This window comes from Mustela nivalis (genome assembly GCF_964662115.1).
Source record: "Mustela nivalis genome assembly, chromosome: 5".
NCBI lineage: Eukaryota > Metazoa > Chordata > Mammalia > Carnivora > Mustelidae > Mustela > Mustela nivalis.
Window position 1 is genome coordinate 140,212,130 of NC_139024.1, and position 72,089 is coordinate 140,284,218.

Below are 72,089 nucleotides of genomic sequence, written 5' to 3' on the forward strand. Positions count from 1 at the left end.
CATTACCATGTCCTAGGTTTGTTGTGATAATTTATATAGAACAGTTTACACAATGTTTGGGAAATGTTTTAATTGCATATTATGACAAAAGCAGATATGGCATTTGTTATGCATGTGGCTGTAAATATAAAACGTAGTTTTATGTTTTATATTGTGCATAGTGCATAGTGGCTATAAATATGAAACGTTAAGCTTAGCACATTGTTGAGAATCAGTCAGATTTCATTTATGATCATTTCTTGGAAGATGAAGATCAAGAAAGAAGATCAAGTAGCAAGAATGATTATGTTCTGTAGGTATTATTTTATAAAAGGGCAAACATTAGGTTCTGGTGTTGATCACTTATTGCCATGCCATGACTGAGAAATTTGAGTCAATGATAATACCCAGTGGCAACCTTTACAGTGACTGAGTCAAAGTGATATGATACTATAAATTAACTAGTTTTGGGTAGAATGTACAACCAATAAGGATCAGGTCCTACATCTGATGATGAGGATTGTAAGAACATTTTATTAAATAACTGAACCCAGGTCAAACAAGGGCTGCTGCTTTTTATATCTTGCTTTTTGAGTGATTCTGGGAAATTTAACTTGATTCTTTATCTTCTCCCAACACTAGTAATTGAAATGTAGGGCAGATGGAGACCTCCATTAGCGAGCCAAAGTCAGAGGGTTTGGTCACTACATGGCCTCCTTCACCAACACATCAGTCATAAGAAGGAGGCCAGGTTGCACAAGAGTTTTGCTTTAGGACCCAGGCAATTTCTTTGTCCACTGTCCTCCACCGATTAGGCCTCTGGCTCAAGAGCTTAAGTTTTGAAGACTTAATTTAACTGGCGGACCATGATGGGCATTCTTTCTTTCTCCTGGCCTGCTTCATCCCTCTGTTATTTTCCTGGCTAGCTTACAGGCTACCTAGAGAACTTCATGCCTCTTATATTTTATTATTTGGTACTGATGTATGTATATCCTCTCAGACAAGCTTTGCCTTGAACAGAAAAATATTTTGATAAACCAAAACAAAACAACTTACCCACAAGACAAAGTGATTACTAGTTGGAGATCTGGTTGGAAGATATTAGCGAGCTGTGAAGCAGAAACACATTTTCTCCATGCTTTTTTATTATAGTATTCATGAAGTCATACGTAAATTGGATGGCATGTGGTTAGAGCAGTAAGGAAAGAAAGTGTGCTGGAAGGGAGAGAGCATGGGGGTGTGCAGCCAGACAGGCTGCGGTTGAGAACCAGGCCACAGGTTACTCTGTGTATCACAGTGGACCATTTATTTCTTAGAAATACCCTTTCTGTGAAATGTAAATGATAATGCCTGACAGAGGAATTTTAAGGATTAAAGGTAAAGTGGGTATAGTGCTCAGCACCAGTGAATAATGAGTAAATAGAAATATTTTATTGTTTTGTTAATGTTCAATTCTTGCTCTACCTTAAAGAAACTCCATATTAAGTACTTTATTTTTATGTATGCAGCCCATGATTTTTAATCCTGTGTTATGTGCATAGTGGTAACTGCTAGGAAACAAGGGAGTTAAATAGAATCTGCACATTCAAAGACCTAATAGTCTACCCATCTTGGGGTGTCTGTGTGCATGTCCAAAGAATAGAGCATTATGATTCCTTATCTTGTTGAAAATTTAACTAAACAAGATGAAATCAGTGAGTTGGTATTTTCATTGTGCCTGTATGATGTAAAAATATGCAGATCGCTCCTATTCAGGAATGGAGGATATGGGAATTCTAAGGAGCTGAATATTGAACCCTGAAATACACCAGGGGCACAAAAGAGATGAGCCATGTTTGTGTAGTTAGTTTCCTATTGGTATGCTGCTTCACTTTCCCAACAATAGCTCATTATTTGTCACATTGGATTCTCTCTGAAGTCAACCTGACTTGAGTTTTAGATCCAGGATCTTCTTTTTCATTCATTTCTTCTCAAAATACCAAGTTCCCCAAATAGATTTACAAGTTTTTAAAAAGTTGTAGCCTGCTTTTTCACAACAGTTTGTCATCAGAACACCGGTGTCATGAAAACCATCACTAAATCTAAAATAAAGTGGGAAAGGAGATGACTCATTGACATCATGGATGCATAGATTCAGGCAAGTTTACCACTACTTGATTATCTGATCTGTGAATGTGGTGGAAACAACAAAAGAACAATTGAAAGACTTGAGAAGAAGGCTGCTGAGGTAGGAAAAGGCCCTTTCAAGTAAGCCTGGGTGTTGGATAAACTGAAAGCTGAAGGTGAAGATGATATCAGCATTGACATCTCCATGTGGAAATTCAAGACCAACAAGTATTATGTGACCATCATCGAGTCCCCCATTATTGATGTCCTAGGACACAGAGACTCCATCAACAACATAATTACATTTACATTTCAGGCTGTCTGTGCTGTCCTGATCGTCTCTGCTGGTGTTGGTGAATTTGAAGAAAGTATCTCCAAGAATGGGCAGACCCACGAGCAAACCCTCTGGCTTACACACTGGGTGTAAACAACTAATAACAATTAGTAAATGACTAATCACTGGGGTTCACAAAATGGATTCCACTGAGCCATCCTACAGCCAGAAGAGATGCGAGGAACTCATTAAGGAAGTCAGCACCTACATTAAGAAGATTGGCTACAATCCTGAGACAGTAACATTTATGCCAGTTTCTGGTTGGAAGAGTGACAGCATACATGCTGTAGCCAAGTGCTCACATGCCTTGGTTCAAGGGATGGAAAGTCATCTGTAAAAATGGCAATGTCAGTGGAACCATACTACCTGAAACCCCAGATTGCATCCTGCCACAAACTTGTCCAACTGACAAGCCCTTGCATCTGTCCCTCCAGGATATCTACAGGATTTGTCATATTGGTACTGTCCCTGTGGGCTGAGTGGAGACTATTGTTTTGTTTTTTGTTTTTAAGAATAATATATTTATTTCAGAGGTGGAGAAGGGCAGAGGGAGAGAGGGAGAGAATTCTAAGTAGACTTTATGTTGAGCATGGAGTCCCAGGTGGAGCTTGATCTCACACCCCTAAAATCACAACCTGAGCTGAAGCCAAGGGCCAGATGCTCAACGGACTGTGCCATTTAGGTGTCCCAGAGATTCATGTTCTTAAACCAGGCATGGTGGTCACCATTGCTCTAGTCAATATTATAACTGATATAAAGTCTGCTGAAATGCAGCATGAATCTTTGAGTGAGGCTATTTCTGGGGACAATGTGGGTTTCAATATCAAGAACATATTTGTCAAAGATGTTCGTCATGGCCCTGTGGCTGAACACAGTGAAAATGACTCACCTACAGAAGCAGCTGGCTTTACCACTCAGGTGATTATCCTGAAACATCCAGCAAAATAAGTGCTGGATATGCATTTGCATTGGATTATCACACAGCTCACATTGTTGCACGTTTGCTGAACTGAAGGAGAAGACTGACCACAGTTCTGGAAAAAAGCTGGAAGATGGCCCCATGTTCCTGAAATCTGGTGATGTTGCTATCATTGATACAGTTCCTAGAAAGCCTATGTGTGTTGGGAGCTTCTCTGATTATCCTCCTCGGGCCATTTTGCTGTTCATGACATAGAAACCATCTGTCAGTTTCTATGGATGTCCGTCAAAGTGGTGGACAAGAAGGCAGCTGGAGCTAGCAAGCTCACCAAGTCTGCCCAGAAAGTTCATAAGTGAATAATATCCCCAACACCCATCACACTAGTCTTAATCAGTGGTGGAAGAATGGTCTCAAAGCTATTTGTGTCAATTCACCATATAAGTTTAATAGTAAAATACTGGTTAATGATAGCAATGCATTGTAAAACCTTCAGAAGAAAATGAGAACATTTTGTGGACCATTTGTTGTGTGTGTGTGTGTGTGTGTGTGTGTGGCAGTTTTGTCACTAATTTTTAAAAAGATTTTATTTATTTATTTATTTGTCAGATAGAGAGAGAAGAGAGAGAGAGAGCATAAGCAGGGGAGTGGCAGGCAGAGGCAGAAGGAGAAGGAAGCTTCCTGCTGACTAAGGAGACTGGTGTGGGACTTGATCCCAGAAATCTGGAGTCATGACCTGAGCTGAAGGCAGATGCTTAACTGACTGGGCCACCTAGGCATCCCATTAAGTTGGTAATTTTTAAAATCAGTACTATGTAATGGAAACAACTTGACCAAAATCCTGTCACAGAATTTTGAGACCCATTAAAACGAACATTTAATGAGAATTTAAAAAAGTAAAAAAAAGTAAAAAAAAAATTAAAAAGTAGAAGATTAATCAAAATTTGCCCTGCATCACTGTTCTTTGTTGTTGTTTTTGCTTTTTCCCAATGTCCAAGAGACTTTTTAACACTTACTTTACAAAATAAGCAAGTAATCATCTATTTTGGGGATGGAAAAAGAGGAGGTGGGAAATGAGATGTCTGGCCTAACCTCCTGTTATTTAGGCATGGAAATGATTTGTTTAGTGATTCTGCCATAATCATAAAACAGCTTTTGCATTGTCTTGGTTTCTCCATGTGTTTTGAAAGAGAATAGTGTGCTTAAAATCTTGCTGTAATTCTTGGGAACTCAGTGTATATTTGAGGAGGGTGGAAAAGAGGCATTATTGAAAGAAAAATGTTTCTAATACAACTTGGAAGACAACACAGAGAAAGAAGAAAATGAATAAATAATTTTATTTTAGAATTGAAAGGGATTTTAGAGCTCATCTTGCTTAACTTCCCTCTGTATAGATGACTGAAATGACTTTATGTATCTTGCTGTTGGAAGATTACACAAAATAAGGTGTCTTGACTTCTACAATAGGGTTTTGCTCCCCTCTAAGTGTTATTATGGGATTACAGTGCAGAATGGTCTAATAAATATCATCATTGCCATTACTGCTTGTGAGGACTGGTTGTATGTACAAAGTTTATGTAATACCCGATATGGAAATCCTAGTGCCCTAAAGTAACTGTTTAATGATGATGCCTTTGCTCTCTTCAGACCAGTGAAATGAACACACATTTCTAGTTCTATTTAATAAAAGGTCTCCTCGAGGGCACTAAATCCTGTTCTTCTGGAAAAGCTCATCCACCTCACATGAGTAAACAATTCATTTCTTCACAAATTTTGTTTACAATCCATAAGCACAATAAATCCTGCTTTGTGTTATTGATGTCATCACAAAATTAGACAGAATTCACTAGAATGAATGGTGGGTATCCATTTTTCACAGTTTCATAGAAAGGAAGAACAGGTTGATGAAACATGTTAGATTTATGGTTAATTGACCATAATTATTCAATTGTGATTACACTGGATACTTCCTTAGTGATGGAAAGTTAGTAGTCCTTATGGATGGTTTAAAAATAGAGCAACCCATTTCATAGTTCATAGGTAAATGTTTCTGAGTTTTTTTTTTTTATTATTAGCATGTAATGTATTATTTGTTTCAGGGATACAGGTGTGTGATTCAACAATCTTATACAATTCACCGTACTGACCATAGCACATGCGCTGCCCAGTGTCCCATTACCCAGCCACCTCATCCCTCCCACTCACCTCCCCTCCAGCAATCCTCAGTCTGTTTGCTGAGATTAAGAGTTTCTTCTGGTTTGTTTCCTTCTCTGGTTTCAAGACAGAGGATCAGAGGGAAAGGGAGGGAAAATGTTTCTGAGTTTTAAAGAATTTTATCAGCTAGAAAAATTTGCATTGGCTTCACATTCACCCAAACTATGTTCTTTCTATCTTTACTTCATTACCTTCCTCAGCATATTGACCTTTAATTTTTCCAGAGACCTAATTTCAAGGCAAATTATATGAAAGTAATTTTTTTTTCCTTTTTTTGTTATTCTTTTTTTTTTTTTTTTTTTTTTTTTTATTTTCAGCATAACAGTATTCATTATTTTTCTCTCATGGTTCACCTCTCCTTCCAATTGAAAGTAATTTTTTAAAGATTTATTTATTTATTTTCAGAGAGAGAGAGAGAGAGTGAGTGGAAGAGGGGCAGAGGGAGAGAATCTTTCATACAGTTTTCCAACTGAGCGCAGAACCTGACTGGGCGGCTGGATCCTACAACCTATGAGAATATGACCTGCAAACAAGAAGAGTTGGACACTTAACCCAATGAGCCACCCAGGTGCTCCTATATGAAAGTAAATTTTGAAAGAAAATAGTCAAGACCCAGATATATGAAAGATAAAAATAGAATTTAGGTGGTTAGAATCCTGTGGTGATGCTCATTATCTTCTCTGTTTTTCAAACAAAATCTTCTATTACTGTAGTTCTGTCTGGTTAGATGAGGATTCTATTTTTAAAATATATTTATAGTTCAAGTTATTTGGATTTTATTCTTTTTGGGGGGGGGTCTGCTTTCTTTCTTTGCCTTCCTGCATTCCTTTCTTCCTTCATTCTTCTTTCCTCTTTTTTGTAGAACACAATATGCATGAAGAAGAAATTGTAAGGGATGACCTTTTATATTCCAGTTGCTTCACTCTAGGGAGTTCTCTCGTCCCTCTTTATGCCCTAATCAAAAACTGCAAATGAAAGAAAATTTCCAACTGCATGTAAAATTGAGAATATTGTAACATATGGATGGATCCTATATAATTTTGAAGCATCAGCTCTTTATTAAGACCAATTTATTAAGATTATTAGGTCATATCACAGGAGCAGATCTGCTTTTAATGATATGACTAATATATACAATATATGCAAGGTATAGCTATATCAAATCATCATACTGTAAATCAGAAACACAAGGGAGACAAGTAATTTCCATCTTCTCTGGGCTTCATTCCCCTTGTCTATAAAGAGATGGAAGAGGGTGTGGAATGACTCCTAAGATTAGTTCCTGTACAAACTTTTTATGAACCTATTCTTTTAAAGATTTATCATTTTAGAAAGAGAGAGCCCCTAGTGGGAGGGGCCGAGGAAGAGGGAAAGAATCTCAAGCAGACTCTGCCCTGAGTCCTGAGCCCATTGTGGGGCCTGATCTCATGACCCTCAGGTCATGACCTGAGCCAAAAACAAGAGTTGGATGTTCAACTGACCGAGTCAGCCTATTCTTTATAAACTTATTCTCAACATAAGAACTTTCTAGTAATCCGGACAGTGAAGCACACTGTTACTAGATTACTCACAAGGGAAATACTCTTTTTGTAGTTTAGAATTTAAATCTTAAACTGTTGATGAGGCCCATGCAGAGAGCTTTAGGTTGGATCTGCTAGTTCCTATGTTAAACACTTAAAACAGGCAATCCATTGTATTATTTATTTCATGAAATGCCTTAATCCTTAAAGAGCACAATGGAATCAGAATATCCTTCTAACATTACTCTTCACAATTTAAAAACTTTGATTGTGACTAGCCTTGTTCTTGTTTTTTAAGATGAAAGAGGCTTATTTTTCAAGTGCCCTCACTCTGCTGCACTCTTGCCATCACATATGGGGTATATTTTGGGGTGTTTCCATGGCCCTCCAACTTCACCATGGCCCTCTCTTACTGTTATGGAAGAAATTGTCAGGTTAATTTGAAAGCCTGGAGAAATGGTGATTCTGTATATTTTGAGTTTTATTACAATAAAGTTTTTGCTGGTCCTCCTGGAAGAAAAGCATCACCTAGAAATACATACCCAAACTAGAGTGGCAGGACTTAAAAACAAATAGAATTCAATCCCCTGGGGACCCTGGGTGGCTCAGTGGGTTAAAGCCTCTGCCTTCTGCTCAGGTCATGATCTCAGGGTCCTGGGATCGAGTTCAGCATCAGGCTCTTTGCACAGCAGGGAGCCTGCTTCCTCCTCTCTCTCTGCCTGCCTGCTTCTCTGCCTACTTGTGATCTCTGTCTATCAAATAAATAAATAAAATCTTAAAAAAAAAAAAAGAAAAAATCAATCCCCTTATAATTCCATTGTTTTGCAGCTGATAAAACCGTTTGTTTTTTCGCTTCTCATCAGTTCTCTTAGAGCTTCCCTGACACCACACCTTCCTTGCCAGCGCCTCCCAAGACTGATCAGCCTCTGCTTTTCTATCTCCATGTCAAATACAGAGTTTCCAGCCTCTTTTTTTTTCTTATCAGTGAAAATTCGAATCAGACATCGTCACAGCTGTTTGGATGCTTATTTTCCTAAAAATTTTTCTGAAACCCACAAAGGCGGAATTTGTTTCTTTCTGCTTTCTTCTTTGTATCTCTAATCCCAGCAAAGTGTCTGGCAAGCAGCAGGAACTCAGGACTGAACTAGGAAATATTGGCATCAAGAAACCACGTGTGCCCTGAACCTTCGCCGCCCCCCCCCCCCCCGCCCCGCCATGACTTCTTCACTGTCAGGATTGCTGGAGATCTCGTGGGTTAAAAATAGGTTCCGAAAAAGTTTGTGCAGGAAAGAACCTGAGGAATCATCCCATCTTCTTATGGCCATTTACAGATGAGGAATGATGGCCAGAGAAGGCGAAAATGAGTTCTCTTTTGTGTTCCTGATTTGTACATTTTAAAATAGAAAAAAAAAAAAAAACAAACCCACCCAGTAATGTTAACATACAACAAATAATATTCACAACAGAGACAGATGGTATAATTTATCATATTTTCCCTAGCTTTATGAGGTATGATTGATAAATAAAATCTGTATATATATATATATATATATATATATATACACACACACACACATATATATATATATCTGTCTATATCTATTTCTATTTTCTATCTATATGTCTGTAGATAGAGAGTACACAATGTGATGGTTTGATATAGTTATTCATTGTGAAGTGATGACTACAATCAACTAATTAACACATACACTGTCTCATATCATTGAGCACCAACAATACGGCTACTTGCAAATCAGAACATTTTGCCTTTTAACTGCTTTGTTGTGATATCTACTGGGTTGTCTCCGAGTGCTTAGGGTTGGGTTGCCTCACAGATGGGAGTTACGGTATACCAGCCAGGGGCTGTGGTGACAGAGATCGAGAAGGCTGCTTCAAGAGCCTTGAGCAACAGGGCCCGTGGAAGTCGTTGTCTCTGCCTTCGTGATCATCCCAGATGGGATACATCTGAAGAGAGTTCTAACCTGGAGAAAGCAAAAAGGTAGATCTTTGCGGGCTTGACGTGTGGGGACAGTTTCTCCTTTTCTCTTCTGATCTGATATTTGAAATTAGGGTGGAAACAAGAGAATACCAGAATATGCAGGAAACCCAGCCAGAAACATGCCTGATAGGTTGTATATTCTGTCCATGGGAGTCTTCGTGCTGCCCTCGGGGGGTAACGGACTTGTCCTTGACACATTGGCCTCTGAATCTAGACTAGAAGGATCATCACCAAAATTTGCTGGTTTGAGGAGTAGGAGTCCAGTGGACTTTGAGAGCCTCATGAAGGAAGCAGAAGCTGCTCGAGTCCCCACAATACATACTCATACATTTATATGAATATTATACATATGGAAAAATGTATACCAGGCAGGTTTCTGAATAGTCTATTCTTACTGTTGGAATTAGGAATATTAAAATGAAGATAAAATGAGCTAAAATTTCCAAATTCTATGGGAAAAGTTAATTTGTAACACGTTGAAAATAGATACTCAAATAAGATTCTAGAATCTCTTCCCCAGAACTAAAAACAAAACAACATCCAAATCTGATCCCCAATAAATTCATTTGAAGCAGGTGCTTTTGTCAAATAGTAAATCCATAAACAAATATTTCAATGTATGAAGATTCAGAAAACATACACATATTATAAGAATTTTTTAAAAATATTTTATTTACTAAGAATTTTTTAAAATTTGGTTTGATTCTCTCACTGCTCCATTTTTGTTTTTGGCTACCATTTTATTCAGCAAATATATTCCAGAGTAACGTAAAATATGTCCAGTTAGTTCATGAGTTTCTTGAAACAGTTGGTGTCTAAATAACTTTATTCTTGGCAGAAGTGACTTCCTGTTTTAAAAGAAAATAACTTAAAAGGTCTTTTAAGGAAGGCTCATAAGTCTTCTTGGAAATCAAGTGTTTCTTACAAAACATTTTGATGTGTTTAGTACAGAGGAATTAGGAACATATGGGTTACATTTTCCTTAAAATGCACATGGTTTTTAAAAATTAAAGGGTAATGTTCTTGGCAAAATAGGTTTTGCCAAACCCAAACTGCTTAAAAAATTGTTCAAGATGTTCAGCAAGGCCAAAGGGCCCGAGGCTTCCACAGTCCTAATAATAGAATCAATCAGGAAAACCAGAATGAAGTCACTAAACTCATTTTAACAATCTCCTGAAAAAAACCAACAAAAATAAATCTCAATGTAGTAACAATCACAAGCAATTAGAATATAATAACTTTTATGCTCATATTGAATAAAACCCCAAGCTGGTAGTTAAAATCAGGCTGGAGAGTCTGGAAAGTTGGCAGGGTCCTTTGCTTGACTGAAATAATTGATTACATCTATAAAAATGGCGAAGAGACTAGAAGGGATTGCACAGATAAAGCACTTACCAGAAACAATTTAAGAATTTTACTCTGGTTGCTTAAAGAATGGAGGTCTGTGTGATTGTTAAAAACCCACACATTCTTTCATAAAAAGATGTAGGCAGAGGCAATGACCACAAACATTTCATTAACCTGGTATTGAGCACTACTTGTCTTATCTGGAAAAGAGTCTATTACAGCGCTCAGTGCTGTTCCCAGGCATGATGGGATGGGACAGTCCAGGACATCGGACCTGAGGCTGTCTGTGGATATGGTCAGAATCAATGGGGGGTAATGTCAACTGTCAGCAAACAAACATAAGGGGAATCCGAGTCTCTGCTTGTCAATATCTGTTTCTCAAAAGTACTTCTATTAAAAGGATATTTTGGTCTTGCACATAGTAGGGATCTGTTAGACATGTATTGATTGGATTTGGTTTCTTTGCATGAAAGTATTTTCATATTCTCTTTCAAGTTCCTCATTTTCTGTGCACAACCTGCCTCTGGGCATTATGAATAAGCCTTCAGGGTTCCCCCCACCCCAAGGTTCACTCCCTGGTGTTTTTTCCCCCTAAGTTTCACTCCTTGACCTTTTAAAAGAAAAAAAAATACCGCATGGCCTTAAAATAATAATAAAAAAATCATATTCTTCTCAGACTCAGACTTTACATAATCACCTCCAGCTAAAGATACAAGCATTATGCTTACCGGTCGGACCAGTTGAGCCAACAGTGAAAAGGTTCTGGAATTCTTCCAATCTCCTCTTCTCTCCTCAAGATGCATGGCATTGTCGCCAGTGGAGAAGAATTCTAATTACTAGACAACTTGGGACTAGGGCAGGCCAAATCAGCAGACTTTTGCGTAGGATGTAGAATTTGTAGAGAGGCAAACGTGCTCATACAAATAAAATCAGAGTCATTTCTTTTTTGTTGTACGAGTTCTTTAGGAAACAGTATACTCTGAAAGGGGACAAGAGTGAGGCACTGTAAGTCAGAGAGGAGGATTTGGGAGGGTGTCTAGGTTGAGCCGTAGGGGTTGTGGTTGTGAGAATTACTGTGTGTATGCAAGGTGGATGGTATTACCTGGACTTTGATCTAAATCTAAGTGGGTAAGGAATTGTCTGTGTGTGAGTGTGTGAAGGGGAGGAATTTGGCTTTGTCAGAATTGGGTGATGGTGAGGAAAAAAGAGCTTATCTCAAAGGGCACTAAAAAGATATATTTCAAGGCTATGGATTCATTACTAAAAAGTGATTTAAAAGGAGTGATCTAGTTCCGTTGATTAAAGATTTCTAAGGGGAATTAACCTTCAGATGTCAAAGAAAAAATATTTTAATTAGAATATTTCCAGAAGTCCCTCTCAGTGATACTGACACAAACTTTTTATTCACTATCTTGTCCTTCCTGCCCTACTGCGTCAGACTCTACCCTACTTTACCTTTCTCAGTTTAAATCTTGGTCATAACTCCTTAATATGATTTCATTCTTACCAATGTCTTTATCCACTGTTTGCAAAAAACAGTTCTCTGTGAATCTTTCTTTGAAAATCCAAGCCCACTGTTTCCTCCCTCAATTTTCTAAACTCATAATACTTTTATCTTTTCTATGGTTTATATAGCTATGCCGATATATTACATGCATGGTTTAAATTGTCTCCTTGTCCCCAATTAGATTATAAATCACTTGAGGGAAGAGACTATATGCTGTATATTTCTCTGTATTTCTTGCAGTGCCCAGAACCTCCTGTATAAGAAGTACTCAGTGAATAATTCTTGAGTGAATTAATCAAAATCAAGTTCATGCATAAAAATGTGCACATACGACCCTTGTATGGAGGGACAAAAAAATAATAGAAGGCTTTAAAACTTTTAGAAAGGTTTTTCTTCTGTTGCCCCAGAAATACTTTGTTGAAATTCTTCATACTGAGTGTAGTCCTATTATTTCTTGATTTCTTAGGGAAGTTAGGTTTTTCTGGTGAGTATTAATTCTGATCAACGGCTCAGGTGTGTGAGATACATAATATTCTTTTTATTCTACAAGTGAATGTGATTTTTTTTTGAAAGCCAGTTTCAACAGGGCAACAGATTTAATTGCAGTTTGTTTGGGGTTTCTCTACACTCAGTTTTCCCTGGAGTTGTATCTGACTCTAGAGATCTTAAATAGCTCTACGACTGTAAGTGGAATTGGCCCTTGGCCATTAATTGTGGGAGGGTGTCACAGCTGAGATATCTTTTCCTGTCTACCTTATCTCATTTGGTCTTGTGCTCTTTCTTCTCACGCTGTGCCATCTTTAGGGTTAGAGGTTTATTCTGCTGTTTCTCTCCATGTTGGGTCACAGAAATCTCTGAGAGGCTGATCTGATCTCATCACCCTAAATTTGTTAGGGTTTCCATCTCTGGGTGAGACCACCTCTTCAGGATTCTTCCTAAGGACAACGATCCTGGAATTCTTTTTGGAACCCACCAAAACATCTTTCATAATTCCTCTTGGAACAGTCTCCCTTACAGCCAAAATGAACTCTGAACTAATAACAAATAGTAGGGGCTTAAACTAGAAAGAACTATATAAAATATGGTTACATTTTAGTATAATTAAACTTAGTATAATTTTATATATTTATATATAAATATATATAAGTATATATATAGTATATTTATACTAATATTAGTATATTAGTGTAATATCTTTTCATAAGCAATAATTGCTAGCTAAAATTATTTAAACCAAAGTGATAGCTTCTTCTTTTTAAAATGATTTTTGTTGGGGCGCCTGGGTGGCTCAGTGGGTTAAATCCAGGGTCCTGGGATCAAGCCCCGCATCGGGCTCTCTGCTCAGTGGGGAGCCTGCTCCCCCCTCTCTCTGCCTGCCTCTCTGCCTACTTGTGATCAGTCTCTGCCAAATAAATAAATAAAATCTTTAAAAAATAAATTTAAAAAAATTCCTTTTGTTTTTTAATGGCTTCTGTTAGAATTAACCTCAGAATTATCTCAAACTTATGTGCTCAGAAACATGCAAAATACAAAAAAAATATGGCAGAATACCTGAGTCATGTCTGTCAAGTTTACTATGTGGTGTACCAAATTCTCTACTCAAACTACTAAACATAATATTATTGTCACAATATGATATGAGATCCCAAAACAATGACTGTCCAACATATTTCTGTAAATGGGGATGGGGAAGACATAAGGAAAACAAAGATGTCCTGAATATTAAAAAATTTCCAGTTACGAGGCATTTGAGATAGTGTAGACAAAATGTAGTATGATGCATGACTAGAATTAAAGTAACTATTTTTCTTGTGTGCCTGCGTGGCTCAGTTGGTTAAGCAGCCCACTCTTGATTTCAGCTCAGGTCGTGATCTCGGAGTTGTGGGATCCAGCCCCACATCAGGCTCGTGCTTAGTTGGGAGTGTGCTTGAGGATTCTCTCCCTCCTACCCTCCCCCTCACTCGCGTGCTGTTACTCTTTCTCAAATAAATAAATCAATCTTTTCAAAAAGTGACAGTTTTTCTTACAGGAAATATATTCAAACATAGACTTGTTAAAATCATGAACTTAGATGTATAGGAGTTACCTCTGTCCAAATATAATTTTATTAATGGATCCTCAAATATGATGGTCAAAACACTCACGTTTCCCGACACTGGCACTGTGAGAAAGTTCCCAAGGCCTCTGACTTGAGTAAAATACTTAAGTCTTTCAAGGTTTTTTTTTTTTGCCAGCTTCACAGATGCTTTGAATATGCCTGTCCTCTCCTGCTTCTGTTTGGTCTAACCAATCTGCTAATGGAAAGGAGTCAGAAATATTACTCAGTGTTTGTTATTTGTATATATATTTAAGGATTTTCTGGGATGCTGAAGAGCAAGAATGCCATCCGAGAAAGTGAACCCTGAGAAAGCTGGGAGGAAAGGTAGGATTTAGGTTGAGAATATTTTAAGAGTTCCGAACGTGAAGCCCCAATTATTTAAACCTGTAATGTTTGTTGCCTCTATTTAACTGTGTAATTAGATCAAGGGACAAAGTTAAAGGTTCCTGCCCCTCTCGAGTTTAAGCGTCTGCTGTTTATATTAGTTAGAAGTTTTTTTTAGCTGTAAGGGAATAAAATGCAACTCGTGCTGATTGAATAAAAACAAATAAAAGCTCTGTAGGTGTCTGTGGGGGTGGGGGAGGGCTCGTCGGCGGCACACACGACCACAGTGCCAAGGCCAGTCTGTATTCAGGCATGGCTGGATCCAAAGATGAAGGCAATATTAAAAGCATCAGTGGCTCTCTCTCCACTGTATGGAGAAACCACTATATGGTTCCGTTTTTTTGTGTCACGCTCTCCTTATGAAACGGCTACTCTCCGCTCATATCCTGAAAGCTTAGTAATGCCTAGTAGAAAAAGGAAACCAGCAAAAGTTCTGGGGTTCAGTTGTACTGGAACAAATTCATTCTGTCCCTATCTCCAAACCACTGTGGACAAAGGGCTAGATTTTATTGGTTGGGTCTGGGTCATGGTTTTTGTAGCTGGTGGAAAAAATATATTATTGGAAGGAAGAATAACTGAACCACCAAAGATAAGAAATGCCTACTGTGTGTGTTTGTAAGTTACATGAAACAGTAACAGTTTTCTTATTGACCATCTTCACATGTCTATTAATAAAATTAAAAAAAAGTCACTAAGAGATAACAGACCAGAATCCAAGTGCCAAAACTATTATTCAGTTGTTACAAGAGAAGTACACTTTGAAAACCATAAAGTGCTATATTCATATATAGATATATATGAATATATATATGTTTTTAGTTCTTTCCCTGCTATTAATTTTTATGTCACTGTAATAAATTCAAGTAATCATGAGATGATGTCTCTCTCCTGATTATCTGATACTTTGCAGAAAACACACCCCCATATTTGAAATAAAAGGATGATTATTGTATGTCTTACAATAGTGTTTAAACAGAATTTTAAAGGAGACAGATAATGAATCCTGCAACACTGTATTACTTCAGACTTTGCAATATATTCAAGGAAAAATCTTGTCTCTAAAATACCCTTCTGTCTTATTCTATAACCGAGACTGAGTCACCTGTGTAAACATGCTATTTACTGTTTTAGAAGTATGTGAAATACATGTATAAATATATAAATATAGCAAATGAATATAGAACAATATATTGTTGAATTTCTACTATGTATATAGAGAGAGGGCATATTATATTTCTGTCAAATTTGGAAAACATAGCATTAGTTTTGGAAGAAAATACGTTTTGTTTGATTTTTTGTTACTAGTGCTTAATAAAGAAAAGCTGACTGTGGCCCAATCCCCACTCTGTTGCTAGTTAACTGTCACCTTGAATCAAGTCACTTAATCTTCTTAGACCTACTTTCCTAATCTGGAAGTTAAAGATATTTGATTAGATGCTATGTAAGGCTGCTGCCAGCCCTAAAATTTTATAATTTATGCAAGCTCTGATAATGCCAAATAACAAAATATGTATTTTGGAAGTGAACTAGTCAAACCGCCAAAGACCACCGGTACGTTTTTAAAAATGGTGTCCCTGCATTCCTAGGGTTACTTGATTCTGTAGAAACCGAGGGTCACTTCCGTTGGAATGCTTCAATTCTCAGATGTTCCCGGAGCTCCCACATGATTTTTAGACAGGAAGTTTGATTCAGCTTTTCTTTCCAGAAGAAATAAGCTTCAAGGGCAGAAACAGATTACAAGGGGATTGCATCGTGATCCATTCAAAATGTTTCAAAGCCCGTGGTTGGTTTTTGGGAATTCCACTATATTGACTTGGCCCATCTGCTGCGAGCTACTTCCTCTGTAGCTCTGTCCTCTTTTTCTGTTGCCACCTTCTGCTTCCTCCAAGGACAGGACTGCAGATCTGCTCTCTCCTTTTACTGTTTTCACAACCTAATTGACTCTACATGCTGTTATCCAGGCATGGCCCTTTGAGGACATTTCCCAACTGGAAACAAACAAACAAACAAACAAACAGACAAAAACCAAAAACCCCACAAATCAACAACCACAAAAAAACCAATAATAAGAATGGCTGCAAAATATAATTAATTTTTCTGACTATTAATGCAGGAGGAAAATGTCTAATGGGTAGCAGATTTCTTCCTATTTGAATAGCGTGACCGTGACCAATTCAAAAGGAAACCCCCAGCTGAAGTTGTGTTTCCGTAGTTCCCCTGCATCAGGACAGAGCTCGGGTCTGGGGGATGCTTGCCTGGTGTTCTACGCATGGAAAGAGAAGTGATATGCACACAGGGAGGGTGTTCAGTTATCACAAGAGAGAAGAGTTCTTTAAAACAATATTAAGAATAAGGCAGCAAGACTCCGCCCATCTCGCAAACCGTTAAATATTTCTGTCTGCCAGCATCCCTTTATTTCTTTGAAGCTTTCTTTTACTTACTACAGTAGAGTAATTAGAGAGTACTTTTTCATCTTTACTTACACACATACACACACACACACACATACATATGCACACCCTGACGTGTTTTGCTCTCACATGTGCTTGCTAGAACCTTCCTTCTGAGGTCATAGACGAACCTCTTCTAGGAAAGCTCTTAGGGGCAGGTGGCAAGCACTGAATCCTTTGAGCCCTTCTGCTTCTGAATCTCTGCTTTTCAAATGTTTCCCTAATGTATATAAGGAAGTTTCACCCATGACTTTGGGCTGATTAGATTTTACAAAGAAACTTCCTCCCTGTGGGCAATTAAAAATGGAATAAAACTCCCTTCATCTGGTAGATAGGCAGTTGCAATTTTTGCTTCCTATTATGGCATTTTCTCATTTACCTGATTATATTTCTCTGTGAAAGGTAAAAATCATGCATTTTTAAAAAGTTAAATACAAAGAAGTTAACCCCTCTGGACAAATATATATATTTGATATGACATACATCTCATAAAAACTACTGAGAGATCTCTTTTTCAAATTATGATCATTACCATAATTACATTGATAATATTTATTTTATTTTTTTAAAAAGCCCGACAATGCCATTTCTTCTTTGTATTATTATGTTATATTAGTCACCATACAGTACATCATTAGTTTTTAATGTAGTCTTCCATGATTCATTGTTTGCGCATAACACTCAGTGCTCCATGAAATCTGTGCCCTCCTTGATACCCATCACTGGGCTTACCCATTTTCTGACACTTCTCCCCTCTAAACCCCTCAGTTTATTTTTCAGGGTCCGTGGTCTCTCATGGTTCCTCTCCCCTTCCTTTCTCTTGTTTCTCTCCAAGCTGCTAAAAAGATTGAAACCATCACCACCTCAATCACCACAGAAAAAATTCCCGGTAGACAAAAACTTCTTCTCTCCTAGAATATTGTAGCCATTGCATTAATATTCACTATACTATTGTTTTCTAATGTATAGATTTAATTCAATCAGTATTTTTTGTGGGAAGAAATAAAAAAAGAAAACAAGAGAGCAATTTAAGATAAAGAAGTAATGGGTAGAGGAGATATGATTTTTTCTTTTACATTGTTGAGTAAGCCACAGAACTTTTAAAAAAATTTTTATAATTTTTTATTTTTTTATAAACATATAATGTAATATTAGCCGCAGGGGTATAGGTTTACAAACTTCACAGCACTCACCATAGCACACACCCTCCCCAATGTCCATAACCCCACCACCCTCTTCCTACCCCACTTCTCCCGGCAACCCTCAGTTTGTTTTGTGAGATTAAGAGTCTCTTATGGATTGTCTCCCTCTTTATCCCATCTTGTTTCATTTATTTTTTTCCTACCCACCAAACCCCCTCCAATGCATCTCCACTTCCTCATATCAGGGAGATCATATGATAGTTGTCTTTTTCTGGTTGACTTATTTCGCTAAGCATAATACCCTCTAGTTCCATCCACATCGTCACAAATGGTAAGATTTCATTTCTTTTGATGGCTGTATAGTATTCCATTGTGTATATATACCACATCTTCTTGATCCATTCATCTGTTGATGGACATCAAAGTTCTTTCCATAGTTTGGCTATTGCAGACATTGATGCTATAAACATTTGGGTGCACGTGCCCCTTTGGATCACTCCGTTTGTATCTTTAGGGTAAATACCCAGTAGTGCAATTGCTGGGTCATAGGGCAGTTCTATTTTCAACATTTTGAGGAACCTCCATGCTGTTTTCCAGAGTGGCTGCACCAGCTTGCATACCCACCAACAGTGTAGGAGGGTTTCCCTTTCTCTGCATCCTCACCAGCATCTGTCATTTCCTGACTTGTTCATTTTAGCCGTTCTGACTGGTGTGAGGTGGTATCTCATTGTGGTTTTGATTTGTATTTCCCTGATGCCGAGTGATGTGGAGCACTTTTTCATGTGTCTGTTGGCCATCTGGATGTCTTCTTTGCAGAAATGTCTAAGCCACAGAACTTTTATACTTGATTATTTATGATCTACAATAGATATGTGTTGATCCCTAAAACATGTCATGTGATGATGGTGGCAAATCTGACTTTTGTCATTAGACAAGATAATCAGGCCCACATTATTAATTGCTATGCTTATTCCAAGAGGGAACATGAGTTCAACACATCTTATGGTGGGAGAAAGAGGCCCCTAAGGATGCTATCTATTGCTCTCAAGGAGAGACTCCCGCTTTTCCGCCACCCATGTGTATTCAGGTGTCTGAGAGTGGGTCTAGGTTACGTAAATAAGTAAAATGCAAGGTCATTTCCGGTGGAAGAAAAATAGACTAACGGAAAAGGTCAGGGGAAGCTCCAGGCTGTGTCTCAGATTATCTAGGACACAATTGCCAACTTTCTTCAGGGTCCTGATGTACTTTAGTGTGGCAACGTTTTAACAGAACAAATTATACCTATAAAATTTGCTTAGAAGGTCAAGCTACAGCACATTTGGTTTGGTAACTGTAAGTAGTGCATTTTTCACCAGCAGGTGGAGGACACTACTACAGAAGTGCCAAGATGCCTACTTTTGGCAGCTGGCTGAAGATCAACCTGTTTTTGTTGATATGTACTTGATGAACAGTTTTCTCTGCTACCCAAGACACTAAATTTGGGGTTTTCAAATTTCCAAAATGATCTCTATGATGTCTGCCAAGGCAGTGACATTGATTCTAATGATGAAATGAAGGAAATGGCTGCACTTGGGTGGGGGTTGTTGGATGGACAATGGCTCTACCCCTACTTGCCTCCCTGAGTTACAAGACAAAGACTTTCGTGTAAATGCAGGCAAGTCAGAGTAGACACTATACATCCATGAATGATGGATGCAGTGGCTAGAATTTGTGGGTTTGTACACTGTGTGTGGTTCTGACCCTCCACCAGGACGACCATGAGAGTCCACAGTGAGAAAAGTCAAGAAATGAGCATTGTTTTCATGTTTAACCAGAGAAAAAAAAGCATCAAGAAAACATGCTTTTTAGCTTTAAAACAAAACAGAAAAAAAATAAAAAAAGGCATTCAGTTGCCAAACTTGGGATATATTTATACTTTAAAAAAGTATGTTGGTTGATATTTACCTGCAGTCAACAAAATATTAGAGCATTAGCATTTTTAAGGGCCAATAAATAGCTTTAAAGGTGAAATTTTTTCAGTTAATATACTTCAATTAAAGTTTCAGTTTTCATCATATTGGGCAAATTAAAAATGATCTTGGCTGATGCTTTCTATTCACATTAACAAAAACCACATTAACACAATAAACACCATAAGTACTAAATACCAGGGAACTGGCCTAATGAGTACACAGTCCAAGACTCAAAGTCAGCTTGCTCTGATTTCAAAATAAATCTTCCCATCATACTATACACATGTGTGCAGACGTGTGTAGTGCATAGTACATGCTGCTGAAGTTGACTGGCTAATACTTTATTTTAAATTTTTGCATTTCCATTTATGTGTGATGTTAATTTATAACTTTCTTTTGTGTTATCCTTCTGACTTGCTATCACGTTTGTGTTAGGCCTCTAACAGTTTTGTAGATGATTTCCTTCTTATTAGTTTTCTATGACATTCATTTTGACTTACATAGAATTTATTATTTTATTCTTAGGTTTGTCACTTTTATATTATTATTCTTTTTCTAGCTTTTGAATTGAAAGTTGCATTACTCTTTCTCAGTCCTCATTCTTCTTCTTTTTTTTTTTTTTAAGATGTTATTTTTTGAGAGAGAGTAAGCATGTGCTGATGGGGGTGAGGAGTGGCAGGGAGACTTCCTGCTGAGCAGAGATCCTGATGCAAGGTTAGATCCCAGGACCCTAAGATTTTGACCTGAGCTGAAGTCAGTTGCTTAAATGACTGACCCAACCATGTGTCCCTTTTTTTTTTTTTTTTAATATTTTTGAAGTTATAAATTTATTACTAGATATTACTTTAGCTGCATTTCACAGGTTTTAAAATAAATAAGTTCATTGTTCGGTTTCATTTATTTCGAGTAGGAACTGCTTTATAATTTCCATTTCTATTTTCTTTTAAAAATGAGGAGATATTTAAATGTGCCTGTTTAGGATGTCTGGGTGGCTCCATTGATTGAGTATTGAATTTTGATTTTGTTTCAGGTCGTGATCTCAGGGTCCTAAGATCGAGCCCTAAGCCAAGGAGTCTGCTTGAGATTCTCTCTCTCCCTCTCCCTCAACTCCCCCCCCTCACTCTCTCACTCAATCTAAATAAGTAATTAAAATCTTTAAAAAAATGTGTCTGTTTAAATTTTTAAATATTTGGGAACCTTTGTTTTTTCATTGCTGAAATCCATTTTGTTTCTTTGTCAGAGGATATAATCTCTGTGATATTGTTTTTTTCCAAATGTATGAGTCATGGGTTCTATAAACGTTCCATGAGAATTTGATAATAATGCATATTTTTATGATAATTTCAGAATTTATTTAAAACTAACATATGTAAAAATTTTCATTACAAATAAATTTTTTACAAGCAAATTTATTTGTAAGTAAATGTAATACATTTATTACAAATTTACTTGTAAATAAATGTAATTATTATAAATAAATTATAAATATTTATAATTTTATTCTTATTTTATTTATAATTCTAGCCTCTGCAGTCTTAACTTTCTTTGCTTCTGAGAGATATATACTAAAAACCCCACTCTGATTTTGTTATTGTATTTTCCTTCATAATTCTTTTAATTTTTGCTTTATATTTTTCAAAGTCATGTTGTTAAATGCGTAAAGCATGTAGTATTACTTATTTTGCATCAGTGTTTTCTTAACAATAAATTATACTTCAATGATTTTATAATCTGGTGACAAGAGGTTAGAATTAGTAGTTATATTTAACTGGAATTATTCTGAATTTGCCTGATAAGTCTTTTCCCATTTCCATATTTTCAGTCTTTCATTCTGACTTTAAATTGTTAAATATTTAATCTAATCTGATAGTAGATGGGTTGTCTTCTTTTACCTTAATCCTAATTATTGCTGTATTAGGTTTCTTCCATTTTATATTTTCTTTGCCTCTTTTCCTCTCCTTTTTCTGACTCATGTTAGTTTCATGAAGTTTTGCATTTTCTTTTTTCCCCATTCTGTAATAGTTGAAAGCTATTAGTTGTATCTGTATCTTTTTTTGCATTTTGTTTATTGCTTATCTTTAATTGTTAACACATACACTCAACAATGAAATCTTTTGACAAATTCCAAACTTGTTCAATAGTTCTAATCACTTATCAACCCAAAAAGGACCTTAGCATCCTTTGGCTATCTATTAAGCTACCTTTCCCCATTTTGTACTACTATTTAGCATCTTTTTAAATTAAAAAATATAAGCATATACCATGATTCCATTTATCAAACTTGTCAGCCTATTATGTCAAGATTTGTCCTCATTTTTGTTCTTTTTTTTTTTTTAATATTTTATTTATTTATTTGACAGAGATCACAAGTAACCAGAAAGGCAGGCAGAGAGAGAGAGGAGGAAGCAGGCTCTTTACTGAGCAGAGAGCCGTATGTGGGGCTTGATCCCAAGACCCTGAGATCATAACCTGAGCCGAAGGCAGAGGCTTTAACCCACTGAGCCACCCAGGCGCCCCTCATCTTTGTTTTTTACATCCTTTTTAAAAATCTGTATTAACTTGGCTCTAGAGTATTCGTTAGCAATGAGGGTTTACGGGCAGTAGCTTTCCTTTTATATATCAGAATGACTTATTTGGGGCTCATTTTTAGCAAGTAAATAAGTAATTGGCTTTTGAGCCAATGCGTGTCTCTCTGTTTTGTTATTGTATTTTCTCTATCATTGACATAGGCTTGGAAGAGTGGAGGTTTATCAATATTTATTATTTTATACATATCTTATATTACATCTATTAATTATTTTAGGAGCTTAACATTTACCAACCTCACATCTGAGCATCAAAAATGCTCAAAATTTGGAAAATAACCTTTTAAGCAGATAAGCTTACCACTATAAGGGTAACAGTCCCTCCAAATTGTAATATTTAGAGATTGGCATAGGTTAAAATAAACAATTAAAAAATTTTTTAATTTAAAACTTTAAATCGTTTTTTCTTGACATACTTCTTGGTAAGCTCTATCCCATCTTTACAAATTATCATATATTTGCTTTCTAGTCCTCAGGAGTTTCATTGCTGTGATATTTAGTGGCGGGTAGGGGGAGAAGTCAATGTCCCTGTGATTATATCACATTAAGTAATCTTAATGACAAAGTGAATGTGCTCGTTAAAATTATGAAGAAAAAAGTGAAATAACTGAAAAAGTGGTGAGAATATATATTTTTATTGAGCGGTTGGGCATGAGGCTTAACTTATTCATGAAATTTGCGTAGTTTTAGAATACTTTAAGTCGACAAGGCAAATATGTCAGGTTAACTTACATATTTATGTCCACATAATATAAATTAAAAAGCCCTCCATCCTCTGATATATAAACATAGATTTTGGGGTGCCTGGGTGGCTCAGTCAGTTTAGTGGCTGCCTTCAGCTCAGGTCATGATCTCGGGGTCCTGAGATCAGGCCCCACATTGGGGTCCCTGCTCAGCTGGGAGCCTGCTTCTTCCTCTTCCTCTATAGAACCCCTGCTTGTGCTCTCTCTGTCAAATAAATAAATAAAATCTTTAAAAAGATAAATAAACAGATTTCATGGTATAGAAAAATGTCATGTGATGACATTAATTTAAATGCTGCATCTGAATTAAGTCAAGGAATGAATTTTTAAGCATTGTTTGGATTCCTTAGATGAGGAGGTGGATGTGGAGGCTTCTGTGGGTGAGGAAGATAACATGTGATCCACTGAGCTTGAGCACTTTAATCTCACTCTGATTTTTCTGCACTACCAGTAGCCCCTCAAACCACAAACTACTAAGGTTTTAGATCTAAACTCTAAAACTCTGACCATTTTAAAATAACTTACTCGGTCTTTTTGCTATTAAGTTGTAAGAGTTCCTTATATATTTTGTAACTCAACACTTATCAGATATGTGGTTTACAAATATTTTCTCCCATTCCGCAGGTTATTTTTTCACTCTGTCAATGGGCTAAAGAGCTGAACAGACATTTCTCCAAAGAAGATACACAGATGATTAAAAGGTATTTAAAAGATGCTTAGTGTCACTAATTGTAAGGCAAATGCCAATCAAAACCACAATGAGATACTTTCCCCTCCACCCCCCCACAAAAAGACAAATGTTGGCAAGAATGTGAAGAAATTGGAACTTCTGTAAACTATTGGTGGGAATGCAAAATGACATAGCAGCTGTAGAAAATCATATGTAGGTACCTCAAAATAAGAAAAATAGAACTACCATATGATTGAAAAATTCCACTTCTGGATGTTTATCTGAAAGAATTGATATTGTATCTTGAAGAGATACCTATATCCCAAAGTTCATTGTAGCACTATTCATTGCCAAGATGTAGAAGCAACCTAAATGTCCATCTACAGATGAATGAGTGAAAAAATATGGTATATTCATGTAATGGAGTATTATTCAGCCTTTAAAAGGAAGAAGTCCTAATAACATGCCACAACATGGGTAAACCTTGAGGACTATTATCCATAGTGAGATAGGTTAGTTTCAGAAAGATGCATACTGAATAATCCAACTTATATGAGGTATCTAAAATAGTCAAATATATAGAATCAAAGAGTTGAATGGTGGTTTCCAGGGGCTTGGGCAGGATGGGAAATGAGAAGTTGTTATTCAACTGGAATAAAGCTTCAGTTAAGCAAGTTGAGTGAGTTTTTTAGATCTGCTATAAAACATATATCTATAATTAAATAATACTATATTTTATACTTAAAATTTAAGGTGGTATATCTTATGTTTTTTGTTCTTAGCACAACAACATAAAAATGAAAAAATAATATTATCTTTCTTACAAAGTAATTTATCAAATGAGATTAATAGTATAGTTCCTGGTTCATATATTACTAAATAATTTAAAAGACAAGTCTGTCTTCAACAAAGGTGTTAGGAAAACTGCACAGCAACATGCAAAAGAATGAAACTGGACCATTTTCTTACACTATACACACACATACAAAAAAAAATGGATAAAATAACTAAATGTGAGACAGGAAACTGTCAAAATCCTAGAGAAAAACACAGACAGTAACTTCTTTGACATTGGCCATATAAACTTCTTACTAAATACATTATTCATCCCAAAGGAACTACTGGGATTTCATCAAGATAAAAAGCTTCTGCATAGTGAGGGAAAGAATCAACAAAACTAAAAGGCAACCTTCAGAATGAGGGAAGATATTTGTAAATGACATATCCTATAAAGGATTAGTATCCAAAATCTATGAAGAATTTATGAATCTCAACACCTGAAAACCAAATAATCAAGATAAGAAATGGACAGAAGACATGAATAGACATATTTCAAAAGATGGCACATGGTTGGCCAACAGACACATGAAAAGATGCTCAACATCACTCATCATCAGGGAAATACAAATCAAAACTACAGTGAGATACCACCTCACACCTATCAGAACGGCTAAAATTAACAAAACAGGAAATAACAGATGTTGGCCAGAATGCAGGGAAGGGGGGATCCTCTTACACTCTTGATGGGAATGCAAACTGGTGCAGTCGCTCTGGAAAACAGTAAGGGGATTCCTCAAAAGGTTAAAAATAGAACTAGTCTGTGATCCAGCAATTGTACTACTAAGTACTTACACAAAGGATACAAAGATACTGATTTGAAGGGATACATGCACCCTGATTTTTAGAGTAGCACTATCAACTATAACTAAATTATGGAAAGAACTAAAATGTCCATCAACTGATGAATGGGTAAAGAAGATGTGGTACACACACACACACACACAGATATATATATATAGATATATATCTATATATATAATCTATATATATATGATGGAATATTACTCAACCATCAAAAGAATGAAATCTTGCCATTTGCAATGATGTGGATGGAGCTAGAGTGTATTATGCTAAGTGAACTAAATCACTCAGAGAAAGAGAAATACCATATGATTTCATTCACATGTGGAGTTTAAGAAATAAAACAAATTAACACAGAGGGAAAAAAAGAGGGAAGCAAATCATCAAACACTCTTACAAATTGAGGGTTGCTGGAGGGGAGGTGGGTTGGAGGATGGGCTAGATGGGTGATGGGTATTAAGGAAGGCTGGTGTGATGAGCACTGGGTGCTGCATTTAAGTGGTGAATTGCCAATTTCTGCTCCTGAAACTAATATTACACTATATGCTAAATGGAATTTAAATAAAAACTTAAACAAAAAAGTAACAAAAACAAATAAATAAATTAAATTAAAAGTAAAAAACAAACTGGCCACACACCCCCCTGGCTTAAGCAATGTCACCCTTTACTTGCACTTGTTTTCCAAATCTGACAAGCCCAGAGACTGAAGGCTATTTATTTTCTTCTATTTAGATCCTCATTTACGGAAAACTTTTGCTGTCCCCAGATTCCATTCAGAGTTTTTGCTAAAATTTTACTCACATTTCTATTTTCTGTTTTCATAAAGGTACCCATATTTTTAATTTATTTGTCTCTTTAAAGTCTATTTAAGATTTCAAACTAGTGTCACTGTTGCTTCCTGAGCCACACCTGTCTCCTGCGCTTCCCTGGCTCCCCATGTTAGTGGTCCCTTCCAGGGGAGGGAGTTGGCTGCTCTAGACCTGACATGAATGGGCCTCAAATCTACAGTTAAGTTTGCTGTTTCATCTCTCATTTACTGCTCTTTTTAGTTCAGCTTTATTTCTATGCCTATTGTGTGTTCAAAGCTCCTTTTCTCCTCACCCAAGGATGAGAAGACTGATTGAATTATCTCTATGAGTCAGACAGTAAATTTTTAGAATTCTTTCTTTCAAGCATATGTCTTTGTGTGACCCAACCAAATTGGACAATGAGGACGTTATCTCCATCAGATACACACATACGTTTAATGTTTAAGAAAACAACCTGGGATTCATTTCATTGTTATACTCTTGGATGTTCAATTTTGTCCACTTTCTTTATCTTTTTTGTCTTTGTGGCTATCTTAAAGTGGGTTCAGTTTTCCTACAAGCCAGTTCTCCACAAACTTCTGAGTACAGTGTAGGCCTGGCCAAAATGGCAGCTGCTTTTGAACTCCATGTTGTTCATATTTGTTCATACTTAGTTTCATGTTCATACTTAGTCCATGCTTAGTTTCATGGAATTGAGCAAAAGAAGAGAGAAGAACCCTGGGATGAGGAATAGGAATGTGATATACTGTAGTTTTAGAGAAATACATGAAATAGTTTTGTCTTATTTAGAAAAATTTTTAAATTAATTTAAATCATTTGCTACTTATAAGAAGTTCTCTCGTGATATCTATTTGAGGTAACAATGGCAAGAAGATGAGTTGTGGGCTCAAGCAACCAGAAATCTTGATGGTAGACCAGGTATTTTTGGTTAGTCTCTAAGTAAACCAAAGTGATTTTCAGTGCCAAGGTGGTTGGATAGATGGTCAATTCTAAATGATACCATCGTGAGGGCTACACATTGAGAGAGTAACTTTAGTAAATTATGTCATTGACAATGAACTATGAGCACAAATGCACTTAAAGGAGTCTCAGGGATGTGTTTCGATTTACAGTTCTTCGTCTTAGTCCATTTGGGCTGCTATAATACTGTAAATGGTATGGCTTATACACAACAGAAATTTAATTCTCATTTCTGGGGGCTGGTGCCAGCATGGTTGGGTTTTAGTGAGAACCCTTTCCTGGGTTCCAGACTATAGGCTTCTCACTCTGTCCTCACATGCTAGACAGCAGAGAGAGGAAGCAAGCTCTCTCAATGACTCTTGTAAAGACACTAAATTCTTTTCATGGGGGCTCCACTCCTATGTCTTCATCTAATTCTAATTGCCTTCCTAATGCCATCATATTGGAGGACAGGTTTGTGTTATATGACTTTGGGAGGGACACAAACATTTACTTGACAAACGTGTTGTAAATGTTCTAAGGAAGGTGTCATCGAATACTATGCCCCACACAGAATGAGTAGATAGAAAGTGTACCAACTGCAAATATGCTGAGCCTCATTTATGTCAGTGTTTGCTCCTGCTGTGCAGAGAACAAACTCTAGGATATTGTTATACTTCATAACTACTGAGAAGTATGTTTCCAGAAATGGACAAGATGAACATGGATTTTTTTTTTTTGAAGATTTTATTTATTTGACAGACAGATCACAAGCAAGGAGAGAGGCAGGCAGAGAGAGGAAGGGAAGCAGGCTCCCTGCTTAGCAGAGAGCCCGATGTGGGGCTTGATCCCAGAACCTTGGGATCATGACCTGAGCCGAAGGCAGAGGCTTTAACCCAGGTGCCACTGAACGTGGAATTTTGACACTGAAATTCCTCCTCTGAGTTTCTAATGTAACTGAGGAAAATTATCCTTGGCCAGGCACCGGAGTTTTTTCGACACCCTCATGGTCCTTTTGATTATTTGATATCCCGACCTTTGGAAATTTTATTTCCTTTATTAAAATATCAATTGATATATTTTATTTGATCTACATTGATTAGAGCAAAATATTTTCATAAATATTTGTGCAATATATGACTTTTCTTTAGATATTACACTTCAATTATTCTACTGACTTAAGAAGCAACTCACTGAGGCAAATATTATGAACACTTTCACAGAGAGATTTTGTAAATGCAAAAGCCATTAAAGTGATTCAAATTTCCTCTTGGCTCCTGCTATTCCTGTGCCTGCCTTGGATCCTGAGATCAGCCATACTGTCGAATCTAGCTACTAGAAAGTATAAAATGCATCCCACACCTGTCCAGAAGGAGAAAGTCCTGAAATAATTCTTATGCTTTCTCTCTATTGCTGTTCCTCTTTTCTGTTATCTTTCCTTTCTTTTAAGGAAAAAAAATAGTACTTTGGGACAATTGATTTAGTTAGATAATGCATTGATCATACCCCTAGCCTGCGGTAAGAGCATAACTTCAAAAACAGTAATAACTAAGACAATCATCTAATTTTACTGAAATAAAACTGAAAATGTACACCCAAAAAAATAATCTCTGTGACTACTTTAGGTGCATTTGTGCTTGTACTTTATTCTCAATGACACAGTAATCTACTAAAGTTCCTCTCTCGATTTTTCTCTTTGCAATCTGGAAGAACAGATTCACCAGTGATTGTGCTCATTTATAAAAGCATCCAAAACAAAATTGAACCCCAAGGCTGATAAGCTATAAAGATGCTGATCAGATATGAGCAGAATGGACCATGCTTTGGGGCTTGCTCAGCTAAAGATGGTTCTAGAAGACTGATGGCTTTATATACACAATTACAAACACCACAGCTCTGTCAGATGAATGGGAACTCATGAGATATGGGGCTGTCCCTTTATTAAGTAAAAAATGACATTTTGTAAAATACTTCCTATGATTTAGTAATTTTTTGGAGTTAATTGAATTCCCAATGTTCTTTGGTAGAACACATAATCAAAGGATCTTTCAAGAAAGAACAATCCAATTATATATATATATAATATATACATATATGGAAGTTCTACAAAACAAAGACTAATTGATTTTTTAATGGCTCAAACTAAAAGGAATGAACCTTGTCAAATTTATATAATTGCTATCCATAACCAGTAGAAATCATAATCAATAAGAAATTAGAAATATGCTTGTTCTTTCTAGGGTTTCTGTTCAAAGAGAGGTTGAATATAAGAAAACAACCTGGGATTCATTTCATTGTTATAAATAACACAAACAGTTAAAACTGTAGCTACACAGAGGTAATATATTAAAAACAAGAATGACCTTCAATATGAGATTAATGCACATTTATCAGGGATGGTGTTAGTCCACAAGACCAGGCTTGGATAGATTTGCTCTTGATCATTATATCCTAGTTTTTCCCTATGGCTTTCAGATTCATATTTTAAAAATAAGACCTTGCATTTGCATTTCTGTAAAAGTTTTTTGCCAAATTAAAATTGTATTTATTGACTCAATGAATAAGTATGGATGTCAATTTAAAGCTACTTGTATTCTCCAGATTTTATTTCATAATTCTAAAAGTGAAACAATGATGAAAATCCATTACTACCTCCAGTGGCTTTATCTTTCTTGCTCTCAGTTTCTCTATGGAGAATCTTTAGGCTTTGCTTGTTCTGAGTCCTCAGAGTTCTTTTTTCTTTTCTTTCTTTCTTTCTTTTTTTTTTTTTTAAGATTTATTTATTTATTTTAGAGAGGAGGGAAGGAACAGGGGGAAAAGGAGAGAATCCTGAAGCAGACTCCTTGTTGAGCATGAGCCTGACATAGGGCTTGATCCCAGGATCCTGAGATCATGACCTAAGCTGAAATAAAGAGTTGGATTCTTGACCTATTGAGCCATCCAGGTGCCCTGTCCAGAGTTCTTACTGTTTCTCCTGGCTTCCCACAAAAATAAACTAACTCAGATCCCTATTTATACAGATATATGTATATGTGTGTGTATCTATCTATCTATCTATCTGGAGAGAGAATATATATATGTATACATACATAAAGAGATAAAGAGATATTTAGATGATAGATATGGGTATATATTCATGAGTAATAATAGCTTCCTTTTATGGTAATAAGAAAATGAAGCAAAAATCACCGAGGTCCTTGAAACACTGAAATTAACAAATTTTGATAGTCTCAGGATAATTTGAATTAGGTGAGGAAAGTTACATACATTTCTGAAAACTGTTTTTTTGAGGGATATTTGTCCTATTGATGCACAAATTTAATTTGAATGAAAATGTCAGAATGAAGACATTTAAGACAGACTGGCCCCCAGTATTTTTAAGGCCCCAGGCAGGAGTGTATAAAGGGAAACCCACATAACCTATGTGTAAATATTTCAAAGTCAAACTTCTAAATCAAATAAATCAAACTAACAAACCCTCACGTAAATATGTTCTATCCTCCTACCGTGACAAATGTAAGTTATCACAACTTGGCAGGCCAGATTTGAATTTGAATTCTAGAACCCCTAGGAGATCCGTACTGCAGGATGATGCCTGGGAGAGCTAGACAGGGACCTCTGGGCACGGCAGCCCCTGCCCATCTACTCTTCCCCCCACTCTCTCTGGTTGCCTCCTCCACAGTCCTGGAGGCCCTAGTGTGGAGATGCCAGCCTGCATTCCAAACTTCATATGCAACGCTTAGTCCTGGGGGTGTGTAGAGGTTTCCCCCACTTTCTGAAAGTTCACCTTATACCCATTTGCTTTTGGAAAAGACATGCATGGGTACCTGTACTCACTAACCAGAAGAAATCTGAAAGGGATTTTTGCATTTACAAAAAAAGGCATTACTGAATGTACTAACAGGTCTTTTGAAAAAGTGCAGTGGTCCAAGAGGACCTTTTGGAAAGTGCTTTATGCCATTTTGTCTTAGGGAGGGTTTCATAGAAAGACTCTACTTTCAGTTATGGGGGGAACTTGTATATTACTGATAGGGTAAACTTGGGGAGAAGGGGCCAATGGTCCTTATAATCTGGCCCACATAATTAGAGACTTCCAGGGTACCAGGCACTGTGACAGTGGTCTAGCAGGTAAGGACTCGGAGTAGCCAGGCCCCTTTCTACAGGCTTCTTGCCAACAGGAGAGTCAGGGCCAGAAAAATCCAGAAAAGGAGTTCCTAAAGCCTAGCGCCCAGGGCAAGGGGCCCCACTTTCCCATATACAGAGATGATATTAATCCAAGTTCTCTATCATGCATTGAGGTGTAGACTCCAACTAAGAAAAAAAACAAAACAAAACAAAAAAACAAAAACAAACAAACAGACAAAAACTACTATTCACTTTATATCATACCTTTTTTCCTAAGGAGTTTTGAAAATAATATTATATAAGAGAACAATAAAACTTAAAAATAGCCTCTAATTGGTGGGAGGGGCACCTGGGTGGCTTAGTCAGTTAAGCGTCTGACTTCTGCAGGGGTCATGAACTCAGGGTCTTGGGTTGGAGCCCTGGGTAGGGCTCTGAGCTCAGCAGGGAGTCTGCTTGTCCCTCTCCCTCTGCTCCTCCCCCAGCTTGCGTTTGCACTCTCTCTCTCTCTCTCTCTCAAAAAAGTAAATAAAATCTTTAAAAAGCTTGGTGGCAAGATGGTTTGGGAATTACACAGTTTAGGTAAACACATTTTTCAGATGATATTTAAACTACTGTAGTTTGTTAGGAATAGGAGAATTTATGATAAATCTGTAGTTGCTATTTGGAGGGGGTATGTTGTAGGCAATGATTGCCTCCCAGAGACATCCACATTCTAATCCTTGGAAATGGTGAATTTGGTATAAAGAGGAATTCAAGTCCCAGATGGAATTAACGTTGATAATCAGCGGGGTTTAAAATAGGGGTATAAGCTTGTGTTGTCCAGGGGATCGTCACAGAAGCACAAGCATTCTGCACAGTGGAAGAGGGAGGCAGAAGAGTAGATCAGAGTGAAGCAGGGTGAGGTCCAGAGGGATTCCAGGTGCCATTGTTAGATCTGAACATGAAGGATGGGATTAGGTGCCAAGGAATGCGGCGTCTCCAAAATAGGAAAAGGCAAAGACACAGATTTTCCCCGGGAGCCTTCAGAAACAAATGCCAGCTCTATCAACACCTTGATTTTCAGTCCAGCGAAGACCATGCCAGACTTCTGAGCTCTGGCACATGGAGATAATAAATGTGTGGCTTTAAGTCATCAACTTTATGGTAATTTATTACAGCAGCAAGAGAAAACTAATACAGGGGATAAGTGTCTCAGCCCAAGGTGACAAACTGAAAATCTCAGCATGTTACTGAAAATTCCTTATTAAAGTGTAGAATTAACATGCTCTATGTTCTTGATTATCATTTCTGAAAAATGAGGATGGATTTTCTTAAAAACATAGATGAATTTATAATTAGGATAAAAAATGTCATTAACTCCTAGGTACACGATTATATTATGATGTACTTGGCCTAGTGTATGTATCTGCAAATTTAGTCTTGTGTGGTTGGTGTATCTGTGTAGCCAAAAGACATATTAGTTGTGTTACTTGCATTGCAATTCAATGAAGAGAGAATGGTGAGTTTAACCAAATATAGAACGCAAAAGGAATCTCATTAGTCTTTGAAAGGGTTCAAATACAAATTGTTAATCATAAAGATAAAGAAGTGGTCCAAGTCTTGAATGGGGTAATTCTACTGTCAGTCATTATGATGCTCTATGTAGGTACAGATACTGGATTAAGATAAATTTTTCTTGTGTGTGTGTTTTGGTTTTTTTTTTTTTTTTGAGAAAAAGATTTGTTTCCAAAGAATCTGTTCATGATGTCTTAAATCATATCAAAGAAGAAAGTTGTGTGGAATTTTTGATTAATGTATTCCGTAGTTTGTTAATGAAAAGATGAACTATACTTAAAATATTGTTAATTTTCCCTGAAAAGCTATTATTAAATCATATATATGTATAGGTGTGTGTCTACATATATTTTCAAATATATGAGGATCATGGTCTAAAACGAGGATAAAAGGTAAAATATCCAAGCAACTTTCAATTTCTTCTTGACCTTATAAGTTCTGAACTTCCAAAAATAGCACAAACAGTGCAGTGAACACAAGAGTAATATAAAATGAAGCTAAAAATTGAAAGCAGGGTAATCAGATAGATATTAGAATTTAAATTCATGTAAGACTTTCTCCCCAAAATCAAGTGTAAAAATCAGAAAATTCATATTAAAATGAACAGACTTCATTCACTATCAAGGGCATTTCTTAAACTGAATTTCCCTTATATCAGGCGGCTTTCCCTCACCCTCCTCCCATTTTTTTTTTTTTTTCAATCAAGCCTAAGGAAACCTATAGTGAAGTTCTCTCATAACAAAGTATAATGGGGCTTCCTACACACTGTATATTGAGGGCTGTCTATTCTATTTTTAAAAGTCTCCAGGGAAGAAGCTTCTACAACTTCCTTGTGAATCTCTGACTTCGTACCTGGCAATCTTCCCCTCCCCGGGTCCCCAGGCTGGCCTTCCTCCCTTGCTTAAGAATTTATTATAGATCAAATTATTTTAGGGTTCTGAATATATTGTTATATTTAAACGATACTTTCCCCCAAAGGGGCTCAATTAACACGGTGCAGGCTGTGTGTGCCGTGGAGCGCTATCTTCGAAGAAAGGGGTTCAATTAATATAAGTGGGTGGGATTCAGAGGATCAACACAAATCAGAGGCTCTCAGAGGAGCTCTCTCAAAAGTTTTGAAACAACCGGAACCTGACGTGTGCCTTTCTCCTCCTGACTGTTCCTGGAGTTAAGAAGTGACGTGCCATTGAAGACAAAGGATCCCAGCCCAAGTCCTGAGGTTAGAATTCTGACCACATTGACTGTTTCCGCATCAGAGGGTAAAGATAGTGTTTCCCTACCTTATTTTTTAATATGGATTAATTAATTTTTGGACAATATTTTCAAAGACAATTAATTCTTTCTTAGCCTCTCTATAGATTTGATCCGGTTTTTATTTCTCAAGACATTTTTTTATTATTTTCCACCAAAAAATTAAACCAAAATGCAGGAGAGAATGGAGTCCCATTTTGTCATAAAATTGTGTGTTGACATTCAGGAGGAGATATATATCAATTTTTTTTTTCAGAATTTCCATAGTTCTCTAATAGTCTCTACTACCTTTATGTTGTCTTAGAAAAAATAGCAGCAAAATATAACTAGGAATTTTTAAAAATACTTATATTGCTATTTAATACTACTCATAAACTTTTAATTAAAACATCAGAGAGACGGTCTCATATAAACAGTCAAACATGTTAACTGTGTACTTACGTTAACTATTTACTGTCTGCTTTGGGGGAAAGGGATCTACCCTTTTCGTGTTCTATGTTTGCTTGTAAGTCATTTAGAAAAGTTTTTGATCTAAAAAAAATTAAAATTGTAATTTTTATGTTACATCTTCTTTATTAGAATGAGCGTGAGAGCAGATCTTCCATTGATCCCACTTTTGAGAATTTCTCCTCTTCCTGTTGAGAAAAGCAGGAAAGTTATCTTTATGACGATGAGCAAGTTGTTTTTGTCTGCCAGTATGTCAGTAACAAGCCACTTTCAATATTGGAGGTCCACTTGTCTTCTTGCCTGCCATATGTTTAGGGAAGGGACTGGAAGTCCTGTGTACACTAAACTGTTGAACATATTAACAGAGCTCAGCAGGGAGTGGGAGATTTTACTATCATGTGGTTTGTCTTTTGTCTTTTGACCCTTGGCCCCACAGAAACAGAATAAGTGTTCTTCACCATGTTACTTCAAAAATGAGGTCAAGATGAACTTTTCTTTTACTTTTCCACTTCAGCTGTACTGTTAGTATTATTCTAAAATAATGACTCTGAATTTAAAAAAAAATATTATCTGGCTGATTGTTTTTCGGTCCTTTTTAAAAAAAAATTATTTATTTATTTGACAGAGAGAGAGAAGGAGCAGAAGCAGGGGGAGCAGGAGAGAGAGAAGCAGGCTCCCCACTGAGCATGGAGCCAGAAGCAGGGCTTGATCTCAGGAGCCAGGATCAAGACCTGAGATGAAGGCAGATGCTTAACCGACTGAGCCACCCAGGTGCCCTGGTTATGTCATTTGTTTGCAGGGACAGCTTGAATGTAAAAATGCTGCTTAGTGTTCAAGGAATTGTTACTAAGTTTCTGGGTGCTGTCTGCTGTTCTTTATTTCTAAATTTTATTTAGTTTTTAATTTTAATTTCAGGATAGCTCACACACAGTGTTACATTACTTTCAAGTGTTCAATAGAGTGACTCAGAATTTCCATACATTGCTCAGTGTTCATCAGAAGTGTACTGGTCATCCCCTTCTCCTGTTTCACCCATCCCCCAACACTGTCTGTTTTCCTTCCTGGCCCCCATCTGACCCAGGAGACGGAGGCTGGAGGAAAGAGTCTGGGTGTTTGTCTTCCCTTTGGTTTGGTTTTCTAAACACATCTTAGAGTTAGAAAGGAAGAGTGTTAGTATCAGAAGAAAAAGTAGCAAGGTACCTGGGTGGCTCAGACTGTTAAGTCTCCAACTCAGGTCATAATCTTGGGGTCCTCAGATTGAGCCCCAAATCATTCAGACTCTGCTCAGTGGGGAGTCTGCTTGAGATTCTCTCTCCCTCTTCTCTTCCCCACATTCATGCTCTCTTTCTCTAAAATAAATAAATAAAATCTACCCCCCCAAAAGGAAAATATAACAAGGGAGTGTGTGGTTCATTGTATCAAAACACACATAAGTTAGCCAAAAGTTCATGTCACAGCAAATAACGGACACAAAGTTTCCCATTTTTAAATTTTTTTCTGTAATACTTAACTCATGTCCATCATGGGTCTAGTACATAATTTCTTTTCTCATTTTCTTCATCTTTAAGAAAGGATAATAATATTTAATCTCAGAAAATATTTAAAAAATGCTTAGTAATTCTTAATGAAATGTTTCACATCAGTGCAAAACCTTCTCTTAGTTACTCTTCATATTGTTTAATTATATTTTATCTTTTTTTCAGTAATTATTCAGTTTCTTAACAGATTGTAATGGAGGAGCAGCGAAATGAGGGAAGAGGGAAATATAATTTATACTGCATGGTGTTCTAAATAATTCACTGTATGCATTATATGTGTATTTGGGAGGTTAAATTTCTTAAAATAAATTCTTTCAAACCAAAGTCACAATTCTCAGTGGATTAATATTTGAACAATTGGAAAAGAGATTAATTTTTTCCATTGTGTAACAAGAAAGTTAATAAACTTTATTTTGTTCATCTAACATTGTAACTAAATGAAACAATGTTTTCTTCACTGTCATTGTATCACGTCCAAGAAAAGTACATCTCAGTAAGAAACTTGTAATCTGTGTTATTAACCAAAACCATGTTTTAAAATCTTATTTCTTTGTATTTATTATGTCTTTAGGTCTAAAAGAAATATTAAAGTGGGGTTTTGTTAGTTTGGAATATGGACTTGGTATAAGATACTTGAACTTGCTTTAGAAAAAAAAATCATATAGAAATTTGTGTGAAGGATTTATTGCACATTCCTCTTTGAGGTGAGCAAAAGCAAGTCTGCTATTGCTGATACCACTTGAAAGCTTATTGAGGGAAATGGTGTGAACACTTGCTTTATTTCTTAACAGCAAACTGATTTTAAATGTTGGGGTTAGAAACCTATTCAACATTTTTTTCAACTGCTCTCCCTCTAATTCATAATTACAAGCTTATTCCAATCTCTGCATAATGAAACCACATTTTAGACCAACAGCTGTTATCTACTTTTTCTTGTAGCCTTGGGGTATGAATATTTTAATATTCATTTTCTATGTGCAGATAAACTAAATACTCCTACTGGAAGTCTATCAAAGTAATCACAAAAATCTTAGTTGCTGTTCTTTCTTCCATGTAACACATTGAAAAAAACCTGCTCACTTTATGCTGCATTTTCCATAAACCTGAAAGTGATTTTTATAAAATGTACAAAGAAGAATATGGAGAAATCCAGGAATACTAAGGTTCATGGGAAAGATTAGAGCCGATGGTGTTTTAGTGACCTGAACTTCCATTCTCTTCCATCTTATGTGGTCAGTTTAAGCTTTGATATTTTGCTGATGGCATTTTTTTCTAATAACTGGTTTTGTGTCGGAAGGCTGTGATTTTCACTTATTGAAATGGTATTAAGTCCTCATATGCAAATAATATGGCCTTAAGGTAGACCACCCCTCCCCCTGCAATTTTCCAGCAAAATCTCACAAATACCATTGTAATGCAGCATACACCATATGGCAACTCCTGGTTTTGGATGGCAGTGAATGAATAGAAAAATTCAAGTTCTGTAGTCCAGTAAAATGTAAAAGGGAAGCAGGAGATACAAGGGTAGTGGAAGACCTCTCAAAGAAATGGAAATAGAGGAATTTGGAGCTGGAGTTGATGGATGTTAATATTGGGAATGGTCAAGATGGGTTCTTCCTATTTTTAGGAAATCTGTAGGAAGATGTTTTTTACCTGTCTGTTTTTCAGCAGAATCTTAGCACTTATGTCATACAGTAAGCAATATTTTTGTGTGGGAAAACAACCTATGACATTAGGTCATATCCCTCATTCATGTTAAACCATGACAATTTAAACATATTTGAGGCCTGAGCAAGGTGATGGAAAAATAATGCCAGAAAAAAAAAAAGCCACATAAAAAATACTCTATGTCGTTTTTTCTAGTTACAAGGACCAAGTTCTGTGAAAGCTCATTTGGCTTTAGTGAGCACATATGTGGCGATGTCCTACGTGATCTTTCTTTCTGACTTTATGTTCTTGGCTCCTAGGATAACAGAACACAAACACTTGGGCCCTAGATTTTTCGAGAAACAGATGCTTCCCTCCCTTTTTAAAAAATGGATACATTTGACCGGTCTTGATGGTGAGAGGGGATAGAAACTTCTAATCCTTTCCAGGGCTTGTGACGGCTAAAATTTTCATGCTTGTCTCTTCTTTGTACATACTTCCACCCGCCTTGGCTCTTCTCTTCTCTTTTTTTCTTTTTTTCTTTTTGGATTGTGATTTAAGAAGTCCCTTCTAGATATCAGGGACATTCCATTTATCTTCAGCCTATTGTCATTGTCATTTCTTCCTTCGTCTTCGTGTCTTCAGAGACACTTGTTCCCTCCACCATTTTCAACGGAGTCCCAGCTTCTTCAAAGGTCCTGCCATAATACTGCCCTTTCCCCTACATTTCCTTATCTCATCTTTCTAGGTCCCGTGAGTGTCTCCTTTCCGACTGCAGATCAGCACTGCTGCCCTGTCAGGCTTCCTGCATTCAGCTTTTATAGGCCTATGGATATTCCTACCATTTAACCTGCAATTTTTTCTGTGCTGTGATGATACTAAGCCCTCTGCATGCCTTCCTTCTCCTTCATCATACTTGAGATGTCCGCTTTTATTATTTCCATGTGTGATGGAGGAGAACGGAGTGTACTGTGGTTAAATAACTTGTCCAAAGACCAGCAGCTGTTAAGGGATATCACTGGGAGCCCAAGTTGGGTCCCATACAGAACTCATGCTCTCAGTCGTGATGAGCATATTTGGTTCCTATTCTTTCCTACTCACCATCCTTCTCAGCAACACTGGCCTTCCTGGTGTCAGTTCATCAGGCAGGGGTTCTGAATTCATTGTTTGAACATTCTGGCATTCTACTTCCAATGTACAGCTGCAATACTCTAGAAATGCACACAATAGGCCAGCTTTCCACCCCTAACATTTCAGAGCTCCTGGGATCCTCACAAGGACAAGTCTTTACCTGCCATTCTCCCTCTTTTATCTCCATCGAACCTTCTTCCCTGTGTCTCTCATCGTCCGGACCCACATCCCGGCCCATTTTACCTCCATCTCTTAACTTCCTTGGGCTACGTCACCTTCTCCCACCTGCCCATTCCTTGCTTTGATGCTTCTTACTTCTCAGTCTAGATGAGTCTAGATTCCTAAAGTCTCTTACTTTTAAACAAGACTTCAGCATCAACTGCCAATCTAAAATAATTCCAGAAGTTACTCTATCCATGCCTCTCTTTAGATTACTAGGAAAAAAAAAATAGGTTTCTAAGATATCCCCTGGTTTTAAATTCCTTCTCTAAGAAGAGGTGGAGTTGACTGACATACTGATTCTAGCTACAGCATGGCATTTGCTATTCTTGGAAGTTCTTCTACTTATCCTCTCTGAGTCCTTGATGCTCTCTCCTGAGGCTTCATTCCAAACCTGCTCTCACATCCTCCTTCCTCACAAACCAACCTTCATCCCAGCAGAGATCCACTGTAACCTTCACCATCCATCCTGAGCTCCATGCTATGTTCTCATCCTGTCCTTTCCCATGTGGCACTCGCACCCCACATACACAGTTAGTTTTGTTTAGCTTTTATTTTGAGCCATTTTTTCTGTGGAGCTTATCTGTTTTCTTTACCACAATTTAAGGCTTTCTTATCACAGTGATTCCTCCCTCCTTGCCCTCAAGCACACTTGGGCTTTCCTTTCTTAAAAAAGTTCTTCACTTGACAGCCTGCCTCATCTAGCCACGGTTTTATTTCATTGTGGTTTAACTGCCGGTTGTGTTACAGTCTTAAATAAATGCATTTAACTCACTGTATCCATTCTCCAACAATCTTTCCTTCTTTGATTCCTGGAAATGTGACTTGTGCACCCAGGGTTTTGCTGAAGTGCAGTCATCCGTAAAGTTCTTTTTGCTAGATCTTTCTTTTGTCCTTATGGTTGCTGACGTCTCTGTAGAATTTGGTTCTAGTGAGCTGCAACTTCTTAACTACAAAATGTTTTTTTTCCTGACTTTCGTAACAACATTAGCAAAGTTTCCTCCTCTCAACTCTGGCCCTTCTTTTTTGTTTATTCTTTAAGAGTTTTTAAACATGAATCCTGGGAGCTCACATTCAATTTATATAAAATTATCTCGAAAAAATAATTATCTCATAGTTCAGCTCTAAACCTGTGATATTCAGTTTAAAATCACGATTTCTTTCCCTGACTCTCCGATTGCCTGTGATATATTTTCACTTGGTTTTTAAGCCACTATTTCTTTAAAGTCTAGAATTGAAATTCTTCAGAAATCACATTTTATTCAGTTATTTTTTTCCAGGAGGTAGTCACTGCCTGCTACTTGGTAGACGTTCATGTATTTTGGCTTAATTAGAAATTATTAGGAATGCACTTTATTGAGCAGTTACCGTAGTTTCCTATAGATAGTGGGATAGGCAGTTTAGATATTTCATTTATTTTTAAAGATTTTATTTATTTATTTATCAGAGAGAGAACACAAGCAGGAGGAGTGGGAGGCAGAGGGAGAAGCAGGCTCCCTGCTGACAAAGGAACCCCATGCAGGACTCCATCCCAGGACACTGTGATCATGACCTGAACCTAGGGCCATAGATATTTCATTTAAGATTCTCAGAAGTCCCTGGAGGACTGGCCCTGGGCAAAACCAAGTAACTGCTTACTGCAAACTTTACCCACAGAGAGTGTCTCTCTCTCTAGTCACATTCCGGCCAGGGCTGGTCCAGTAATGCAATTCTGGATAACAAAGTCAAAGTGAAACTTTAAAGGGTGAGTCTTCCAGAGAACCTTTGGCTTTTTCTTAGCTCTCATGTCCCTTCCCCCTTTGCCCTTCCCCATGTACTACCTAGAGCTGCTGCAGCCATCTTGTGAAGGAGAAGAACAGAAAAACCTGGGTCCCTAGCTTCTTTTCCCTTAGATATTACTTGTTTAGGTCAGTGGTGTCAACATTCTTCACTCGGTTCTTGCATTCATCTTGTTTCACTCCCCCAGCTTCTATTTGCATTTCTGCTTTTATTTCTTGACCAGTCTGACTCCAGTCTCTCCCCACACCAATTCATTTTGTTGCTACTGTCAGGCTAGTCTTACTTCCAGAGTTCTGCTGTCATGTTAGGAATATAGGTGGAAGTGTTCGCTGACTCAAAGTGGTAATCATACTGCAATCTACAAATGTCTCCAGTCAACACATGGTACACCCTAAACTCACACAGTGCTGTAGGTCACTTATATATCAATTAAAAAAAAAAAATCACATGAAGTAAAATGTTATGTAGATGCCACCAGCAAAAAACTTATTTAAACTTACAGAGAGCTACTATTTAGTCAAACCAGTTTAAATATAGTTTCTCAGCCCGTTAATGCTGTTTTTCTGCTTGATATTACTCATTGAAGCTTGGCTCAAATTCCACCTCATCCATATAACTTTTCTATTTTTCAACCTAACTAATTTGGGGCATTCTATTTTTATATTTATATAGAACTTCTTAGCAATTGACCTTATCCTCTCTTGTATTACTTTCTAATAATTTTATGTATTGCAAACTTAACTGATTCATTTAGATTATGTGCTTGAGGATAGGGACTGCAAGTAGTTCTCTGTCCCCTGACATTGTTCAAAATCCAATGCACAGCCCTGGAAGAAACAATGTCAGGAATCACTGAACACACCATTTCTTGACTCTTGCTCCCTTCCCTCCATCTCTCTCTCTCTCTCTCCTTCTTGGCTTCCTTCCTTCTTGCCTTCTTGGTTCCCACCCCCCCCCCAACTTCTCTCTTTTTTTCCTTTCCTATTCTTTCTCTTTCATTGTTCAAATTGCTGAATGATGAATGAATTATGCATATCCCACTTCCTCTTACAGTGACTACACACAAACTGCCTGCTAAATCATCACCCCCATGAGCTGACTTTACCCTTCTGTCATCTATTTTTTTCCTGTGCTCCATTGATTCAAATCCATTGCTCTCAATTTTACTGAAGTCTTTTACAATAAATAAACACAAACATCAGGAAAAAAACAAATATAACCAGCTCCTCCCAGTATTGTTATGTGTGGAGGTCCATAGCTCCGAAGCCTGCCTGTTGCCATTAGATATTTGAAACTGGAAAGAGTAGAAAGCAGAGAAGCAGGACCAATTACAGAATGCTGTCATAAAAGGGTTATTCAGTCTGGATGTGCTCCATTTTAAATTTACAGTTAGCAAATTTTGAAGATGTTTTGAGTTCCAGAAAATTAAGTGGGGACATCACAGGTTGGTTCACTTTCCTACATCGGCACATACTTGGTGTACAGAAAACTGGGCTGTCCCGAGACAATTGTGTGTTGAGTTCCAGCTCTGTTCCAAGTGCTTTTATGAACTCAGGTGACTTCTCTTATTTTATTTTTTTTCTTTTATCTTTTTAGAGGGAAAGTGAGCAAAGACAAGTGGAGAGACAGAGGGAGAAGGAGAGAGAGAATCTCAAGCAGGCTCCTCATTCAGCATGAAGCCCAACATAGGGCTCCAATTCATGACCATGAGATTATGTCCTAAGCTGAAATCAGGAGTGGGTCGCTTAAGCAAACGAGACACCCAAGCACCCTTTCTTTTTAAAATCAGATTTAAGACCATTTATCTGCACTAAGTCTATATAACGTGATGCATAGGACAAAGTAGAGATGTAAGGCTTAAGCAAAACATTTCTATAAATACAGATGGTAACAGTATTAAAAATGGATGTCATGTAGGAACTCATCATCCTAAGATTGAGAGAGAAAAAATAATGCTATACAATGGATGGATTTAAATATTTGTTAATTTGACTACCCATGCCTGGCCAGATCCCATGTTGGAAGCAATATATCTCCCTTCAACATTGTAGCTTGATTGCCATGTGAAGTCTAGTCATTGACCATTTCTTCTGTAGCATTATGATGGTTCCCATTTTTCTCTCATTTTGGTGGAAAAAGATTTGTTTGCATCATGTTTTCAGGTAGGCACTTTTGTAAAGATTTTGCGATCTCCGGGTACAGGGTCAGACATCTTTGTTTTCTGTCTTTTTCTCTTGTATGCATATGTTAATTAAACTCACAAACATTTGACTTGGACCTTAGGATTTTAGGAGTTTCATGAAACCCTTGGACATTTCCAAACCTGTGTATATGTGTGTTATTCTGGAAAGAATATCCAGTATTTTCCATTCATTAATGTGAAAGGTTTGTGGTTCTATAAACATTTTAAGAGTTACTACATCTAGTGGCACTTTTCCATGTTTCCCTAGCAGCAGCTGGGGTATTTCTCAGTTTTACTGGACATTAACTATTGCTATAGCAAGTATGTTAGCATGCGGTCACACATAGACATACTTATGAGAATTCATTGCCACAGTATTTATCATGACTGTGTTATCTCATATTTCATCACTTGAATTGTTCATATCCCTGGTAGGTGTGACCAACACACTAGCCCTCTTAATCACATATGAAGGAGGTGTGGGAATGCCTTTTCCTTTCTCCAATCCAGGGCAGTCTGAAGTTTAGTTTGTCTTTTACATGTTAGGTGGAGTCTGAAGGTAAGGAGGCAATCACTGTGACTCTACTTGTGAGCAGACTTGCTGCCTGGATGCAAACTAGTGAGTCCAGTTTCCAGACTCTGGATTGGCCTAGAAGTCTTTAATTTAAGGAGAGGAATCTACTAATCTTCCCCCAGTAGGACCAAAGTCCTCTTTTGGAGCTCTGACCTCAGGACAAGAAGTGACCACTGCATTGTTCCTGGAAATGTTGATTTCAAGATGCCCATTGGGCATCCAGTAGGAGATTTTGATTAGGCAGCTGAAAATGTGAGATGAAAGCTTAGGAAGTCTGCCTTGTGGTCTAAAATCCAGGGTCTTCATCACATAAAACCATTGGACTACATGACATCAACTAAGTCTTAAGCATTAATAAATAGAAATGTGAAGACTGCTCCTGAATGACTGTAGGGACCTTCTGAAAGACCCTATCTGAAGGACCCTGTAGATATTCAACAACCAGAGGTAAGGAAATGATGAGGGAAAGGCAAAAGAACCTAAGCAGGTTCTTGCTGACTTGACCAGATAGCTTGCTTTATTCTCTCTCTCATTCTCCTGTTTTTAGCTTTAAACATAATGCAGGCCTAACCCTGTTTTGTGAGGAAGTTTAATGTGTGTCAGTATATTGCTATAACCCTGATCCTCTTACTAACTTCTTCTTCTGTGGGATAGCCAACAGCAGAATCATCTCATTGATCTACCCATCCTGGGGATTCTCCACTCTTATCTTGTGTTGTCTCTAAGAAGGTGGGGCAATCTGAATGGAGGCCTCAGGCTTTGAGTTCACGCACTGTTCCTGATGCTGGACTCTACAGGGCCATTCACTCTGGCATCTCTCCACTTCCAAAGCTCTCCACCCTTAGGATATTACAGTGGCATACTTTGACTGGAAAATCAATTTGTTTTTCATTCATCCCTATAGTGACTTCCTTCTAGACTCTACAAAAATTTTAAAACCATAGTGTCCACCAAATCTCCAGTGGATCTAGTGTTTACTGGTGGAAGAGTATGTGGACCCTCAATTAGCCCAAGCATCTCTTCCCCTCCAGAAAGAACATTAATTTCTCAAGATAGTTGGTTTCTATAAAGTATAGGTTGAAACCGATTATTTCTAGTTTACAATGTTTTAGAGAGTTTGTTAAACTTTCTCAATTTAGTGAATTCTTACTACATTGTGGATATTTGTCTTTCTGGCTTATCTAGTCTTGCAAGATAGTTTCTCCAATCTCCCTCTATTTTTCTAAAAATTTTCACTATCCTTGATATGTTGATTCACTTTCTTGCATATGGCAAACCTAATAGACAGGTAATCATAGAATCTGAGGTGTTATGAAGAATTTCTCTTTAAATCCAAAGTCTTAGGATGTAGCCCCAAAATATAATCCATGCATAGTTGAGCTACTTCTGTAATCACTTACACATTATCACATTCAAAAGAAACACCAGTTTGGAAATTTAAATCTAGATCATGGAACATACTTTAAATCATGATTATATTGCAAAGGTAGAGTAGAAAATGCAGAGAATGCAGAGTAAATCACCTTAAAATCCTGTACCCCATCTTCCCATAGGTAGCAAGTATAGTACTTTCTTGTAAATTGTTCAACAAGGAGAATAACTAAACTTCCCAGAAAAACAACAAAGATGAAACAAACAAGAATAAAACCCAATGAAATAAAATAGGTAAGTTTGATGTGGCTGCTATAGTCATTCATAAATTTCCATTAAAAGTAATGTTTCCAGAAATGCAGTCTTACTGTATTCACTGACTAGTGGTGTAGTAAGAAAATATTACACATGTCTATTGGAAAAAAATACATGTTATGTTAAACACTTTATATAGCTTTCCAATGGGTGAAAAATTCCATTTGAAAATCACATCTTTAGAATTTTGATTCTATTTCTATATTATTACCATAAAAATTTTTAAGTATTTTTACTGTGGGCGATGATAATTTATTTGGGCCAATGAGCACTCAAGTTTATAAGAAATTAACACTTAGAGATGAATTAGATTTGTATTGGCTTCTCTCCAAGAGTTTCTGGAATGATGTCTTTGTGTTGGGTCTAGTGACTGTGGGAAGTCCTTATAACCAGTCCCTTAGCTGTTCCTCTTCTGGTTCCTACTTAATGAAGCCTATGTTATTTTTCCTTCTCATCCAACAAAGACCATCTCCTCCCCACATAGTGACTGGTAACTACTAAGTTAGGGCAAATATTTGAGGATTTGTATCAGATTGTGAAGTAGGTGAATAGTAAGGAAGTAGAAGAGTAGTGAAAACAGTGCAAGAGGCAAGAGCCATAGCTTTATGGAAAGTTGTGGGCCATGAGAAATTGAATAGGAGTCAGACAGACAAAATTAATTGGACACAGGAAGTCTGAAGTAAATGCCAACAGTCATGTCTTTGATGAGGGAATGCGTGTAGTACTGTGGTCTACAAGTTCTTGACATGACTCCAGTTGAGACGTGTGGTATATATCACCTGGAGTCTGCTCTCTGATGGCTTGATCAATAGCATGACTAAGGCCATGCCAGTTACTAGGCCCAGGCCTGAAGGACTGGCAGCTTCCATTTCCTGTCTCTTGGGACTGTGACCTCAAATCCCAACCCTGTTGGGATGCTGCCTGAAAAGTCAATGGAATGGCCACATGTAGGCTCTCTGACCAGCAGCAGTTAAAGTACCAGCTGACAGCCAGGATCAACCGCCAGTCTCAAGTACAAACCGACTTCCATATGACTCCAGGCTCCAGTCAGTTACTGTAGTCTTAAGTATCCCCAGCTGAGTGCCCAGGTATCATAATGCAGAGGCAAGACATGCCCCCCCCCCCCCCGCCATGTGCCCTTTCCTTAATTCTGACTTGTAGAATTCAAGAGCATGGTAAAGGGTGCGGTGATTTAACTATCTATTCTTTATGTAGAAATAATATCTGAAACAACCGTTTTGGGCACAAATATGCCATAGTTGATCAAAACCTATCTTTTCTTAATTGATACAAATCATATGAGAATCCCAGATATGCAGCTGTACATCAGAAATGCATGATTTGAGAGACGTTTCTGTGGCTCAGTCAGTTAGGTGTAGACTCTCGATTTTAGCTCAGGTCATTATCTCAGTGTCCTGGGACCTGGACCAAAGCCCTGCTTGGGGGTGCCCACATCTGCATTCTCCCTCACCCTTTCTCTCTCCCCCTACTTATGTGTGCACACACACACACTCTCTCTCAAATAAATAAATAAATAAATACACATTTTTTTTTTAAATGAGTGATTTGAGCCCTCAGTAACAGCTTGTAAATACAGGACTCTGAACAGAGGCAGTTCCCTTTGAATAATAAAAACTTTCCTAAAAATTGTTAAGTTGTAAATAGATTTTCAAGCATGAGGGTATTTCTTTGATGGTGACCTTGTCACTTCCCTTGCTTATGCCATGAGCTTTGTTCTTCCAAACATTTTCGATAAAGGGATCTTTTAAAATCAGTAGATTGCAGCTTGTGGCTGAGGTATCTAGATAGTTTAGGTGGTCAGCTTTGAACTCCCTCATTATTGTGAAGTTGAAAGAAATGGCTTTACTTTTACAAGTAGGGTCTTCTGCCAAATTTAACTTGTACATTTCTAAATCACTTACATATTTTAAGGGATTAAAATTAAAGATGAGATTAAAAACGTTCCTCTTGGCTTCAAAGGCAGAACCAAAATCTCCACAGAGCCTAACTGACAACCTCCTTTGCCTTTTGAAAAAGATTCCTTGACGTATTTCTTTCCTTCTTAACCTCTTGTTGTCCAGCCAGTGTTGTTCTGGAGTAAACACTAGAATGGGGAGATAAATTTTGTTTACCTTAGCTTTACTCACACCTAAAGTAGCACTGAAGAAATGGACACTGAGTGGTGCCTGGGTGGCTCAGTTGGTTAAGCACTTGCTTTGGCTCAGGTCATGATCCCAGGGTTCTGGGATCGAGCCCGGAGTTGGAGGTCCATGCTCAGTGGGGAGTCTGCTTCTCCTTCTTCCTCTGCACCTCCCCCTGCTTGTGCTTACTCTCAAGTAAATAAATAATATCTTTAAAAAGAGAAGAAGAAGAAGAAAGAAATTGATACTGAATATTTATCCATTTCTGAACTTGGCTCTGACTCCTCTCCTTAGGAGGGCGGTTGATTTGACATGTTGTGGCAGAATTAATTTTGTTGCCATAACAGTAACTCTCCCCTAATAAATTTTTTCTCTCTAGAGATTTCAACACTTCAAAAGATGATACAGCATACCTTTTGCAAACCAGAGGATGATAAGATTTCATGTAGGCAATGGAGCTGGTGATTACTTCTGAACCCCAACATGTAATTATGGAGGAGAAATGGGGGGACTTTCAACATACTTCTGGTGGCAGAACTGAAGGTGGTGGGGAGAAATGTCAAGTCGGGGTTGAGGTTCAAAGTTAGGAGCTGTTTTCCAGCTCTGCAGCTGCTATAATTACACAATTCTGTACATTGGAACCATTTATCTCCTGCCAACTGTGGTAATTAATTTTGTCTTTAGTCAGTAGAAGGGGGATTGATCTTCTCTTTATGAAAAAGTTTCTCACGCAAATGTTTTCCAGTGTTGAAATGTCAAATGGCTTTTCTTCTGTTTTACAGGTATTTACTGGAATCTGAGCTCACGGTTCTCTGAATCCATGACTAATGCAAGTCAGAACCAGGTTTATTGATGACGTCCACTTCCCTCCATAGGGATCAAAGTTTTCCAATGTATATACTGATTAGAGCTCTTAAATTATCTCTAAGCCTATTTGCATGTAATGCAAGAATCACTACCTATGCAGGTAAGTACCTGTTAGCTGCACAAACAAGAAATATAATCTTTTGCAGGCTTACATTTTCTTTCTGAAAGCTTCTTATAAATTTATAGTTCCTATGCTTAACAGAATTATTTAATCCAAATATATCCCAGTGGCCTCGTAATGTTAAGTTAGCACTTAAAAGGGGCTTGTCACTGGGCAGCTTTATGTCATTTCCAGAAAACGTGGGTCATACCGTCGAACGTTTTACTTCCCAAAGCTCGCATGGTTTAATATGAGAACATTTTGATGTAAATTTTCTGCAGAGTGTGAAGATATGATTGTTAAAAAAAGGGGGGGGGGAAGAATTTTAAAGGACATGGGGAAATATCTATGAGCTGAATTATCATTTGTACTTTGATTTGTACAGAAAAGTCCCTGTGAATTAAAGACAGTATATCATTTTAATTTGATTTTTTTTTCTTGAGTGTTCAAAGTTTTTGGCCTGTCACTATAAAAGATTGCAGTGATTGAGCAAAACTGGAATTCACCTGTGAGTTTATCCTAAACAGTCAGAGGAATCAAACAATATGGGTGATAGGCATATGAGGACTGTGGATGAAAGAGAATGAAAAGGAAATTTGAGAGTGGCTTGGGATAAGAGAATGTGATGAGAAGATACAATTGAGGAAAAGCTTAGTTTTGCATTTTTTCCCCTAAAAATTTCATGTTAATTTCATGTACCCATCTCTCCAGTTCAGTATTGACATTTCAGACCTGGAAGAGCTTTGATGGGGACCATTTCAGAGTTTGTATTTCTCCAACAATTGTTAATGTGGATATAAATCTCCTGGGGATCTTGTTAAAATGCAGATTCTAATTCAGAAGATCTGGGTGGTTCTGCATGTCTAAAATGCTTCCTGGAACCACACTTTGTGTACCAAGGGTCTTGTTCCCTTTCTACTTCTTCATCCATTTACAGATGAGCATAGCAAGGGCCAGAGATACTGAGTTTCTCAAGGCCACACACCTACTTAGTGTCAAGGGTGGAGGAGAACCAGGTCTTTCAGTCCCCCAGTCCTGTATTTTTTTTTTTTTTTTTTTTTTTACATAAAACCAGAATTTTCCAGTCTGGTTCTATTGACAAAAGGCTATAAAAATCTCGATGCTCTTTGCAGAATATCCTTAAACACTCAAATGCTCAATTCATATTACACAACTGTGTGCTAAATCAGATAGCATCTTATAATAGACTCTAGCAAGGGAGGTCTATAATTTTAGCAGTGAACATATTGGTTAGGTCAAGAACAGGCTCAGACTTTATGCATCCTGAAGTTTACATAATTTGAGTTCTCTTTAAGAAAATTATCCAAAGTTACAAATACAAATTCATCTGAATGTTAATATTTATTTAGAATGGGAGAAGAAATCCCAACAAGTAATGAGGGCACTGAAAATTTATGCCTCTGTCTTCCGAGGTCCCTTTAGGAAATTTATTCAAAATATTTATAAAGAATGCTTCCTAGTTGTAGCCTAGAATTTACTCCCAGCACTTTCAAGATCCTGTGCCAGTGAATGGTCCTGAAGCTTAACATTCATTAACTTCATTGTAAAGCTGCATCTTGTCTGAGGTAAAGTTTGAGAATCTATAAATCTACAAAGCGGATTACTGGGGGCTTGGGTAATGTTCTAAGTGTTCTTAAGATCCATTCCAAGCCCATTTCGTGGAGGGGGTAATCAGCATGCTCATCCTCAATAAGATTAGACCTCTTGAGATTGTTATCTATTGTTCTTATCATAAAGGGTATTATGCCAATGTTTGCTCTGGACTTTGGAAGCCCATTGGCTTGGAAAGCAGAAAGAGAAGCCAATGGGAAACCTAGGAAGACAAGAGACAGTCAACCAACTTTAGCAAATGTGCCAGCATTAGAACTTTCTCTCACCTGAGCTCTACTTTTCTACTCTATTCTTTTATCGTAACTTAGACCATCCCAATTATGACCCAGTTTTTCCTTCTTTGCTAACGTTCAACACTTGAGGTCAGCAGGATATTAATAAAAGTCACTGAAACTGTAGAGTTAAACCATAAAGTGCATAACCAATACATGGCCAAAATGTATAACCAAAGCAATATGCATGTGTTACAGGGCTCCTGAATGGTCTCAGAAATTCCTATTCTGAATTTAAAACATTTTAAGTTTACTTTTTTAATACACATAGCTCTGTTTCAAAAGACATTTGCTATATTTTATTTTCATATGGTAGATATTCTCTCTTGTACTTTGCAGTTTAGCATAGTTTCAGCACAAAAATATGATTGAGCTAAAATTAGCAAAGAGCATAATGGATGTTAAAAACCATCTGAGAGAAAAAGTTAAGAGCATTGCACATTTCTTTGCTATTGATATTTTACGATGAATCATAATAACACATTTCAAGTCCTTAATCTTGTCTGTTTGTATTTATTTAACTGGGATATGTAGTTTTGCTATTTCAGTGTTTATGCCAGTTATGGTGGATGCTATTACACACACACACATATATAAAATTGATATACAGATGAGAATGATTTATTTAAACTAGACAAACACCCATATTAATTTATGCTATGGAATCAGCTTTGATTTTCTTTTTGTAGCCAACTTGGAAAAAAAAATCTGGTGAAGCATTTAGTCTCAGAGTTAGCTTTGTGAGCGATTTTCTCTGGGAAAAGAAGGGGGGACCTTCTGCTAAATTGGGGATCTGGGCAACCAAGCATCTCTAGGAGGAACAAAGGAAAAGAACAGAGGGGCTAATTGTTTAATTAGTAAATGTCTGCTTGGTTAATGACATATTAATGAGTTTTTAAGACCGTCATATCATTTACCATAAAAGACCCATGTGCCTATCCCTGGATGTACTGTATAATTAAGTAATGTGGCCCAGAGGATTTAATCATTTAAAACCCTGTCATCTTTCTCAAGTTTGCAGATAGAAAAGCCAGCACAGAAGGCACCTGCCAGGTAGAGTCAGGGTGGCACATAATTTTGAACTAAATTGTCTCTCTGCAACGGTTACACAGTCAGATGTCTGCCCAGAAGCAGAATTTTTTTTTTTTTTCTTTTGAGAACTGAGAGAGCTGCTAAGATACTGCTGTTTGCTCCTTAGCATTGGGTTGTTGGCAGTGCGAGTGTGAGTTTGCAGAATGGGGGCCATTCGAGCTGTCTCTGAGTACTTAAAAGAGTAGAGAGGCTCAGAGGACTTTATGATTCTAGAATTGCGCTTTCCAATATGGTAGCCACTTGCCACATGTAGACATTTAAATTTAAGTTAACTAAAGTGAAGTAAATTTAGAAGTGCATTTTCTAAATCACATTAACCACATGTCCAGTGCTCAATAGCCACATGTGGCTAGTGGCTATTTTATCTGCAGCGTAGATCTAGAACATTCCCACCATTACAAGGAGCTCTATACAGGTGCTGAATGCAAATGTAGGGAGCCGGTAGGACAGTAGGGAAAGGCATTCACCTGCTTACTTCTACTTCCACTTCTCGCAGCTGAAGAGAGGATGCATTCTACAAACCCTGGGAGGTCAGCTCAGTCCAACATGACTAGTTCACATCCTCTTTTCGTGGGGGCAGGACCCACATCAGAACATTTTTAGGCATTTGTTTAGACTACAGAGTGAAAATTGACCTCACCACAAAGTGCACAATTTGGGGGCTATAAATGATCCCCTACTGGTAAATTATAGAGCTTAGTACCACAGTGAGTGCTATGGAATGTTCAAGCCCAGCTCCTTGTTCTAACCTGCTTTGCTCAGATCCTTGGGATCTGCTCATTTCACACCAGCACAATCAAGTAGAAGTTAGAGCCTGCAGCTCCCCTGTTCGTGCATATGACACTGTGGTTTTCCCTTGAGTTAAATACTGTGTCTAGAAACATTTGGATGTCTTAATTTTCTTGGGCCTTCGCATAAATAAGAGTCGTCCAAATGGGTAATTTGAAACAGTTTACACACCATTCTCTTTTCCTAGGACTCTGCCCTACCATCTAATTTTCATTAACATCTCCTTGTGTCAGGTCTCTATTCTCTTTCCTCAGCCCCTATTATTCTAAATATATTGGATATTTTGCAGACATTATATACTTAATATCCTGCAAACTGTGATTATGTATGTAAGTACGTGCCACCCTATGTGATTCCAGTGCATTGTCAGACTGGAAATGCTGAAGCCCCTCTCATTGATCTGCTGGTAAATGCTCAGAGTCTACCCCCTTCAAAATTCCTACTATAGCTCATGTCCCTTGCACTATGAGTCTTTGGCTAATGCCGTGTAATATTGGTGCTACTGCCAATGACAGTCAGAACACATCTGACACACAGGCTTCCAAAAATTTAGGCTCGGAATGCCACACAGCCCCCCAGATTCCTGAAATCACAGAAGCTTTCAAACTCCTAGGGGTTCAACACTACTTTGTGTCATTGGCAGTGGAAGTACATCAGTCAATTCACTTTCAAAAATATAGTCTGGGAAGTCAAAGGACACAGCTTGAACATAGCTCCATAGCTCCAAGGGCACTTGTATACTTGTGGCTTAGAGAGGTCCTGTAGGAAGTACTGTTTGAACATCAAATATGTTACCATAAAATCCACATTTTATTTCTTCTTTTATATCAGGTGGGGTAGATTAGGTCATGGCATATATGTTCATTGTCTCCTCACATCATCCATGGGAAGAGTGTAATTTCTCTCCCTTGGGGCCTGTCACTTGTTTTGTCTCATGGTGGATGGAGTGTTCTTTCCCACCCTCGACCTGGGGCTTGGCCATGTGTTTTCCCTTGATCAGATGGATGTTATCAGATGTGATTCAAGCAGAAGCATAATCTCTGCTTGCTAAATTGGGCTTGCAATCTTGTGCTCTACCTTTCATCACAAGGGGAATATGCATAAGTTTGGAGGAGCTCTTCCAAGAGCTGAACCCAACCTGAAACATAGACCCAAACTTCGCTTACGCTAGCCTGCGTCAGCTAACCTCCAGCTGGCCTACATATGTATGAATGAGAAATTTGTGCTTATTTTTGTATGCCTCTGAGATTTGGGATCAATCCACAGTTGGGACATCAGCCAGACCCTTCCTTTTAATTATTAGTAGGACAATGTTGGTTGTGTGTTAACCAGTCATAGGGCAACTAGGGCTGCCTTGGCATGATGGCTTTGGTCTCTCTTGCTTTATGCTTTAATTGTTGCAAGACACCTGAAGCCAGAGCAGGATATGGACTTACCTACTCAGCCCCATCTTTCTATATCAACTGTGGCAGAGAAGTACAAGTAGATTGTTTTGACTCAGTCATTAAATGCAGAATTAGGTCATGGTCCTGGTTCTTGTAGACCCCCTAGGTACTGATATGGTTGTGATAGTCCCTGGAGAAGTTAATAAATGTATTATCTTCCCTCTTTTCAAGACCATGGTGCAATTGAAAGTCCCTACTCTTCATGACGTTTTCCTTGACCAATAACTTGGTTTTCACAATAAGTTGTAAACAGATGTAAACATACATTGTGCATTACCTCTGTGCTGAAGCCCTGAGTACCAGTGTTCGCTTTACTTTCATGTTCCTCTTGTTATTGTGACTGACCACTTTTCCACATGGTGGAGGATGGTTTCATGGAAGCCAAGTTCAGAGCTGATGGATATGTAGCATGGAAATAGAATCATACATTTATAGCTGTACCACAGAATGTTTCCTTTTCTTTTTATTTTCTAAAGCACTATAACCTAACCCAACCTGACTCTTGCAATTCCTTATACTCAAGATGATTGAAATCTTGTAAAGGAGATTAGACAGATTACTATCCAAAGCAATGTGAGATAACACCCTATATATGGTTCAAAATAAATTTTATCTGAATGCTGAAAAAGGGAAATTGTTTCTGACCGAGGTGATCAGGAAAGACATGATCAAAGATGAATGAGCAGTTATTTGCATATGACAAGATCTGGATAGACAAATGGTGGTGGGAGGCATTGGAAGAAAATGAAATGGGAATAGAGCAGAAGAGCCCAAGGGACATTTCAAACATGGAGAGCAGACAGATGGGCCTCCAGTCAGGCCCTTTCAAGCAGGGTCATTGCACATAGCTGAGCAGGCCTTCAGTGCCACATCTTATGTTGTGGCCTTGAGTGTGGAGGCCAACTACTAGGAAAGACCAGATAAGTAGGCCAAGGCAGAGGATGAAGAGCCTTGAATATCAGACATAGAAATTTGACCTGTGTTTCGTGGGCAATGAGAATCATCAGTGTGTTATGTGTAGGGAGGATGTCAGATCAAAGCAACGTTTTAAGATAGTTTGAGCATGTTTTTCATGACAGACAAGGGAAAAAAAAAATGAAAGGGATTTCTAGAACTTTCTGTTACCCTCACTTTGGTTAGGAGGTCCACTGCGATGATTGGAGAGTAAGATGGTGAGAGCCTGAAATAAGGCTCAGACTATGGTAATATAAAAATGAAAATGCACTTCTGGACGGAAATGAGTATCATGTGGTTGTTAGTGTAGAGGCTCAGCCATTTACAGACTGTATAATCTTAGGCAAATTACTACTTAACCACCCTGAGCCTCAGAGTCATTATATGCAAAATGGTGATAATACTAGTACACATTTCACAGACTTCTTGATGGAAGTAAATGAGAAAATGTATTCATTCCACTGTTTAGTTCATGTAGTATGTCCCCGTAATTAGAAGCTACTATTACTTCAAATAATGGCTATTTCAGTTTCTTCCAAGAAGTATTACAGTATTTTTTTTTCTATTAAGCATTAAATTTGCTGTTTCTATGTGATTCTTTTTTAGAATAGAAAGAAAAACTTCCTCAAAATGTTAAGCTATCAAAATAAAGGGGAAAAAATGCACTTTACTGTTATTTCAATATCACTCTTCCGTTAGACCAGAAACACCAAGTAAGCATGACCATCAAGGCAGTCTTTTTGTGTAGTTGGTAATTCCTTTGAAGGCCCTGGGGGAGGTTGGTAAGGAAGAATACTGAATAGGAAAGCAAACAAGATTAGGTCAGCACCCAATCTCCCTTTGGGGGGTTTCGCAAAACTGTTTTTGTTTGAATAAGCAAGCTTTTACAAAAGTTTGGTTTATTTCTCACTGAATCCAAAGTTGTCTCTCTATCCTTCAGCTAATATTTTAAAAGGTAAAGCAAATATTCAAAAAAGTAAAGTGGTACTTTAAGTAAAAAGTGCAAAAATCAGTTTTCAAAACTTAGAGAGTAAGTCAGCAAAAATAGTGAAAAAAATAGTAAAGCTTTCTTTAGCTGTATAAACTAAAGATTGGTGAGTTAGGGCAGTGTCTGTGTGGCTCTTTTTTGCCTGGATCTGTTGTGTAGACACATATATTCCCGTCATCAAAAATTAGTAGGAAGTTATTATTCCATTTTACAAATAAAGAAAGAATAATTCAATAAGTTTATTATTTATTTATTTATTAAATTAAATTAATTTATTTATTTTCAGAAAAACAGTACTCATTATTTTTTCACCACACCCAGTGCTCCATGCAATCTGTGCCCTCCATAATACCCATCACCTGTTACCCCAACTTCCCATGCCTCCGCCACTTTAAACCCTTCAGTTGTTTTTCAGAGTCCATAGTCTCTCATGATTCACCACCCCCTCCAATTTACCCCAACTCCCATTTTTTTATATTTTTGAGAGTGAGTGCAATAGCGCATGAGCAGGGGAGGGGCAGAGGGAGAAGAAGAGGGAGAATCCTGAGCAGTTTCCACGCTCAGGGTGGAGCCCATCACAGGGCTCAATCTCACCACCCTGAAGTCATGATATGAACCAAAATCAAGAGTTAGGTGTCCATGAGAGACAATGGACTCTGAAAAACAATCTGAGGGTTTTGAAGGGGCCCAGGGGTGTGGGGGTGGGAGGTTGGGGTACCAGGTGGTGGGTATTATAGAGGGCACGGATTGCATGGAGCACTGGGTGTGGCACAAAAACAATGAATACTGTTATGCTGAAAATAAATTAAAAAAATTTAAAAAAATAAAGTTAGGTGTCCAACTGATTGAACCACCCATGTGCCCCAGGATTTGAAAAGTCTAAAAGGCTGAAATAAAAATATGATTTCAGTCATTCATTAAATACAGATTTATGATTGCTTACTTTATAACACTGTTCAAAATATTGTGGTATACCATTGACCAAGAAAGACATAGATCCTAATTTCCAACAACTTGAAGCTTTGTGAAGAAAGAATAGGTAAAGAAGGAAATAGTGTGAAGAGGGCTTTGATAGCCATACTTTGAGGGGAAGGCTCCGTGGATGTAATGACCTCAAGGTTAAACATTGCTGGGCATTAAGGGTTAGCATCTGCTAGAGCAAGTGGGCATGACAGCAAGGGAAAGGTTTCTCATTCCTTGCCACTTTAACCCTCTACCATAACCAACTTGATCTGAGGCATTATTATTCCTACTGGAATTATTGTTATCATTTCTTGCTCAGTATCCCTGTTTCTGGCTCTGTACCCTAAGTCTATCCTAACATTAGTGGAGTGATCCTGTTAAAATATAAGTCAGATCAAGTCACACAGCTTAAAACTTCCTATTCCTATAAAACATTCAGAAAAATTGAGTGTCCAGTCTATTCATCTTACTTGGCTTTACTGAATCTACTACCTTCTTCTTCCATTCAGTTGCCAGCACCATTAACTCTCTGATCTCACCTTCATGGCTCTTCCCCTTCCTCATTCTGGTATACAGGCTTCCTTGCTGTTTCTAGAGTGCATACATGTTCCTAGAGCATGCTCCCATCCCAGGACCTTTGCACATGCTAGTCTTCCCTGCTTACAATGTTCTTCTCTATGATCTCCTTAAGGTCTTTACTTAAATGGCACCTTCTTGGTGAGGTACACCAAATCCCATTTAGGTAAGGTTGTAACCCATCCTTTCACTCTTCCCAGTTGTCCCTCTCTCCCTTTCATCTAAGTACACCATTTATCACACCTGCATTTTATTTAATTCACTTTGTTTATTTTCCACCTCTCTCCTCTAGCATGTAAGCTCCACAAGGGAAGGTGTGTTTGTGTGTTTGCTCACTGCTGTATCTGCATGGCTTACAATACTGCCTAACACAGAATGGTTTCCCACTAAATACTTCTTGACTAAATAAATGAGCACCAGTTATGTGGCCATAACTGGAACAGTTACAGATGCCTTCTGAGATGAGCTTTCATTTTTTTATGAGTACAAAGAGGAAACATTGGTGTCTTTTGGGTGTTACTGGTATGGTAGGGTTAGCCCAAAAGGTAACCACAAATTCAAAGTAATACTAAGTGTTATAACCTAAGGGGTATGCAGACAAAATTCAGGAAGTTCAGATCTATAATTGTTACTCTGAAAGCCAAAAATAGGTGTCAAATACTGATTTCATTATTTGGATGGGTAAGATGGGTAAGACTATGCCAGGCTTATACTAGATTAATTACTCCTGATAGTTTCTTTACCTTCTTTTCATATTAGAATATAACATTCATTTATACTGTTCTTCCAGTCTTATCAATAAACCCCATGATCCTTTTCAGTGAGGCTCTCTTAATTTTTGGTTTCTCTTCCATCTAAAATTCATCTTTGTAATTTACCCAAAGTGGCTTATGAAAAACAACAGTTCACTGGCTCACTTTATTTGTTTTTTTAAAAATATTTTATTTATTTTGTTTATAAATATTTTATTTATTTATTTGACAGAAAGAGAGATCACAAGTAGGCAGAGAGGTAGACAGAAAGAGAGAGGGAAGCAGTCTCCCTGCTGAGCAGAGAGTCTGATACAGGACTCGATCCCAGGACCCTGAGATCATGATCCTAGCCAAAGGCAGAGGCTTAACCCACTGAGCCACCCAAGTGCCCCCCTTGCTCATTTTTAAATAAAATGAGCAAGGGGGGCACTTGGGTGGCTATATATATATATATATATATATATATATATATATATATAGCTATAGTAGGACTATTCAACCCTTGTCTGGATCTATTTATATTTTTTTATTTACCATATATATGGTATATATATATACCATATATATATATTAGGACTATTCAACCCTTGTCTGGATCTATTTGCTCAAAGGATACCAGCAGAACTCAGTTTTTCTCCACCTCACAGCGCTGATTTTCCCATGGACTGGTGTCAATCTCAGACAGTTGTTGTCCTTGTGGTAACAAGATGGCTATAGCAGCAGAAACCTAACTACCTTTGAGCTGGCAGCAAAAAGGACGTCACTTTTCCAGTAGTGCCATCAAGACCTGAGATTCACTCTGATTTGACCAGCTTGAGTTACTTGCCACCATGGTCCAGGTCTAGGGAAAATGTGACATAGTGATTGGCTCACCTGTGGGTCAACACTCAGATCATATGAACTGATTATGAGTTAGAGGCCAACACAAATCAGTGTCTGTGCCAGAATAAGGTCACTGGGATACTCTGAGGGCAAACCACACACTTCCTGTTTCCTTCTAGAATTTTCTGTAGGTATTTTAGCCAACAGTCCTTCAATTTTATAGGAAAACTACTAAAATGATAGGCTAGGATGACACATTTTTTCTCTTTTATACTAAATTTGCTACATTTTAAGAATATTGGTTATAACATATAAACATCAGAAATTGCCCAAAGGATCATTTTAAAGATATTATGATGTGAGATTTTTATTTATTTTTATTTTTAAAGAATTTTATTTATTTATTTGAGAGAGAGAGAAATAGAGAGAGCAGGAGCAGGGGGAAAAAGGAGGAGCAGTCTCCCCTCTGAGCAGGGAGCCAGACATGGGGCTTGATTCAAGGACCTTGGGATCATGACCTGAGACAAAGGCAGATGCTTAGTGACTGAGCCACTCAGGTGGCACACCAGCATGAGATTTTTTTTTTTTTTTTAGGATTTTATTTGTTTATTTGACAGAGAGAGATCACAAGCAGATGGAGAGGCAGGCAGAGAGAGAGATAGAGGGAAGCAGGCTCCCCGCTGAGCAGAGAGCCCGATGCGGGACTCGATCCCAGGACCCCGAGATCATGACCTGAGCTGAAGGCAGTGGCTTAATCCTCTGAGCCACCCAGGCGCCCCCAGCATGAGATTTAAATTAAGATTTTCTTAATGGAAATTTCTCTGATGATGATGATAGATCAATGATAGAGAGATAATACCTCAGTACAGCTACTTTGTGCCAAGCAATTTTAAAAGCCATAACCGCCCCCGCCCCAAATATATATGTTTAAAATTCTCTCAGTCCTCACAAGAGCCCTACCACAAGTGCAGTTTTTATTCTGTTTTTCTTCCACAAGGAAAGTTCATTTACAAATCTTTTTTTTTTGTTTTGTTTTCTTCTTGATAAAGGGATAATGCTCTATAAGGAAGTGAAGAACAGTAGAGAAATCCTAATATATATCAAAAGGGTATAACTACACCCATTTCAGGTTCACCTCAGCTGCCAAAATCTGTTCTGTTGGTATTTACCTAACACCCGCAGGAGTCCTGGACACCCTGCACTTTGTGGACAAACACCTGGGGGAAAGAGTTCTGTATATGATTTTTTTTTTTAAGATTTTATTTGTTTATTTGACAGAGAGAGAGAGATCACAATTAGATAGAGAGGCAGACAGAGAGAGAGGGGGAAGCAGGATCCCTGCTGAGCAGGGAGCCTAATGTGGGGCTCGATCCCAGGACCCTGGGATCATGACCTGAGCCGAAGGCAGAGGCTTTAACCTACTGAGCCACCCAGGTGCCCCGAGTTCTGTATATGATTTAAATAGCCGTTCCTAAAACCACGGAGTCTGATGCTTTCTAGGCATGTGCGTTTTCCTTTGGGAGCACGAACCAACACTGTGAACACCGCGGGGAAAGTATGCAGCAGGATAATCCGAGGAACACTGGTAAGCCATTTAACAAACTGGCAGCGTTTCTCTCCTTGTTTTTGGCAGTGTGTTTTATTATCCTGCTCCCTCATGTGTCAGCACTTCTCTCCGTGATATAAAATCAAGAAAAGAAGTTGAAAGTTTTCGGAATAATCCCAAACTGAAGAAATCAGTAAGTGAGATAATTATACCAGCCTCAATGGCTGCCTCTACCAGGAGCCGATTCAACGATTTGTGGTATTCGCACAAAGGGAACATATTTTGCATGACTTGACTTCCAAGCAGTGATTATCCCTTGCAGGCTGTTTGTTTTTTCCAAGTGGTCCTGCTGATTAGAGGCTCTGAGTGAAATCTGTGGTGGTTGATAACCTAGCTACCTTGGCTTTCTGCTACATTAAACCCTTTTGGTCTGCTTTAAATGGGCAGCGCTAATGCCTGTAGACTTTCTCTGCCTTCAGAAGCGGGATCTCTTTGCCAAGAATTTGCTTCTTGCAGGTCTTCAAGGAGTTTATGTTATGCGTTGGCAGTGTTGATATAAGAATGCAACTTTTGAGATTACGAAATCTCAGTAGAATATCAAGTATTCCTTGATTTGGTAGTTGAAAAAAAAAAAAGAATTTTCCAATAATTCAGTGAGTAGTTAATGAATGTTATTCATCATCACCATCTTCAATGCAATGGATATAACATCCCTCAAATGCTATGTCAAGGCATGAGTCCCACTTGATGCCCTATATGGAGAGTAGCATAAGGAAGAAAAAAATACCAGTGTAGAACATGTTTCAGAAATGTATGTATGTAGATTCAAATCTCATACCACCATCATTCAGCTTCAACATATCAAAGCCTTGAAGCATCATTCAGCTAAGTTATTTATCCAGGAACACTTTACTTTTCCCCATGTGACGGCCTTTATCAGTCCTTGAAACATAATTCCCATAGAGCACGCAGGACAAAGTGCTAATTTTATGAATGCTTATTTGAGCCACATGTGAGTCCTGTTTGCTATCCAGTCACTGCTGTAACATTGTGGGGTACCCGGGATTCAGTATTTGCAAAACGACAATACAAATCTAGGTTTTGGATCTTATTTTCCTTGCTCTCAGCCAAGGGTTGGAAAAAGGCCACTTAACGGGCCACACAATAAATATTTTTTAGCTTGGTGGGCCACGTGATTTCTGCCACACCTAGTCAGGGCTACCCTTGCAGCACAGAAGCCGCCCTGGGCAGTACGGAAAAATGAATGAGGATGACTGTAATGTGGATTTCATATAATTTTCACATGTGAGGAAATCTACTTTTTCCTGAACATTTAAAAATATAAAAAACCACATCTTCTTGATCCATTCATCTGTTGATGGACATCTAGGTCATCAAAAGAAATGAAATCTTGCCATTTGCGACAACATGGATGGAACTAGAACGTATCATGCTTAGCGAAATAAGTCAAGCAGAGAAAGACAACTATCATATGATCTCCCTGATATGAGGAAGTGGTGATGCAACATGGGGGCTTAAGTGGGTAGGAGAAGAATCAATGAAACAAGATGGGATTGGGAGGGAGACAAACCATAAGTGACTCTTAATCTCACAAAACAAACTGAGGGTTGCTGGGGGGAGGGGGTTTGGGAGAAGGGGGTGGGATTATGGACATTGGGGAGGGTATGTGCTTGGGTGAGTGCTGTGAAGTGTGTAAACCTGGTGATTCACAGACTGTACCCCTGGGGATAAAAATATATGTTTATAAAAAATAAAAAATTAAAAAAAATAAATAAAATAAAAGAACTGAATTCTAAGGAAAAAAAATAAAAAACCATTCTTAGCTCACAGACTGTGCAGATACTCAACAGGTTGGATTTGGCAATTAACCAGTTTGCTGCCCTCTGCTCTAAATTCAGTTTGGTAAAGGAGATGATGTCTCTGTTTCTACCTACACTATGCAGATGGATCTTCTGTACTGCTTTTACTTTTTGTTTTAACTTTTTGTTTGTGCTGTTTAAAAAATTCTGGAGGGGCCCCTGCTGATCTCACAGGTCATGGGATCGAGCCGCACATTGGGTCCCTGCTCCATGGAGTGTCTGCTTGAAAGATTCTCTCCCTCTGCTCCTCCTTAACCCCCCAAGTAAATAAGTAAATCTTGAAAGGAAAAGAAAAGAGAAAAGAAAAGAAAAGAAAAGAAAAGAAAAGAAAAGAAAAGAAAAGAAAAGAAAAGAAAAGAAAAGAAAAGAAAAGAAAAGGAAAAAGAAAAAAATATTCTGGGAACGAAGCAAATTAAGACTTTTAAATTTGTACGTCTGCCATCCCTCAATGCTCCGTTTAAGTCCTGCAATTCAATTAAGATTTCCCTCTACGGTTTAGATCTTAGGGACCTCTCTCTACCCTGAACTGTTCAGAACAATGTCCACCTGGGCCACACCTGTCCAGCTTCTCCTTTGATACTTTGTAGTGCCTTTTGCTTTGCTACCTACATTTCATAGAATAAAGGTTTGGTAGTCTGGAGATTTTTTTTTTAAGCCCTGTTAGAGCAGGGATCTATTTGATGTTACTTTATAGCAACTCTCCTGAACCCAAACCCTGCATATTGTGCATTGACTAAGCGATCAATCAACATACCGATAGGAAAGAAGACAATGTACAAATCATACAAGGATGTAGGGATATTGTACATATATATATTCAGAGTTAGCACTCAATTGTCTGTGTTTTCAGTGTACAGCAAATAGTAATTTATAGGGGTAGGAATGTTATTATGTTTGGAGTAGTATGATTTATTCTCAGGTATACAGCTAACAAAGAGGGCAATTGGCTTGCCTTTTCTTTTCATTCAATCATTATTCATACATAGATTCATTCATTCTATACATATTTATCAAGTTCTGGTATGCAGGTCCCAATATCAAAGCAGATCTGAACGTCATTCTTGTTGCCAAAATGTGACATCGACTCTGGATCCAGCTTCCTCTCACTCAGTCTCTGAAACATCTCTTTCATCAGCCCTTTCCTCACCTTACCCTACCCCTACTCCTGCCCCTGTAAAGCCCTCATTATCACTTGACTCAACTATTGGTCTGTCCACATCTTCCATCCTGTACACCAGTTGTCAGAGTGACATTTATTATACAATAAAACTTATCCTTAAGCTATTGCTAGTTTCTTACTTATGACTATAACTTATAACTTATTTCCTGCTTATAACTGTTTAATGATTCCCCAGACATAGCCTTCAGGACGTAGACTTCTCAAGATGTGTGAGACCTCCCATGAGAAGGTCCCAGCCTCTGTCCCCAGGCTCATATGTTAGTGTGCTCCAGTGGCCACAACAAATTACCACAGACTGTACTCAGGGGGCTGAGACAACAGAAATTTATTTCTCACAGTTCTGGAGACTGGAAGTTCAAGACCATGGTATCAGCAAGTTGTCTTCTCCTGAGGCCTCCCTCTTTGTCTTGAAGATGCCTTCTTCTCCTTGTGTTTCCACAAGGCTTTTGCCCTGGGTGTATGCATCTTGGGTATCTCCCTGTGTGTCCTAATATCTTCTTATAAGGACCCAAGTCATACTGGATTAAGGTTTCTCCCAAACAGCCTCATTATATGTTAATCACCTCTTTCAAAGCCCTGTCTCCAAATAGAGTCAATTCTGACATACTGGGGGTTAGGGCTCCAATGTATGAAGACACAATCCATCCCATACCACATGTCTAACTTTCTTCCTCCTCCTTGACTGGCAACATTCATACCTCATATTTCTTCTACTGCATGAAGAGTTCCATACCTCAAGCTTTGCTCAGTCTGTATCCTTTGTATGGGAGATCTTCTTCCTATTCTACGCTCTTTTTTGTCTAATGAATACTGATGATATTTCAAAATTTGATTTAAACAGAAGCCTCTCATCATTGTCTTTCCTGTCTCCTGGTGTCCATGAGGACTTTCAAGTACAACACCTATGACGTGTTACTGATGTGAATGTCCCTGTGCCTTGAACCTAAACTGTCAACCAGAGCCCATGTTTCTACTCAATGTAAGTTTTTTTTTTCAAATGAATGAATCACAAAATTTCATTGACTCTTTAATTTTATTTATTTATTTGAGAAAGAGAGAGAAAGGAGGAAGAGAGTGAGGAGAGGAAGAATTCAAAGCAGACTCTGCACTGAGCACAGAGCTAATGTTGGACCCAGTCCGATGAGCCTGAGATCATAACCTGAGCTGAAAAACAAGAGTCAGAAGCTTAACTGACTGAGCCACCCAGGTACCCCAACTTTAATTTTAGGGGACTGGATAAGTTGTTAGATAAAAAGCAATATAAATACTGTAATTCCTGGATTACACAAGTAGTAGCTGTGGAAATACTTACACTACTGGAATAAATTTAAGAAATTTAAAGTGCAGTCAGATGTTACCTGAGAAACCTGTCAATGTTAGCATTATAGGCACTGCACAGGAGTGGACAGAAATTGAACAAGAAAAAATACTTTTAGCTAAAATACTCTTCTGGTTTTATTCACAAGAAGAGGATTTGAGTGAATGCTTTGCTTTTAATCACTTAAAAGTGTTCTGGAGTCTGTTTTCCTTCCTTCTTTTTTTCCCCTCATAAACACAAAATTCCCTGAGGAATTTTTATCCTGACTCACTGAGAAAATGGGTAATTATTCTTATTCTATGTTAGACTTCTACTTGGTTTCTTGAGACACATAAAACTTTCTTTGGGGAAAAAATGTTTTGAGACGGAAAACCTCAAAGACAAAATGTGCCTATTTCCTTCTGAAATACATAGCAACTTCCTGTAGATGCTCATGGACAGAAGGTAACTGAAAGAACTCTTATAAAATGCTCATTTAGCAAGATTAGACCATGATTTAAGATATTACTTTTCGATACAGATCCACATGATGATAGATCCTTAGACACCCTTCTCCACGGGTTGTTCTGAGACTTTCTCTATTTAATGAAATGTTATTTTTTTTTAATAAACCATGGATTAGAGTTTTGTAGCCACTATAGAAAACTCGAAACGAATAATGAACTAATGCCACTCACAGGAGAGAAATCCCCAGCCTGCTGGTCTATCTTGGTGGCTAAGTTACCTACGTGTCTTTGGAAAATTCTCATGTCATGTCATTAAAAACAGCAATGCTATACACCTACCTGATGGTTTTGTCCCTTGGTTAGGTTTTTAGCAATTAGTTAATCCACCCATGTATTCGCTTCGTCATTGGCTCACATTTCATGAGAATTTGCTAGGTACTGGGGACTGTGCTACAGTAATGTACATGGCCCCTCTTTAGATGTTGTCACTTACTCATCAATTTCTTGATGGAGTAGCACAAGAAAACCCTTAACACCTCCAGTGAGGGCCTTTCCACCTGGGGGAAAAAAAAAAAGAAGAAGAAGAAGAAGAAGAAGTGCTAAACATTTAACCTGACTGAAAATGTATCACCAAAATGCTTGGTTTCTGGCACAAACCAGAGACTATGTGGAAACACATCATAAAAATAGGTAAAACAAGAGCAGAAAGCCTGGAAGGCCGAAGTTGTCTTTTAGATACAGCCATGGTGACAGCCCAGACAGTACCCAAAAGAGCCAGAGGATAAAGCAAACTGAACCAGACTTCAAGTCAACAGACATTTACTGAACTCCAGCTCTGCATCAGGCACCGTGATCAATGCTTTTGGGGATACGTATATGAGTGAGACGTCTTATTTGCCCTTAAAGAATTTATAAGAGGAGACAGAGATATATAGAAGTGCCACACTAGGCAGGATGCATTGGGTGCTCAATGTGAGAAGAGAAATACGACAAAAGCACTTTGGGAACATGCAGGAGAAAGTGATTCATTTTTATCATAAATATTGGGGAAGCCTTTGTGCAGAAGATGGGGCTTGCATTGTGCCTGTAATATGGAGTATGCTTTTGAGAGACAGACAGTAGGGGAAGAACCAAATAAACAATAAAGAAAAGTCATGAAGATGACAGTTGCAGTGTGCGGTATTCAGGGTTGGCTAGAAGCGGATCGCTGGGACATGGGAGCTGGTTAAGCAGCTGAAGGGAGTCTGTTGTTTCCATGTCTGGTGTTGGAGCCCGAAGCCCACAGGGCAGGCAGGCAGGAAGAAAAGATGGGTGGGAAGTTGGAAGAGCATGGCTAAATTCGAACTCCTAAGGTTGGAAGGAGTTCCACAAGAACTGTCTGGAACCCATTTAACCTCTCTTACTACCTCTCAGTCTCCATCTCTGGTGATGGAAGTGACTTGCAGGAGAGGTGGCGACCATTCTTTATGAAGTTAAATATCTCCCTGGCCCAGCTGTTGGGTAGACTGGAGGAGGAGAGCAAGAAGGAGGTAAGACACCACATCTGGTTGCTCCTCCAGCCGACCAGCTGAGCCACAACAAGATGTCTGCTCTGCCACAACAGCTGATGTCTCCACAGACCCTCCCAGCGTGCAAAGGACATGGAATCTTGTTTCACATTCCTATTCTAAATCCTGTACAAATGGTCTCTTCTGCTCTACTCCCAACTCAGAACTCAGCAGTGAAGGGAATCTTGGGAAATATAGTTTGAGTTTTCCTAAGTGGACATATTACAAATCAAACACTTGGTGCCCCCCAAAAGCATCCAGGACTATATTCTCCCTGTTCCTGGGTCACCAAATATTTTACCTTTTCAGGGGCCACATAATTTCCTTAGAGTATTACAGAAAATACTCACCAGACCTAACCCATCGTCTAAACTATTTGGGAAAGAATTTACTCATTTGCTAATGATCAATCAGCTTGTTCTTTATTCAATTTTTTAGGTCCCAAAACACTGGAAATTAACACAAGGTGGAGAATAGGATTAAAAAACTGTATCAGGTTGATTCTTTTCTATCTTACTGTGAGGATTAATTTTTAAAAGTGAACGGAGAGATCCATTCTTCATTTTTGCTCAACTTACAAACTCCAAATACCCCAGAGCTCTTACAATCTAGTCTTGAGCCCCTGAAAATATCATGTTGACACAGAAGGGACAGGTTATAAGTCAAGTGATTCATTTTTGATGGACAAAGAGTTTGTTTCCTCTTCCTAGAACACCTGTGCATCTGGGGAATGTCATGCTTAGAAGACTCCCTGAAATAAAGGTGAGAAGTTCTTTGTTTGAAACATTAACAGCAGCCACCACCCTTAACAAGCAAATGAAGCATAGTCATTTTTTAAAGAACACAAATTAAATGTTTAAACTGCACTTTCCCTTTGAATTACATGGCTCCCAAAGGGGAAAAAAAAAAGTTTGAAAGGATTGAGAAAACAACTTCAAAACAAAATTGAGAATTAAATGAACTAAATTAAAATAGTGTCTATAGTTCATCCTCACGATTGGGTTACTTGTTTTGTGCATCTTTCACAGCCAGCATTGTGTCTCCAGAAACAAAAACTATATTTCAGGTAGCTCTGAAACTCAGAGGTGAAAGACAAGGTAATTTGGAAGTCCATACTAATGTGACATCTGAAAGAAGGGACTAAATCTGTACTTCAAGGTCAAAGATGACATTCGAAAGGAGTTGCCAATATGTAGAAAAGAAGTGCTGATTTCAGAGTTGGCTCTTTTACTGTTCCAATTGGAAGTAAATATTAAATTCCATGACTCAAGATCATAATTCTAGGCTACTGTTTTCTATGAGTTTTACAATTCAGTGTGCTATTTCCAAGAGCTTAGCAAAAGAGTATGAGAGTTTGACTCTAAATCTTGGAGACCTGGGCACTAGTGCTGTGATAGGGCTAAAATAACTGCTAATCCCTCATGTTTGAACAGCACTTTATGAAGTGATTTCACATAAGAGATCTTTTTTGATATAACTGTTATACGGCATATCTTCCATTTTATGGACAATGTGAGTTTTTTGATGTGTAAGATGAGCTGAAATAGGGAAAGTGACAGAAAATTTACAGACCCATGGAATAATATTCCACAATGGGGTATTCTTTATAATTATCCTGGCTGAATAGCACCATCCAAAGTTCTTAAATCATCAACAGTGCCATTTTTACTGTAGAGGATAAGAGTTATGATCCTCTGACTCTTTAAATTTTCTTCCTTGACAAAAGTGATCTACCTCTCTAGCCAACCTGTCTCGATGATCCATAACATTCCTACCCTGGTGCCAGATGGATGTGATAGAGGGCTCCTCAAAGGCTCTTGGTGTGAGGAAAATGTTGCTTACAGGTAATGGGAATCTTGTGAGATTTAAAAGTGGGAAGATGCTAGTTTGAGTCATTAATAATCTAATTCAGCTGAATTTACTGTCATGTTGTTAGCATCGCTATTTTGGTTTATATAACTTATGATTGACGACGTTTTTAAAAATTTCGAACATGATATTCATTTCCTTATGGTACGGGTTACTTTTTAACATTACACCTATGTCCATAGGACAGTATCCTAATCTATTTCCATTGAGAAGCTTACAAAGGCATGAAGGGTAACAGTTATTCTGCGTGACAAAAGAGTTGTTTACTCCTTCCAGATCTAATGAACCACAAAATCTAGTCATTTCTTATTGCTCTAACCATCACTTTTTGCCTATAGCTGGTACTTAGTCAAAACAGTACAACAACAACAACAAACACACACATAAAACCAACAAAATAAACCCCAAAACAAGATCAAAACAGTCAAAAGTGTGATCAAGGTAGTTATATTATTTAAACCAAATCCCTGCCAATTACCTACTAGATTTTCTATCCTGAATGCCATATGGTCCATCAAAATTAGGATTCCAGAAAAGAAGCCATTTTATTCAGTCTGAAAGCTGTACTTTCTTTGAAAAGATATTCCTCCTATTATGGTATCATCACTCACTGACTCTTCCAAGGGAGCAACTTGGGAGTCATCCGTAACCCCATACTTTATCATTTACCATGTTGTGTCAAACCACACTTGTTGTTTCAAATCCAACCACTCTGATGTGTTCCTAGTCTAGGTCCTAGGATTCTGGGCCTGCCAGGCCCTCTTATTTATCGCCTGGATCCGTACAGCACTTTTCCAACTGGTTTCTTTGTCATCAGTCTCTCACTATTCTTGTTCCCATGGTTGCCAATTACTTTCCTTTAATTAAATTAAATTAATTAATTTTTATAAGTACCATATGAGTAATACAGAATGTATGGGGGTTCCAGCCAAGTAGGCAGTGATGACTTTTCTCACAGGTAATAAAAACAGACTTCTTGGAGGATGTGCTTTTTGAGTTGGACCTTGCAAGATGACTTCTCAGTTCTTGATGAAAGTAAATTGGAGATCCATTATGAGTTGACTGGAGGTTTTAGGATAAGAAAGTAATACCATTAGAAAACCCTTTAGGAAGATTAAAATGGTGGCTGGAGCCAGATAGAGTAGAAAGGGGATGATTCTACAGATAAAAATGCAGTTAAGATGTTATTCTATTTTATCTATTTAACTTTTTTACTGAGGCATAGTTGAAATCAACATTATATTAATTTCACGTATACAACCTTATGAATCAGTATTTGTATACACTGGAAAAGGATCACAACAAGAAGTCTAGTTAGCATCCATCACCACACATAGTTACAATTTTTTTTTTCTTGGGATGAGAATTTTTAGGATCTACTTTCCTAGCAAATTTCAAATATGAAATACAGCATTATACACTACAGTCTCCATGCTGTACATTACATCCCCATGGCTTATTTTATTTTATTTTTTTATGATTGGAAGTTTGTGCCTTTTGATCCCCCTTCACCCATTTTGTCCACCCACACTCCACTTTAATTTTAGTTGAATCCTTTGGGGGAGGATGGATGCTGCTTAAAAGAATTCTCTGCTTCCCTATTCAAGCTAACGTGCCTTATGAATTCCTTAGCAGAGAACAAAGGTCCTCCACAAACTTGCTCATGAGGCAGGTTCAGAAAAATGGAGACATGACCATGGGGGTTATGCACATAAAAGAAGTAGGGGATTCTGGAGTTGGTAAATAAAACAAGGAAGTCTATTAATGACCCTTATTAATTAATAATGCAAACACTGTATCTAAACTGAGATTGAAACCCAGGAGAACCTGAGTTTGCATTCATGAGGAACAGTAGCTGGGCAGAGAGCCTGGTATATAAAGGATCAAGAATGAAGAGTTGGGGGTGCCTGGGTGGCTCAGTTGGTTAAGCAGCTGCCTTCAGCTCAGGACATGATTCCAGTGTCTCGGGATTGAGCCCCGCATCAGCTCTCTGCTCAGCAGGGGGCCTGCTTCTCTCTCCACTCTGCCTGCTGCTCTGCTTATTTGTGTTCTCTTTCTATCTCTCTGTCAAATAAATAAATAAATAACCTTTGGGAAAAAAAAATTTAATGCCACTTAAAATATTGGTAAATGAAGCTATAACAAATTACACAGTTTCCCACTCTGTCCAGTAAATTCTTTAAAAAAAAAAAATGAAGAGTGGGGTTGTAGGTGGCAGGATCATTTTGGGTGGCATTCTCCCATCACTCTTACACAGCCATCGTTAGGTTTAGCTGCATGATTTCTTGCTATAACTTGAGCACAACATGTATCTACCAGACAGTATAGAATGTCCTAGGATTATGAAGAGGAATAACCCAAGATTGCAATTCTATTATTTATTAAGATATTATGAATCTATATAAAGCATAAAAGTTTAATACTATTTTAGACTTCTTATTGTCTGTAAACTTTATCAATATAAATTTACTTTTTACTTAATGTTTTTCTTGTTAAAAAAACAAACATTTGCTTACTAACTTACTCAACAAATATTCACTCAATTCTGATTACATTCTAGATACTGTGATAGGAGCCAATGACAGGTTTATAAACAAAATATGTTGTCAGTAAATGTAGTCATTACTGTAAATATAACTGATGTTAATATTTTAACCTTGGGTTTTTGGAGGTGGTGTGTAGAAGGAAAAAGGAGTTGTCCTCTAGAGACTTGTGTGTGATATTTTTTTGTTAATATTTCACTTTTTAAATGTTTCTTGTGAGGGACAAAATATGAAATTGTCATTTTCAGTGATATCTGATGGTCTTTGCCTTGCGAAGGGAGAATTTAGACCCTTTACTTTTATTTGACTATTATGCCTGGTCTATATTTGTTATCCTGCTTTATACTTTTAATTCTTAATTTCTTTCTTCTGTTTTCCACAACAATTCAAAAGGTACCTACTCTTTTTCTCATTCTTCAGTTGCTGTTTTAATCTTTAACAAGAGGACTTTCAAACTTTATGTTATTGTTAAAGTGTGGAACAAAGTCACAACTTTTAATTCTCCTTTTGAAAAGCTCAGAATTCAGTGCTTTTATTTTTCTTTTCCCTTTAATTTAGGACTTGGTCAACCTAGAGCCTGTGTGTGTGTGTGTGTGTGTGTGTGTGTGTGTGTGTGTGTGTGTAAAATATAGTCCCAAATATAGTGGGTTAAAAAACCAAAACTGGCATGTAGTCTTAAGCAATTGCTTCACCAAATCCATTGCATCCTAGAAATGATCTTTTTCTTTTGAATGGCAGATAACTTTTTTTTTTTAACTAAATCATGGCTTAATAAAACCAATATCAACAACAACAAACAGAAGAAAATTCCACAACTCTTTCCTAACGATTTAAGTAAGGTAAGGATATTTTAATTTTTCTTCTGATAATCAGAAAATCAAATGTATTTAGGCCACCAT

At 37.7% G+C, this 72,089-nt stretch overlaps 1 long non-coding RNA gene across 1 annotated transcript; it reads right to left on the reverse strand.

Moving 5' to 3' along the window:
• Nucleotides 1–9,774: 9,774 nt before the first annotated feature.
• LOC309864408 lies at nt 9,775–39,034 on the reverse strand. Its single transcript, XR_014311508.1, has 3 exons — nt 38,999–39,034; nt 11,144–11,394; nt 9,775–10,241 (listed from the first exon to the last, which is right to left on the reverse strand). It is a non-coding gene; the product is annotated as an uncharacterized lncRNA (long non-coding RNA).
• Between the last annotated feature and the right edge of the window lie 33,055 nt (nt 39,035–72,089).